Consider the following 72089-nt stretch of genomic DNA (forward strand, 5'->3'; position numbering starts at 1 on the left):
TAGGGGAACTTGGAGGTGATGGTGTTCCAATGTGCCTGCTGCACTTGTCCTTCTAGGTGGTAGAGGTCATGGGTTTGGAAGGTGCTGTTGAAGAAGCCTTGGCGAGTTGCTGAGGTGCATCTTGTAGATGGTACACATTGCAGCCATGGTGCGCCAGTGGTGGAGGGAGTGAATGTTTAAGGTGGTGGATGGGTGTCAATCAAGTGGGCTGCTTTGTTCTGGATGGTGTTGAGCTTCTTGTGTGTTGTTGGAGCTGCACTCATCCAGGCAAGTGGAGAGTATTCCATCACACTCCTGACTAATGCCTTGTAGATGGTGGAAAGGCTTTGGGGAGTCAGGAGGTGAGACACTCATCGCAGAATACCCAGCCTCTGACCTGCTCTTGTAGCCACAGTATTTATGTGGCTGGTCCAGTTAAGTTTCTGGTAAATGGTGAACCCCCCAGGATGTTGATGGCGGGGGATTTGGCGATGGTAATGCCATTGAATGTCAAGGGGCGGTGGTTAGACTCATTACCTGGTACTCGTGTGACGTGAATGTTACTTGCCATTTATCAGCCCAAGCCTGAATGTCGTCCAGGTTTTGCTGCAAGTGGGCATGGACTGCTTCATTATCTGAGGAGTAGCGAATGGAACTGAACACTGTGCAGTAATCAGCAAACATTCCCACTTTTGACCCTATGATGGAGGGAAAATCATTGATGAAGCAACTGAAGATGGTTGGGCCTAGGGCACTGTCCTGAGGAACTCCTGCAGCAATGTCCTGGGGCTGAGATGATTGACCTCCAACAACCACAACCATCATCCTTTGTGCTAGGTATGACTCCAGCCAGTGGAGCGTTTTCCCCCTGATTCCCATTGACTTCAGTTTCACCAGAGCTCCTTGATGCCACAATCAGTCAAATGCTGCATTGATGTCAAGGGCAGTCATTCTCACCTCACCTCTGGTATTCAGTTGTTTTGCCCATGTTTGGACCAAGGCTGTAATGAGAACTGGAGCTGAGTGGCCCTGGCTGTACCCAAACTGGGCATCAGTGAGCAGGTTGTTGGTGAGTAAATGCAACTTGATAGCACTGTTGACAACACCTTCCATCGCTTTGCTGATGCTTGAGTGTAGACTGATGGGGACGGTAATTGGCCAGATTGGATTTGTCCTGCTTTTTGTGGGCAGGACATACCTGGGCAGTTTTCCACTTTGTTGGGTAGATGCCAGTGTTGTAGCTGTCCTGGAACAGCTTTGCTAGTGGTGAGGCTAGTTCTGGAGCACAAGTCTTCAGCAAGACAGCCGGGATGTTCTTGGGGCATATAGTCTTTGCTGTATACAATGCACTCAGCCATTTCTTGATATCATGTGGAGTGAATTGAATTGGCTGTAGACTGGCTTCTGTGATGGTGTGGACCTCAGGAGGCACTTCTGGCTGAAGATGATTGCGACTATATCACTGTGCCGCCACCTCTGGTGGGTCTGTCCTGTCGGTGGGAGAAAACATACCCAGGGATGGTGATGGAGGAGTCTGGGACGTTGGCTGAAAGATGTGATTCTGAGAGTATGACTATTCAGGCTGTTGCTTGACTAGCCTGTGGGACAACATTCCCAATTTTGGCACAAGTTCCCAGATGTTAGGGAGGAAGACTTTGCAAAGTTGACTGGGCTGGTTATTCCTTTGTCATGTCTGGTGCCTAGATCGATGCCGGGTGGTCTGTCTGTTTTTATTCTTATTATACTTCTTTGTAGTGGTTTGGTACAACTGAGTGGCTTGCTAGGCCATTTCAGAGGGCAGTTAAGAGTCAACCGCATTGCTGTGGGTCTGGAGTCACATATGGGCCAGACCAGGTAAGGATGGCATATTTCCCTCCCTAAAGTACATTAGTGAACCAGATGGGTTTTGACGACAATCTGGTAGTTTCATGGTCACCATTATTGATACTAACTTTTTATTCCAGATTTATTAATTAACTGAATTTAAATTCCCCAGCTGCCGTGGTGGGATTCTGAACTCATGTCTCTGGATCATTAGTCCAGGCCTCTGGATTACTAGTCCAATAAAATAACCACTATGTTTCCGTACCCCGTACTTCAATTATTCAATGCCTTATGCCTAGTAAGTACCTTGACTCCTTTGACAGTATAGTTGACGATGTGTCGCAAATTAATACAATTACAACCTGGAATTTTGAGTGGGCCATCCATAAATTACTAATATACAAACCAGGCAGCAAATATTTTCTAAAATAGGATTCAAATTTTTTCTTTTTTTTTTGCAATATTTTGAGGTGTGGTAGTGTGATAGTTATGCTATTGGACTAGTAATCCAAAGGCTTGATCTGATCATCCAGAGGAAATGAATTCAAATCTCAGCATGGCAGTTTGAATTCAGTTGAAAAAATCTGGAATTTAAAAAGCTTGTATCCACAAAAGTGACCATGAAACTGTCGGATTGTCATAAAAACCTAACTGGTTCACTAATGTCGTTTAGAGAAGGAAACATAAGTTGTTTGACCAGAAGTCCTGGAGCATGCGATAGCCTACGGGGAAGCATTGATTTGACTGCTGGTCTAACGCTACAGCTTCTCTAGCCTCCATTATGGTGTTATAAGAACATAGCAAACTTCACGAGATAACTGTCCTTGTTACAGTAGTCATTTTCTTTACTCTCAGGGTGTGGGTGTTGCTGGCCGGGTCTGCCCTATATGCGACTCCAGTCTCACACCACCAAGGTTGACTCTTAACTGCCCTCTGAAGTGGCCTAGCAAACCACTTAATTACCACCACCTTCTCAGGTCAGCTAGGGATGGGCAATAAAAGCCAGCCTTGCCAGCGATGCCCACCTCCCAAGAATGAATTTTTTAAAAGACTGCTGTAACAAGGACAGTTGCCCCATAAAGTTCACTATGCTCTTGTGACAACAGCGTAAAGTTTAAAGAAGCTGTAGTGTTAGATCAACAGATATAGAGGTGCTGGTTATTGAGATGATTTTTTTTATCACTGGTAAATAATTAACAGGTATCGAGCCAGAATCCCCTAACCTTACCCCTGTCTTGCCCTTATCCTGTTTTGGATTTGGCAAAAGATGCTAGCATTGAATAGGCAAAACTATTATTGCTGCAACTTTCTCCAGATTTACTAGGTCCACCTCCAAAAGCTGGTTTGCAGAAACTCCAACCTTTCAACGTCACAGCCCTAACACTAAGGAACTAAATAGTTCCATTTGTTGTTTCTCTCTAAGCTAGAATATGCTCCTGTTGATCAAAACGCTTAAGGAGAGTGATCACTCCATCGAGTAGTGTAGCTATATATCTGAACTATTTAATTGCTTCTTTATTGTCTAATTACAAAGTTAATTGTTACTTGTGTGACAACATAATTAGTTCTTTTACCTTCTCCTCAGGGGACATAGAGGCATAATGCTTGACTAGCTCAATTAACTCAACTGGTGAGAAATAATCAGGCTTCATTGCACTGATACCAGTTTTTAATGCTACAACTTCTTCTTCGGTTTCTCCCTCTCTCAATTTCTCTAGATGCTACTGGATAAGGCTCCTGTCTGAAGTGGTGGCAAAAGTAAGGCAGTAATGTTTAGGATTAAAACTTGAACTCAGGATGGAGAAATTTTAAAAGCATTGCTCATTCCTGACCTCATATTGCACAGTGACTATTAAATCTCTTGGGACCCAAGGTCAGGTTCCCAGCTGAAGGGAGTGCTAGAATTTCTAACCTCTCCTTTGCAATGGTTGATTACTTTCTGTATTAGATTGGTGGAGGGGATGATGTGTATGATTGGGAGAGGACTCTCTTCCCATTATTTCTATATTTTACATAAAGGATATTGGGGTATAAATTTGTTTTGGCAGTAGCACAGAATGGGTGATAGTGAATCGCTCGCCCGATTTTCCATTGAAGTCAATGGCACACCGGGTTGCTGATTCACTATTGCCTGTCCTGTGCTACTGCCCTAGACAAATTTATACCTCATTATCTTTGGGAGAAGCTGGCAAGATATGTGAGGGGTAGTTTTACCATCTTGTGCTCCCAGTGTGAGCCTTTGCCAGTTAAGAGCGAATGTCAGGAACTTGGGGCACACCCCCCACCTCAGGATTTTCCATTCATTAAAATCAGTGAATTGGGAATCATGAGAGTATTGCACCCAAATTCCCAATGTGCATTTCCAGTGGGTGAAGTTCTAAGGGGTGGGTGGGTGCACAGCTGATACTCCCAACTGAAAGATGCACTAAAGACATAAGCATACAAATTACTGTTGGTGACTATTGGATGTCAAGGCCTTGGAGAGGGTGCAGAGGAGATTTACTAGAATAATGTCAGGGATGTGGAACTTCAGTTTTGTGGAGAGACTGGAGAAGCTAGAATTCTTCTCCTTATGGCAGAGAAGGTTAAGCAGAGATTTACGAGACGTTATGAGGGGTTTTGATAGATAAGAAACTGTTTCCTCTGGCAGGTGGGTCAGTAACCAGAGGACACAGATTTAAGATAATTGGGGGAGATGAGTAGGAGCTTGCAACAAACGTAATGCAATAATCTTGGGGGGGACTTTAATCTTCATATAGACTGGACACATCAAATTGGCAAAGGTAGTCTGGAGGATGAGTTCATGGAATGCATTCGGCACAGTTTCCTAGAACAATATGTCATGGAACCAACCAGGGAACAGGCTATTTTAGATCTTGTATTGTGTACTGAGACAGGGTTAATTAGCAATCTCATAGTAAAGGATCCTCTGGGGCAGAGTGATCATAATGTGATAGAATTTCACATTAATTTTGAGAGTGACTTGCCTAAGTCCGAAACTAGAGTCTTAAACTTAAATAAAGCCAATTACATGGGTATGAGGGGAGAGTTGGCTAAGGTAGATTGGAAAAATAGATTAAAAGGTATGGCGGTAGATAAGCAGTGGCTAGCATTTAAAGAAATATTTCATAATTCTCAGCAAAAATACATTCCATTGAGAAACAAAAACTCCACAGGAAAAGTGATCCAACCGTGGCTAACTAAAGAAGTTCAGGATAGCATTAGATTGAAAGAAGCTTATAATGTTGCAAAGAATAATAGTAAGCCTGAGGATTGGGAGAGTTTCAGAACCAACAAAGGTAGACCAAAAAATTGATAAAAAGGGGAAAAAATAGAATGAGAGAAAACTAGCAAGAAATATAAAAGCAGATTATGAGAGTTTCTACAAGTATGTAAAAAGGAAAAGAGTAGCAAAAGTAAATGTTGGTCTCTTAGAGCCTGAGACAGGAAAAATTATTAAGGAGAATAAGGAAATGGCAGAAATGTTAAACAAATATTTTGTATCTGTCTTCACAGTAGAAGACACAAAAAGCATACCAAAAATGGTGGGGAACCAAAAGTCTAATGAGGGTGAGGAACTTAAAGTAATTAATATAAGTACGCTGAGGAAGTTTGACCCGCTCCGCGAGGTTGAATCCGCTCTGTTCGCTTCTCAGGACCCTCGGACTCCCAGATCTTCCGCGGCGGGGAGGTGGCGGTCGCCCCTGCTGCCCCCGCCACCGCCGCTGGCTTCTACCTGAAGTGTCTGGGCAAGAACGGGGTGTTTGTGGACGGCGTCTTCCAGCGGAGAGGAGCGCCGCCGCTGCAGCTCTCCAGAGTGGTCATCTGGAATGTCTTCCCCTCGAGCCGCTGCGACTTCTTTTAGTCTGAAGATTGTCGGGCAGGAGTGTGGGAAAGGCGGAGCGAGGTGAGAGCAGACCCTCCAGTCTCTCTCTCTCTCTCTCTCACCCCAGTCTCTCTCTCTCTCTCTCCCCCCCCAGTCTCTCTCTCTCTCTCCCCCCCAGTCTCTCTCACTCTCTCTCTCAATTCAATTCACTTCAATTCAAATCGCTTTATTGGCATGACAAGGTACATCTTATGTTGCCAAAGCATCGAAAAACATTCATGGTTGTTGATGCGCTATTAATTACTCAAAAGACTGAGGTTAAGCGAGTAACTAACAGGCTTTTATTAACAAGAGAATGAAGGTGTGCCTCGAGTGGTCGACCAGTCCAGAATACAGAGGGACTGTGGAGCAGTCACCTTTATACCTGGACTCATGGGAGGAGTCAGCCGAGGCATGTACAGACATGTACACAGTGGAATGCAAACACCCACACAGGCAGGTATAACAGTGGTTTACCACATTCACCCCTTGTTTAAAAATGTGTCCGGCGGGGTGAAGGGTATTAAAAGTTAGTGTATTGGAGTCTCTCTGGAGGTCTTGTCTGCTGCTGTGATCGACGTGGCGACGGCAGGGGTAGTGAAGCTTCCGGCGTCGAGTCCCGCGTAGGCTGGGGCACTGGTGTGTAGTCCTCGTGGGTATTGAGCGGGTCACGGGGCCCAGGCGTGCCGTCTGCTGGGGTTGGATATTGGATCGTGCGGGGGGGGTGGTAGTGGGTAGTGGGTTACTGGGGCCCCCGAGGGTGTGAGGTCTCGTATGGAGACTGTGTCCTCCCGCCCGTCCGGGTACGCAATGTAAGCATACTGGGGGTTGGCGTGGAGGAGGTCGACCCTCTCGACCAGGTGGTCCATTTTATGGGTCCTCACGTGTCTTCTCAGTAGGACCGGCCCTGGGGATGTCAGCCATGGTGGTAGCGATGTCCCCGATGTGGACTTCCTTGGGAAGACAAACATTTTCTCATGAGGGGTGGAGTTAGTGGCAGTGCAGAGCAGTGACCGAATAGAGTGGAGCGCATCGGGGAGCACATCCTGCCAGCGGGAGGTCGGAAGGCCCCTAGACTTTAAGGCTAGCAGGGCGGCCTTCCAAACTGTCGCATTCTCTCTTTCCACCTGTCCGTTCCCCCGGGGGTTGTAACTGGTGGTCCTGCTTGTGGCGATACCCCTAGCGAGCAGATACTGGCGGAGTTCGTCGCTCATAAACGATGAGCCCCGGTCGCTATGGATATAGCTGGGGAAACCGAACAAGGTGAAGAGGTCGTTCAGACATTTAATGACCGTGGCACTGGTCATGTCCGGGCAGGGGATGGCGAACGGGAAACGGGAGTACTCATCAATAATGTTGAGGAAGTACACATTGCGGTCGGAGGAGGGGAGAGGCCCTTTAAAATCAACGCTCAGGCGCTCGAAGGGGCGAGTGGCTTTTATCAGGTGAGCCCTGTCTGGTCTATAAAAGTGCGGTTTGCACTCAGCGCAGACTTGGCAGTTCCTGGTCATGGTCCTGACCTCCTCAATGGAGTAAGGCAGGTTGCGGGCCTTGATGAAGTGGAAGAACCTGGTGACCCCCGGGTGGCAGAGGTCATTGTGGAGGGCCCGCAGTCTATCGATCTGCGCGCTGGCGCAGGTGCCACGTGATAGAGCATCCGGGGGTTCATTGAGCTTCCCGGGCCGGTACAAGATCTCGTAATTGTAGGTGGAAAGTTCGATTCTCCACCTCAAGACCTTGTCGTTTTTGATTTTGCCCCTCTGCTTGTTGTTAAACATAAAAGCAACTGAACGCTGGTCAGTGAGCAGGGTAAATCATTTTCCGGCCAGGTAGTGCCCCCAATGACGCACAGCCTCCACAATAGCCTGGGCCTCCATCTCAACAGCGGAGTGTCTGGTCTCCGGGCCCTGGAGGGTTCGTGAAAAGAAGGCCACGGGTCTCCCCGCCTGATTAAGAGTAGCGGCCAGGGCAAAGTCGGACGCGTCGCTTTCCACCTGGAAGGGGATGGATTCGTCCACTGCGTGCATGGTGGCTTTGGCAATGTCTTCATTGATACGGTGGAAGGCTAAGCGGGCCGCTGCCGTCAAGGGAAAAGAGGTGGACTTGATCAGCGGACGGGCCTTGTCCGCATAGTAGGGGACCCACTGGGCGTAATAGGAGAAAAACCCTAGGCATCTCTTCAGGGCCTTGAGGCAGTGGGGCAGTGGGAGTTCCATAAGGGGACGCATCCGGTCGGGGTCGGGACCGATGACTTCGTGTTCCACAACACAGCCAAGGATGGCGAGGCGGGTTGTGCGGCATATGCACTTCTCCTTGTTATGCGTCAGGTTCAGGAGTTGGGCGGTGCGGAGGAATTTTTCGAGGTTTGCGTCATGGTCCTGCAAGTCATGGCCGCAGATGGTCACATTGCCCAGATATGGGAAAGTGGCCTGCAATGCATTTTGATTGACCATCCGGTCCATCTCCCTTTGGAAGATGGAGACCCCGTTGGTGACGCCAAAGGGAACCCTAAGGAAGTGATAGAGGCGGCCGTTTGCCTCAAAGGCAGTATACTGGCGGTCCTCAGGGCGGATAGGCAGCTGGTGGTACGCTGATTTCAGGTCAATGGTCGAGAAGACGTGGTACTGCGTGATCTGGTTGACCATATCAGCTATGCGGGGGAGTGGGTAAGCGTCCAGCAGGGTGTAGCGATTTATTGTCTGGCTGTAGTCGATGACCAGGCGCTGCTTCTCGCCGGTCTTAACGACCACAACCTGGGCTCGCCAGGGGCTGGTGCTGCCCTCAATAATCCCCTCCTTCAGGAGCCGCTCCACTTCGGTTTTAATGAAAACCCTGTCCCCGGCACTGTATCGCCTGCTCTTTGTGGCGATGGGCTTACAGTCGGGGGTGAGGTTAGCAAACAGTGGGGGGGGGGAGGTGACTCTGAGTGTGGAGAGGTTGCACCTGGTGCGCGGCGGGCAATTTGGAAGCTGCTGGCTGCGGACTGTGAGTGGGGGGAGGGGTCCACCGTACGCCATCGTAACACTTTTAAGGTGGCACTGAAAATCTAACCCCAGTAGAACGGCAGCGCAGAGGTGGGGCAGGACCAGAAGTTTAAAATTATCGTACACAGTCCCGTCTACTAAGAGTGTCACCACGCAGTAGCCGCCAATGTCCGCCGACTGGGACTCGGAGGCCATAGAAATCCGCTGGTGCGCAGGCAGGACTGGGAGAGAGCAACGCCGCACCGTGTCGGGGTGGATGAAGCTCTCCGTGCTCCCAGAGTCAAAAAGGCAGGTTGTTTCGTGACCATTTACCTTAATGTCCATTGTGGACCGGGCCAGTTGGTGCGGTCTCGCTTGGTCCAGCGTAACGGAGGCCAGCGTAGGGGTCGGTGTGTCGCTGCGGGTATCAGATGAGGCAGTGTTGGGGGCCTGCTGCGTCCCGGCTGGCGTCCAAGATGGCGGCGTCCATGATCTCCATGTGGCTGGAGGCGTCCAAAATGGCTGCTGTTCCGGTGGTTCGCACATGGCTGGGGAGGCCCAAGATGGCGGCCTGCAAGGCCCACACGTGGCGCTGCTGGGGTTCAGGGTGGCTTTGGCCCTGCAGACACTGGCGTAGTGTCCCTTCTTCCCACAGCCCGAGCAGATCACATTTTTCGCCGGGCAGCGCGCTCTGGGGTGTTTGGCCTGGCCACAGAAGTAGCATTTCTGGCCTTGGGACACTGCTGCGGTAGTTGGGCCGTTGCTGGGATGTGGCTGGGGTGGCACGGCGCTATGAGACGGTCCTACCGTGTCCCAGGCTGTCGTTCCCCGCGGCGTCCATGGTGCAGAGGAGTAGGCATCCATGCCCCGGTAGGCTGCGTCCAATGATAGTGCGAGTTCAGAGGCCTTGTTGAGGTCGAGGTCACTCTGCTCCAACAGTCGCTGTCGGGTGTAATTGGACCTGTGGCCCGCTACAAAAGCGTCCCGGATAAGTTCCTCTGTGTACACGACGGCCTTTACATCCTTACAACCACAGGCCTGGCCAAGCACAGACAGTGCCTGAAGGTATTCCTCGGTCGATTCCCCAGGTTGTTGTTTACGACTCCCCAGGAGGTGCCTGGCATACACCTCGTTCACTGGGCGCGTATACTGGTCCTTGAGGAGCTTGAGAGCAGCCGTGTACGAGGTCGCGTCCTGGATGACCGAGTACGCTCGGTGGTTCACTTTGGAGGTCAGGACATCCAGTTTGTCCTCATCCGATTTGACCGTTGCAGCGGAGACGATCAGGAATCTTTCAAAGCACCTAAGCCAGTGAGCCAGCTTGGTGGATGCGTCCGCCTCCCGATGGTCTAAGTCCAGGCATGCTGGTGTGAGGACCTTCTCCATTATAAAAAAATCTTGTTATAAAATTGATGCGCTATTAATTACTCAAAAGACTGAGGTTAAGCGAGTAACTAACAGGCTTTTATTAACAAGAGAATGAAGGTGTGCCTCGAGTGGTCGACCAGTCCAGAATACAGAGGGACTGTGGAGCAGTCACCTTTATACCTGGACTCGTGGGAGGAGTCAGCTGAGGCATGTACAGACAGGTACACAGTGGAATACAAACACCCACACAGGCAGGTATAACAGTGGTTTACCACAGTTGTACACAAAAATACAGATCTATCCATACAGTGTACAAACAGATATATCCCTGAGTGTATAAATATATATTCATATAATTTGTATATACTCTTTTCTTATATTTAGTGGTTGTCCCTCTGTTTATGGCAAGCTTTAACATAGTGTGCCGCTAAGGTTACACAATTTCTCTCTTCCCCTAGTAGGTATGGGAGTTTTTGGTCGTCATTCAAATTTCTGAATTCCGGGCATATTTTTGTGAATTTTGGGTAGAAATTCTCCCTTATGCCCTGATATTTTCTACACGCTGTGAGGAAATGCATCTGTCTCCACCACTCCCTGACTGCAGTGAGAGCATATCCTGTCCTCTCTTGGTATCCGGGTCTGCCTGTGTCTACCTTTTTCGATCGCCAGGCTATGTTCACTAAGTCTGTACATTGTCAAGGTTTTTCTCATTTTGCTATCCTTTACCCTGGTCAAGTAATCAGCCATGTTGTATTGTCTGTTTAGGGCCAAGTAGCAAGTGAGTTTGCTTTGGGTTTTTGTTGTTTCTGCCCAATATGACAGATATTTTTCCTTTTGCTTAGCGACGATTGTGTTGGGTTGAATTCTTTGTGTTATGCTGTCACTGTCCTGGGGCTGGTTATTGTTAGTAGTGTTAGTAGTTACTTCACTGAGTCCCAGGACTAGTTGACTGAGGGTATTCTTCTTTATGGTCCTCTCTTGGCATTTCAGGGCTTCGTAATGATAGCATTGGGGGTTGCTCATTTCTAGGTGTTTCCAAAATTTGGTGGCTCTTTTTTGGATAGTTATTATTAATGTATATTGGCCTAGTTCTGCCCTGCATGCATTGTTTACGGTTTTCCTTTGAGTCCGGAGGATACTTTTACAGAATTCTGCATGTAGGATCTCAATTGGATGTTTGTCCCATTTTGCAAATTCTTGTTGTGTTAGCGGTCCCCACACCTCACTGCCATAGAGTGCAATTGGTTCAATTACTGATTTGAAAATTTTGAGCCAAATGCTAATTGGGATTTCTATTTGGATTGATTTTTTAATGGCATAGAAAGCCCTTCTTGCTTTCTCTTTCAGTTCATTCACAGCCAGATGAAAATTTCCCATAGAACTGATTTTTAAGCCCAAGTATGTGTAGTTAGTGGTTTGTTCAATTTTGGTTGTTCCTAGTGTGAAATTTATTTTGGGTCCCTGATGTCTGGATCTTTGCTGGAACACAAGGACTTTGGTTTTTTGGGGATTTATTGTCAGGGCCCAGGTCTGGCAGAACGACTCCAGCAGATCCAGGTTCTGCTGTAGACCCTCCTTAGTTGGTGACAGCAGAACCAGGTCATCTGCATAGAGGAGGAATTTAACCTTGGATTCATATAGGGTGAGGCCGGGTGCTGTAGATTGTTCAAGTAGTTTTGCCAATTCATTTATGTAAATATTAAAGAGTGTCGGTGAGATGGGCGAGCCCTGTGTCACCCCCCCGCCCCTGTGGGAAGTATTTTGTTTGTTTGTCTCCAATTTTAACTGCACATTTGTTGTTTGTATACATTGATTTAATTACATCATATGTTTTTCCCCCTACCCCGCTTGCGGTAAGTTTCAGGAATAAACCGTCGTGCCAGATGGAATCGAAAGCCTTCTGGAAATCTATAAAGCATGCGTAGATTTTGCTCTCTCTCTCTCTCTCTCCTCCCCCCGTCTCTCTCTACTCCCCCCAGTCTCTCTCTCTCTCTCGTCCAACAACAACATGCCCTCAAAAAACCCTCAGCACCGCCGGACACTCCAGCTAGTTGAACATAAAAATTCTGATGGCAAATGTTGCAGTTGTGGCATCTGTCATTTCGCTATTGGGACTTCCACATTGAGGCCTTAGGAATACTTGCAACTGTCAGTATGGTGGTCAGAGTGCTAGGAATCCGCTGGTTCTTGGCCATTGTCAAAGCTCTGGTAAGAAGCAGCGAGGCAAAAGTGTTTGATTGACTAGGCAAAACAAATCTGGCCAGGATGAGTGCATTCCTTGCATCCCGGGCAGCAATGTTCTCGCGCAATGCTGCCGCTGGTTGATGGGCCTCTGCAGGATGTTCGTTTTCACATACCTCCTCCTCCTCACCTGAGGAGGATATGTGAGGAGCCACTTGGTCCTCAAGAATCTGCAAGCCACGACGCTGTGCCATGTTGTGAAGTGCACAGCAAACCACAACGATTCTGGAGACCCTAGCTGCTGAGTACTGTAGGGCTCCACCTGATCTATCCAGGCATCTGAAGCGCATCTCCAGCAAACCGATGGTTTGCTTGATAATGGATCTGGTGGAAATGTGGCTGGAGTTGTAGCGCTCCTCAGCTTCGTTGGCTGGCCTCCTCAATGGCGTCATTAGCCACGTCCTCAGGGGATAGCCCTTGTCTCCAAGTAGCCATCCGTTAAGTTGGTCTGGCAGACTGAATAGCGGAGGCACACTAGACTGGCGCAGTATGAAGGGGCCATGGCAACTGCCAGGGTACATGGCACAAACATGCAAAATCTCCTTCTTGTGGTCACACACCAGCTGAACGTTGAGGGAGTGGAAGCCCTTGCAGTTGACAAAAATGCCTGGATTGCGATGGGGTGCCCTAAGGGCCACATGTGTGCAGTCAACGGCGCCCTGCATCCTTGGAAAGCCTGCCAGATGAGCTAATCCAACCGCTCGCGCTGTGACACTTGCTCGATCCTTGGTGAAATGGATGTGATTGTGCGCGAGGACAAAGAGGGTATCGGTTACCTGCATGATGCAAGTGTGTGCGGCCGCCTGGGAAATGCCGCTGATGTCTGCTGCTGATTCCTGGAATGAGCCTGAGGCAAAAAAGTTGAGTGTGGTGGTGACTTTGATGGCCACTGGTAATGCTTGTCCACCTGGTCCTCTGGGCAACAGGTCTTGCTGTAGCATTGCGCAGATGTCAGTCACTACCTCTCGCGAAAGTCGGAGCCGCCTTTGGCACTGCTGCTCAGACATGTTGAGGTAGCTGACCCTGCGTCTGTAGACCCTGTTTGGGGGGGTATCTCCTGCACCGACGGGCTTCTAGGCGCTGGCCCCTTCTGACCTGTGCAGCTTCAGGTGGGTGAGAAGCAGCCTGGCGCTCCTGCTGCTGCTGCTGCTGTTGCTCATGTTTCTGCTGCTGCCGCGGCTGATGCTCGAGCTCCTCTAGTGCCCTGATGGGAAGGAAATAAATGGCTCCCATGCTTACATAAGAATATAAGAAGTCGGAGCAGGAGTAGGCCATATGGCCCCTCAGGCCTGCTCTGCCATTCAATAGGATCATGGCTGATCCGACTCTAGACTCACGTCCACTTCCCTGCCCTCTCCCCGTAACCCCTAATTCCCTTATCTGCTAGGAAACTGTCTATCTCCATTTTAAATTTATTTAATGTTGCAGCTTCCACAGCTCTCTGGGGTAGCAAATTCCATAGATTTACTACCCTCTGAGTGAAGAAGTTTCTCCTCATCTCAGTTTTGAAAGCGCAGCCCCTTATTCTTAGATTATGCCCCCTAGTTCTAGTCTCACCCATCAGTGGAAACATCCTCCCCGCATCCACCCGATCAAGCCCCCTCACAATCTTATATGTTTCGATAAGATCGCCTCTCATTCTTCTGAACTCCAATGAGTAGAGTCCCAACCTACTCAAGCTTTCCTCATACGTCAACCCCCTCATCTCCGGAATCAACCGAGTGAACCTTCTCTGAACCGTCTCGAGAGCAAGTATATCTTTTCTTAAATATGGAAATCAAAACTGCACGCAGTATTCCAGGTGTGGCCTCACCAATAGCCTGTATAACTGCAGCAAGACTTCCCTGTTTTTATACTCCATCCTCCTTGCAATAAAAGCCAAGATTCCATTGGCCTTCCTGATCACCTGCTGCACCTGCATACTAACTTTTTGTGTTTCATGCACCAGGACCCCCAGATCCCTTTGTACTGTAGCACTTTGCAGTTTCTCTCCATTTAGATAATAACTTGCTCTTTGATTTTTTCTGCCGAAGTGCATAACCTCACACTTTCCAACATTATATTGCATCTGCCAAATCTCTGCCCACTCACTTAGCCTGTCTATGTCCTTTTGCAGGTTTTTTATGTCCTCCTCACTCATTGCTTTCCCTCCCATCTTTGTATCGTCGGCAAACTTGGATATGTTGCACTCGGTCCCTTCCTCCAAATCGTTAATATAGATTGTAAAGAGTTGGGGTCCCAGCAGTGACCCCTGCGGAACACCACTAGTTACTGATTGCCAGCCCGAGAATGAACCATTTATCCCAACTCTTTGTTTTCTGTTAGATAGCCAATCTTCCACCCATGCCAGTATATTACCCCCAATCCCATGATTTCTTATCTTGATCAGTAATCTTTTGTGTGGAACCTTGTCAAATGCCTTTTGGAAGTCCAAATACACTACATCCACTGGTTCCCCTTTATCCACCCTGTATGTTACACCCTCAACGAATTCGAGCAAATTTGTCAAACACGACTTCCCCTTCATAAAACCATGCTGACTCTGTCCTATTAAATTATGTTTATCCAAATGCTCTGTTACTGTTTCCTTAATAATGGACTCCAACATTTTGCCAACCACAGATGTTAGGCTAACTGGTCTGTAGTTTCCAGCTTTCTGTCTACTTCCCTTCTTAAATAAGGGTGTTACATTAGCAGTTTTCCAATCTGCCGGGACCTTTCCTGAGTCCAGGGAGTTCTGGAAAATAATCACCAATGCATCCACAATCCCTACCGCCACTTCTCTCAAGACCCTAGGATGTAGGCCATCAGGTCCGGGGGATTTATCCGCCTTAAGTCCCATTATTTTACTGAGTACCATCGCCTTAGTGATTTAATCGTCTTTAGCTCCTCCCCCCCCATTGCCCCCTGTTTGTCCAGTGTTGGGATATTTTTAGTGTCCTCTACTGCAAAGACTGATACAAAATATTTGTTCAGCGTCTTTGCCATCTCCATGTTCCCCACCACTAGTTTCCCGGTCCCATCCTCTAAGGGACCAACGTTCACTTTAGCCACCCTTTTTCTTTTTACATAGCTGTAGAAACTCTTGCTATCTGTTTTTATATTTTTTGCTAGTTTACTTTCATAATCTATCTTCCCTTTCTTAATTAATCTTTTAGCTATTGTTTGCTGGCTTTTAAATGCTTCCCAATCTTCTATCCTCCCACTAGATTTGGCTACTTTATATGCGTTTGTTTTCAGTCGGATACTATCCTTTATTACTTTACTAAGTCACGGATGGCTGTCTTTTCTTTTACTCCCCTTTTTCCTCAGTAGAATATATTTATCTTGAAAAATGTGAAATATCTCCTTGAATGTAGACCACTGCTCTTGTACCGTCTTACACTTTAATTTGTTTTCCCAGTCCACTTTAGTCAATTCTACTCTCATACCTTCATAGTCTCCTTTATTTAAGCTCAGTATGCTGGTTTGAGATCCAACTCTTTCACCCTCAAACTGAATTTGGAATTCAACCATATTATGGTCACTCATTCCAAGGGGATCTTTTACTAGGACATTTTTTATTAATCCTGTTTCATTACACAGGACCAGATCTAAGATTGCCTGCCCCCTGGTTGGTTCAGTTACATACTGCTCAAGGAACCCGTCCCTAATACATTCTATGAACTCTTCCTCAAGGCTGCCATGCCCAATTTGATTAGTCCAGTCAATATGAAAGTTAAAATCCCCCATGATTATAGCTGTTCCCTTATTACAAGCCCCAACTATTTCCTGATTTATACTCTGACCAACAGAGTTGCCACTGTTAGGAGGCCTATAGACTACGCCCACTAGTGACTTTTTCCCCTTCTTATTCCTTATCTCCACCCAAACTATTTCACTATCCTGATCCTTTGACCCAATATCATTTCTGACTATTGCAGTGATTCCATCCTTGATTAACATAGCAACCCCACCTCCCTTTACTTCCTGTCTGTCCTTCCTAATTGTCTGGTATATGCCTCCGTTGAGGAAACGCTGAGTGAAGGTGGCGAGAGGAGTTTCCCCAGGAGGTCACACTGGAGATGGGTGTGAGGCTCCAACCTTCCACAGGTGTGGTTAAGCCTTCTAAAAGTTGCCCCAGACCTGAGACCACTAAGTCCTGCCACCTGCAAATGATGGCTGATCAAATCTCCTCTTTAATGGTTGACCTGCAGTTGATAGTCAGCAATCCAATAGTGCTCCCTCCAGGTTTCACATTCGTGTTTCCCACCAGGCGTGTTTCATGTGGGAAAAGGGTTAAATTCGCAAGGGCCTTTCAAAATAGGATTATAGAGGCCATATAGTGGTTGTTAAGGGCCTTACCGGGGAGGGGGAGAGGGAGGGGGGGAGAGGGTGAAGTGGGGGGGAGGGGAGAGGGAGAAGGGGGGAGGGGAGAGGGAGAAGGGGGGAGGGGAGGGAAGGGGGAGGGAAGGGGGGAGGGGGCAGGGAGGGAGGAGGGGGGCAGGGGGGCAGGTAGGGAGGGGGAGGGAGAGGGGGGAGGGAGAAGGGGGGAGAAGAGGGGGAGGAGGGGGAGAGGAGGGGAGAGGAGGGGGTAGTGGGAGAGGAGGGGAGGGGGAAGGGGGAAGGGGGAGGGGGGAGGGAAGAGAAGCTATTGATGGAGATGCTCTTGTTACGTTCAGATAGGTAGTTGTGGATCTATGCAAGGACAATCCCACGGAGCTAGAGGAGAGGTATTGGCGAAGGATGGCAGGATTGACTGTATCAAACATTATATAGAGAGGTCGAAGAGGACGAGGAGAGATAATGCACCACAGTTAGTCACGGAGAATGTTGTTCATGACTTTGGTTGGGCCATTTCCACACCGTGGGAGAGGCAGAAGCTTGAACACCGAGTTACGATAGAGATGGGAACAGAAGTAATGGAACTTTCAAGGACCTTAAAGACAAAAGGGACATTGGAGAAAGTGCTGCAGTTGGTGAGGATGGAATGGTTGAGTGTGGTTATCCTATACCTGACTCGCAGTGACCGATATTGCTAGTCAGTGCAGATATTGGAAGAGTATTCCATTCTTAGCGCTAACATCCTATAACCACATACAATTTACCAAGAAAATCACTTCACATTATAATATCATCAAATTGTACTTGTAAATAAACTAGAACTTTGCTCAGCAAAAATGAAGGTAGGAATTTCAGGGTTCCCTAACATAAAACACTTAGGTAGATGGCCCATAGAAAACTTGCTGCAAATACTTCTATACTGCACATCATTTTAGGCCGTTTTGTTGGAAATGCACCAAAAGACAAGTGCGCCTATACATTAAGTATGCTGAGCACAATCTTTAACACTATCAAGCGCTGAATATCTATCTAAAATATATCAGTGGACAAGAGAGAAAACAGCAATTCCTTATACACTCAAAAGAAAATGGGAATCCAGTGAATAGCCTAAAATATCTGATCAGTTTTGCACTTTGATATAGAAATATTATAGTTCTGGCACCACTGTTTATTTTGTTTTGAAATAACTTAAGCCTGAAGTTAATTATCTAAAAAGCTCTATGTATGATTCATCCCACGTCAAAATCAATGTTAATAACCCTCAACAAAATATGGTCCCAGCTTATAATGATGCGGACCTATAGTGAACATCCTACAGCACAATGAGCCAGAATCAAGTTGACTTATAATCAAGGTGAGTGGAATAAGACAGATATTTTGGGAAGATCTGAAGGATAATTCTTCCACATCTAAATGAGCTTCTTTATCGCTACGACCAAAATACCACTTCTGGCCAATAATGTATTTTAGTGCTTCAATGTACAAGTTAGACTGCTTTATTAAACAAGCAACTGCTTGAACCATATTTACAAACATTCTATGAAATTTCATGTCCACTTACTTCCAGTAATCTGTTAAATAATAAAGGAAAAAACATTATTCTGTTTCCACACACTATTTAGTCATTCATTGTAAGACAATTTGTTACCTGAGAGCAGCAGAGCAATGCCTCCACAAGCATTTGGAGAAGACATTGAGGTCCCATTCATCAACTGTGTTCCACCTAGTGTCCAGTTTGGGACAGAAGCTATGGCACCACCTGGCGCACTGATACTCACTCCAAGAGCTCCATCAGCACTAAAAAATGCATTAAAAATCAATTAGCTACACTTTTAAGGCTAAAAAATAGGCAGGAAAAAACTAGTCTGTAATACAAAAAAAGTAATTTTACAAAATTTTTAAAAAACCTCCATTGATACAACAAAGGATACATTATGGCCCAGAAATTCAGGTCGGGGGCTTCCTGCGAGTGCAAGCCCCCGACCTGCACTTAGCTTGCGTGCTGGCCATTGAGCTGTGAGCCCCCGTGGAATTGCGATCCTGGGCCTCCTCCAACTGCCGGAGCGCAGTGCTTGCGTATCCCAGGGGCGCAGTTAGTTCGATGCGTCCCCTGGGATCACGAGGGCCATGGAGAGCCAATGGTAGCAGGGAATGCTTCATTCATAAGTTTGACAGGAAGACCTGTCAAATCTATAAATACTACAAGCCCCAAAACATCACTAAATCTTCAAATAAATTTTTAAAAACACATTTTTTAAATAAACTATAAATTACATGAAATAACTATTTTAAACAATAATTTACATTTTTGAAAAAATTAATTACATTTTCTAACAGGGCTAAAAATAAACTTACCTTTCTTTAAAGTATTTAAAAATAATAAACCTGCGGAAAAAATGTTTTAATTTTAATTAATTCACCACTTACCTTGTAAAAAGCAGGCCTTGCGACTGCTTTTTATATGTCTAACTTCTGGAGACATACCCTCCCGGGAAAGCCTGCAAAAAAAACGTAAGTTCGATGCACACGCGCAGCCTCTCCTGCGCACACGTTCGACTTCTGAACCCCTTCTTTCAGGGGAATGGAAGTGCCGGTTTCCCGCGCATGCGCAGTGCATGCAGGAAACCGGCACTTCCATTGGGCTTACGGGTGAGTACCACGTGCATACTCACCCGTGGAGACCCGAATTTCTGGGCCTGTATCAATTGCACAGAACAGCATTTTTCATCTTCAGGTCATCTCAGACTCGAGTCCTGAGGCTTCATCCACTGCAACAATTTCAATTGCCAAATTGGTAGCATCAGAAATTCGCAAAGTAAACATTCACCATAAAATGTAACCAACAAGAGGAATTGAGTAACTTCAGAGCAGTGCTGATACAAGAAGCTCTCCAAGTTCCAGGTCACATATGGATAAAGTGCCATTTTCTAAGTTTTCTGTTGAGTATTCCATATATACCAGTCTTATGATATCAGGGTATGGAGCTTTTACTTTTGTGTTCAAATTTAATGAGACTATTTTTTGCCCAAAGGAAATGTTAATATTCTGTTACTTTCTGTGATCCAGCTTTCAATTCTGTCCAGAAGAAACTAATTGCCATTTTGACAATCCCAACACTAAAGTTGCAGCATAATTCTGAGTCAATATTCGACTCTGCAGTCTAATGGTATGGGATCCTCTGGAGGAGGTAGTGACACACTGCTTCAGTTTATCATTGCATGGAGTATAACTCCACTATGCTGTCGAACCTCTTGGTCTTCCTCAGCATGTTTTAAACTTACGAGAGTGGATTTAAATGTTTGAAGACTGTTCCTGTCTTGCATTCCCTAAATGTGCAAAGTTTAACAGATATGCAGAGCTCTGTCCTGTGCAGATGAATTTCAATTGGAACTAGGAAGTATAATTGAGGTGTTGACTGGAACAAATATGGTAGTCTTGGACTCTTTAGTGCTCTCTTAATAACCTGTTCGAGGAATAATTAAAATTTATACTCTTTAAAATATGTAGGTTACTGTAAAGTCTGTGAGTTGTTTAGTTAATTAATACACAGACTACCAGAGTAACTTAAAACAGGACTTTACTATTCGAAGGTCAGGGCGAATCTGCCAAATAAATCCTGACACAGCACTTATATACCGGTGTGGTCACCGTCGGTATTACAGTATACAGAAGCCAACAAAGTAGTGCCACACCTAAAATAGTTCTCTTAAAGGTGAATGGTTACATACAATGGTGTTTCTTAAAGGTAGACGGATACATACACTACAATCCTCCCTTTTTAGCTTACAACATACTTAGTCCCCCATTAAACATAACATATATTCAACTTCATGTAAAACAATTCACAGGTATAATCTATGCGGGAAACAGTTTACAGATTCAGTCTCTGCAGGAACAGTTCACAGATTCAGTCTCTGGTCTTGGCTCGGTCCGAACAACATCTCTGTGGTGTAGCCGGTTCACATTGCTAGCGTGACTCATCCAATAGTCTTTCCCTTGACTTAACAGCTTGAACTTCCGTCCTGCTGAACCAGCAGTGCTGACTTTTACAAACAGCTGGACTGCCTTGGTAATTTTTCCTACTTGCCAACTGATTTGGCTCCCTTCGTAGGGCCCACGTACATGATCTGGTAGAAGTGATAATGATTTAGATGGTTATCACCTTCTGCTTCGTCTTTTTCTTTTCTGCTTCTTGGAGACTCTCGGGGCTCCCTTATCAGCTGCCAGCTGTAGCGCCACCATCTCCCTATGTTCCTTAGACTTTAAGTGCTTCATCCTGATTTCTGCACTTTGGGAGTTTTCATCACAAGCTGGGCAGACCAAGTCCTCGTAATATTCCGTGTCACTCAACAGGTCATGGTAATATTCGGTGTCGTCCTGAACTAGTCTAGCGAGAGGGCCTGCTACTTCTTCCTTACCCAACTGGACGTTAGCCGACTGTTGTTCCCTCCCTAGACATCTTTCCTGAAGAGACTTCTTCATGCGTTCATATTCATCCCGCTCTTCCTGGGTTTCCTGCAAATCCTTCACTAATGACCTCATTTGTGATTTCAATACTTCCCCTTCCATCGGGGGTTGATTGATCGGGCTATTCAATCCTTCTACTGGAGCAGCTGTTTCAACATTCTGTTGTTCACATAGACGTGATTCAGCGTACTTTTGGCATCCCAGTAAAATCTGTGTTGCAACCTCAGCTATTTCCATAACTTTTGAGAGCTCTGAACTCCTTCCCTTTGAAGATTGAAGCTCGTGTTCAGATTGTTCCCATTGCAGAGTCTTGTCCCTCAGCATATGAAGGAGTTGGCTGACCGTTAACTCTTCCACGGGAACACTGTGGATCAGAGTCTTCTCCATTTCATCCACCTTTTCCTCCAATGCTTTCACCTTCTTTTCCTCTTGTGCTTTGGCTTTCAGCGCTCGGAGAAGTTGCGCCTTGATGCTCTCTAGCTCATGTTCAGGGGCCATTCTTACAGTTTCCTTTTCTTCCACTGAAAGGATTCCCAGTTGAATCTGTTCTTCAAGTTGTTGAACCTCGGTCATTGCCGCCTCATATTTGTCTTGGGTTTCCTTCAATATTTTTATGAGTTCTTGGACATCTTGTCTTTCATGTTCTGCCATGTCTTTCACCTCTAATTTCTCATCTATGGATGGAACTTCTACCGATGAGTCTGTCTTGGCCTTGAGCTCATCAAGAATTTCCTGCAGCCTTTGGACTTCTTGCTCATGTTCAACCTTTAGTTGCTCATATGCTTCTACTGAAACTAGCTTTTCGGAGGTTGCCGAGTTAATCCCCTCCAGGATTGTAGCCTGGGCCTGTTCATACTGTTCCTTCAACTTCTCAAACTCTGCTTGTAAGGAGTCGTAGAGAAGAACGGGAATAAAATCCTGGCTTCCTGAAGATTCCTCTTCATTTGCTCCTTCCTGCAAATATTCTAACTCCTGAACAGCATAAGGGAGATGTGATCGGTAATTGGTCACAATGGCTCTATGGTTGCTCTCTGCTTGAGCTAGCTGCTTCTGTTGTCTTTCCAGATTCTCCCATTCGGTGTCATAGAACTTTTTCATTGTTTTCATCTCTTGTTCGAGACGGTAACTCACTTGTTCTACTTGCTGTCGTAATTTGAAATAAAGTTGAGTCCGAGCTCGGTGTTCGTCAGTCATGGATATGTCTGTAAACTGAACAGACTCAGAATTCTCTGTCAAACTATGTTGTCGTTGTTCGGAGGAGTTCTGTTCTGAAACTTTGTTCTTCTCTGGCGCATAAGCCTTTATGCATGCCTTCGTTCTTCCAACCTTAGTCGGCAAGTCCATTTTAGCCTTGTCTTTCATATTTGGTTTGGTCTTATCGTCATCCGTTTCAGAATCTGAGCTGATTGTCTGCACCGAGTCCTCACTCGTTATGGCTTTTAGATAGTGCCATTCCATGTCTATTTTCTTGATCCACTCCCGTCCCAGAAGTGGTGGTCCTCCTTCAGGTAGTACGTATAAGTTCATTCTTGGGTGTTCTTTACCCCCATCTCTCACCTTGACTCTTATCTTCCCCATGGGGTATACTTTATGCCCCGTGTATGTCTGCAATACGAACTTGGTATCTCTTAAGGGTATATGTGAGAATAGCCGGTGGTAATCCCTTCGATTTATGACTGATAGAGCTGATCCAGTGTCCAACTCCATTTTCACTTGGACTCCAGCTATTTTTAGCATGACCCAGATAGATTGTAGGTCAGCTTCCTTACTCACATTGTGAATTCTCAGACTGCCCAGCTCCTGGCCGTTTGGGTCTGAGTCCGAATTCTGTTCGTCTGAACTCTTCTCAGCCACCTTGTGTACCTTGTTGTACTTTTCCTGTGATGGCTTCCTTTGGTTGTTGGTCTTCTTCCCTGACCGGCATACCTTAGCTATGTGACCCAGTTTGCCACATTTCCTACATTCCTGGTTCTTAAACCAGCATTGGTTCTGGTCGTGTGTTGTCTTCCCACAACGATAGCATTTTGTTGTACTCGAGGTAATTTGATCCACACTGAGTGCCGCTGCCTTTAGCTGCATTTCCGCAGTTCCCTTCGCTGCGGCTTCGTGCGATGCTGCAATAAGGACAGCCCTGTCAAGTGTAAGGTCGTTCTCTTCGAGTAGTCGCTTTTGCGTTCCTTCCTTTGACAACCCGCACACGAACTTGTCTCGCAATGCCTCTGTCAGATTCCCTCCAAACTGGCAGTGTTTCGCTAGTCTACGCAGTTCGACCAAGTATTCTGCGTTGCTTTCGTCTTTCCTTTGCGCTCTCGCATAGAATTTGAATCGTTCCGCCAACATCAACGGTGTGGGGTTCAAGTGATCCTTCAGAACAGTCACAATATCATCGAAAGTCTGATCCGCCGGTTTAGCTGGTGCTAGTAGATGCTTCAAGAGCCCGTATGTCTTCGCGCCCATCGAGTTTAGCAAGGTTATAGCTTTGTCATCTTCTTCTATTTTATTGGCCTCACAATAGATCTCAATGCGTTCCACATACGTGGCCCAGTCTTCTACCTCAGAATTAAAATCGTTGATGTTACCACGCTTAGGCATCTTCCTCTCTTCCTGGTAACACCACGAATTATTTCTTTAAATTTTCTTTTCTTTTTTTTTCCAAGATGGCGGTTCCCGCGAAAATGGCGGTTTCCCGCGCTTATCTTCTCTCCCCGCCCACTTCAATGGCGGTTTCCCGCTTCTGTCTTCTTCCCCGCCTAATGGCGGCTTCCCGCGTTTCTTCCCTAGCGGGAGGGGTACACTTTCCCCACGGGCGACGGCCGCTGGCTTTCAGGTTCACAGCCTGCGCGTCGGCTTCAGGGCTTTCCCTTTTCTCGGCAGGGCAACCGGCGCTGGGTACACCCCGTTGACGGCGAACAGTTTCAGTCGCTGGGCTGGCTCTCGGTCGGTTCCCCTTGCTCGGGCTCTGTCTCTCTCCCGCTCGCTCGGCTCTACCGGCACTGGGTACACCCCGTTGACGGAGAACAGTTTCAGCCGCTGGACTGGCTCTCGCTCAGTTCCCCCTTGGTCGGCTCTGCCTCTCCCGCTCACTTGGCTCCCAATCGCGCCTCCCAGCCCTCTCGCAGTCCGGTGCTTCCCTCCCCGGCTGCGGCTGAGTTAATCTCTTCCCGCGCCTACGCTCTCGGTCACAGCGCTTCGTGGCTTCGGTCGCTGCCCGGCCTTTTTCGCCGGTCGCGGTCTAGCTGTCTCACGACGCCGTTGCGTCCCCCAGCCTGTCTGTACCGTGGCTTCCTTGCTCCACGCTGCCCCAGTCTCAGCGCCTCTGGACCCGACTTCTGTCCGGCTCCTTTCCCCCTCGACCATGGTCGAGTGCACCGCCCTTATCCTCCGGTTATTCTTTTTACTTTTCCCTTACTCACAGTCACCGTGGCCGGCTTACTTCTCGTGCTGATCGGCTCACTCCTCACCGTGGCAGAAGGGACAGTCAGTGCCTGTTGCTGATGGAAGTCTTTGTCCCTGAATTCTTCCTCCTTTCCAGCTCTGCAGACTCGAGTTTTCTCCCAGCAGAATGATGAGGGCGGTTGCCTCTTCTCGACGCTCGTTAACTGCTTCGGAGGTATTGTTGCCGCAGGGTACGATCGGACTCGTCGCCACTGTAAAGTCTGTGAGTTGTTTAGTTAATTAATACACAGACTACCAGAGTAACTTAAAACAGGACTTTACTATTCGAAGGTCAGGGCGAATCTGCCAAATAAATCCTGACACAGCACTTATATACTGGTGTGGTCACCGTCGGTATTACAGTATACAGAAGCCAACAAAGTAGTGCCACACCTAAAATAGTTCTCTTAAAGGTGAACGGTTACATACAATGGTGTTTCTTAAAGGTAGACGGATGCATACACTACAGTTACACTTTAAAATGACAGGTAAAAATGAGGGACCTTCCTAAACCTGCTGATTTGGAAAACTTAAGTTATAGACCAGTCCCTAGAAGCTGCATAAAAGCAATGAATTTGGCCTGAGATTTCTCACCATTTGGGAAAAAACTTTCTCATGTCTAACATACCAATGTCAGAATCGCAGGGGAAGAACCAGGATCTTACCACAGGATGCAGTGCAACAGCAGTGCTAGCTCATATTTTTCTTACCCACGTGCTGATAGATAAAAGGCAATACTGACTAGCTGTGCCAGCATGAACAAAATCAATTGAATTCATCCCTTGAGAAGGCATTTCTTCCCAGAAATATGAAACTATAAATACTTCACCCTATATTAAGAATACCTCCCTTTGACTGGACACAAATGGTTTCTAAATCTCAATAAGCATGACCTCCTTACTAAAGGACACATGCCTTGAAATTACACTATTTAAAATAATGAATTAATGCCTTAATTAAAATAGAACAAAAGAATTTCATACAAACAGGTTAACTCATTCATTACTAATAGCACACAGCACAATTTCAAGGCAGCAGGGTAAAAAAAATAAGGAAACAATCATATGGAGAGATAAAAAAACACAGGTAACATTTTTAGAATAAATCATTGTTACTGTATTCTTATTACAGTACATTACTCAGGATTTATTAGTTACTACTGCACTATTCATGATAAGTTTACCATAAAAGCTTCTGCATAAGCCAACGAGTTGACCAACACAGAAGTTGCTTACCATGGTCCTCTTGAAGACCAGGTATACTGGTTGGCAGGCAGCTTCTCTTGCAAGGAGTATTCAGCAACCATCATGTCAGATGAGACATATGCACCAACACCTGCAGATAGAGCCCAAACTCATTTAATTTCAAAATTATATTATGCAATCGGTATTTGGAAACATTCTATGGTGGAACTACTTCTGAGCCAAACCAATAACTTTATGAGAAGTTAATTACTTAGATCAAATCCATAGGTACAAGTTGGCAGTACTTATTAAATAATATATTTATATTGCTTTTGGATTGATACTAACCTTCAATGTATGTTTGCCTTGATATTACATCAGCAAAACAGTAATATATTAAAACAAGTTATCTGTTAATAGACCAATCTACTGACACCAATATTACAAATCAGACATGCAAAAAAGGTGATGCCCTTAGCTCACTTCACCTAACATGTGCACTCGATTTCTGCAGAATTAAATGATGCATGGCATGGAGGGCTCCACAGAGGAATGCTGCAGATAGAATATTTAAAATAATAACTCTATGGAGGTATCTTGGATTAATAACTTTTGTTTATCCTTCAAAAACAACTGTACAGTATAGATTAAACAATGTGACTGTAGACTACACAACTCAGCTGCTCATACAAGACAACTTAATGGACAAGCCCCAAGTTATGCAATCTAATATTGCTCAATGGCTAATTTCAAATAACCATTGCTAGTCACATCATGTATTCTCCTAGACTTTTTTTACATGGCTATCCTTAGCCTTGTGACAAACATTTCAGACCCAATAAAACAGACAGCAATTATCTACACAAAATACCAACAATGAAAGCGATATACTTGGAATGCAATAATTATACATGAAAGGAGTGAAGTTCAGTCAAGATAAAATAGGACATGAAAAAGTTAACACAAACTAAAATTCCTGTCCACTGAACTATTTATGAAGGCTTAAATAGAAACATAGAAACATAAGGAGCAGGAGTAGGCCATTCGGCCCTTCGAGCCTGCTCCGCCATTCAATGAGATCATGGCTGATCATCCAAATTCAGTACACTGTCCCTGCCTTCTCCCCATATCCCTTGATCCCTTTAGCCTCAAGAAATATATCCAACTCTTTCTTGAATATATTTAATGAACTGGCCTCCACCGCCCTCTGTGGCAGAGAATTCCACAGGTTCACCACTCTCTGGGTGAAGAAATTCCTCCTCATTTCAGTCCTAAATGGCTTACCCCTTATCCTTAGACTATGACCCCTGGTTCTGGACTCCCCGGCCATCAGAAACATCCTTTCTGCATCTAGTCTGTCCAGACCGGACAGAATTTTATAGGTTTTGATAAGATCCCCTCTCAATCTTCTAAACTCCAGTGAGTATAAGCCCAATCGACACAATCTCTCCTCGTACATCATTCCTGCCATCCCAGGTATCAGCCTGGTAAATCTTCGCTGCACTCCCTCCATGGCAAGAATGTCCTTCCTCAGGTAAGGTGACCAAAACTGCACACAATACTCAAGGTGCGGTCTCACCAAGGCCCTGTACAACTGCAGCAAGACATCCTTGTTCTTGTACTCGAACCCTCTTGCTACGAAGGCCAACATACCATTTGCCTTCTTAACCGCCTGCTGCACCTGCATGCTTACCTTCAGCGACTGGTGCACAAGAACACCTAGGTCTCTTTGCACTTCCCCTTCTCCCAATCTATTGCCATTCAAATAATAATCTGCCTTCCTATTTTTGCCACCAAAGTGGATAACCTCACATTCATCCACATTATAGTGCATTTGCCATGTTTCTGCCCAATCACCCAACCTGTCCAAATCGTACTGGAGTTTCATGACATCCTCCTCACAGCATACCCTCCCACCCAGCTTTGTGTCGTCTGCAAATTTGGAGATATTACATCCAATTCCCTCATCCAGATCATTAATATATATTGTGAACAGCTGGGGTCCCAGGACCGATCCTTGCGGTACCCCACTAGTCACTGCCTGCCACTCGGAAAACGACCCGTTTATTCCAACTCTTTGTTTTCTGTCCGCCAACCAGTTCTCTATTCAAGTCAATACCTTGCCCCCAATCCCATGTGCCTTAATTTTGCACGCTAACCTTTTATGCGGGACCTTATTGAAAGCCTTCTGAAAGTCCAAATACACCACATCCACTGGTTCTCCCTTATCTATTTTACCAGTTCCATCCTCAAAAAATTCCAGTAGATTAGTCAAGCATGATTTACCTTTTGTAAATCCATGTTGACTTTGTCCGATCGTGTCACTGCTTTCCAAGTGCTCTGCTATTACATCTTTTATAATGGACTCTAGCATTTTCCCCACTTCCGATGTCAGGCTTACCGGTCTATAATTCCCCGCTTTTTCTCTGCCACCTTTTTTGAATAGTGGGGTAACATTAGCTACCCTCCAATCCATGGGTACTGTTCCAGAGTCTATTGAGTTCTGGAAGATGACCAGCAATGCATCTACTATTTCTAGGGCCACTTCCTTAAGTACCCTGGGATGTAGATTATCAGGCCCTGGGGATTTATCGGCCTTCAGTCCCATCAATTTTCCTAACACCATTTCCCTACAAATACTGATATCTTTCAGTTCCACCCTTTCATCAGACCCTATGTTCCGCGGTATTTCTGGGAGGTTATTTATGTCCTCCTTTGTGAAGACAGAACCAAAATATGTATTTAGTTGGTCTGCCATTTCTTTGCTCCCCATTATAAATTCCCCCGATTCTGACTGCAAGGGACCTACGCTTGACTTCACCAATCTTTTCCTCTTTACATATCTATAAAAGCTTTTACAGTCAGTTTTTATGTTCCCTGAAAGCTTACTTTCATATTCTATTTTCCCTTTCTTAATTAATCCCTTTGTCCTCCTTTGTTGAATCCTAAACTGCTCCCAATCCTCAGGATTATTGCTTTTTCTGGCCAATTTGTATGTCCTCTCCTTGGATCTTATGCTATCCCTAATTTCCCTTGTTAGCCACGGTTGAGTCACCTTTTTTGTTTTATTTTTATGCCAAACTGGGATGAACAACTTCTGTAGTTCATCCATTCGGTTTTTGACTGTTTGCCATTGCCTATCCACCGTCAACCCTTTGAGTGCCATTCCCCAATCAATCCTACCCAACTCGCTCCTCAGACCATCATAGTTTCCTTTATTTAAATTGAGGACCCTAGTTTCTGAGTCAAATACTTCATTCTCCATCTTAATGAAGAATTCGATCATATTATGATCGCTCCGACCCAAGGGGCCTCGAACAACAAGATTGCTAATTAATCCTTTCTCGTTACATAATACCCAGTCTAAGATAGCCTGATCTCTGGTTGGTTCCTCAACATATTGGTCCAGCAAACCATCCCGTAAACACTCCAGGAATTCCTCCTCCACAGTATTGTTACTAATTTGGTTAGCCCAATCTATATGTAGATTAAAGTCACCCATGATGACTGCTGTGCCCTTATTGCACGCTTCTTTAATTTCCCTTTTAATGCCATCCCCAACCTCCGCCTTACTGTTTGGAGGTCTATATACCACTCCCACTAATGCTTTTTTCCCCTTAGTATTTCTCAATTCTACCCATACAGATTCCACCTCATCAGAGCTAATATCCTTCATTACAATTGTGTTAATCCCTTCTTTAACCAGTAAAGCTACCCCTCCTCCCTTTCCTTTTTGCCTATCTTTCCTGAATATCGAATACCCCTGGATGTTGAGTTCCCAGTCTTGGCCGTCCTTGAGCCACGTTTCCGTAATCCCAACCAAATCATATTCGTTTACCTCTATTTGCGCAGCCAATTCATCCACCTTATTACAAATGCTCCTCGCATTAAGACACAAAGCCTTCAGGCTTGTTTTTTTAACGCTCTTAGACCTATTAGAATTATTATTTACTGTGGCCACGTTTGATTTAAACCGTTGATTTCTCTGACTGCCACTTTTGTTTTTCTCCTTCCTATCTTTTGCTTTTATCCTTGTTTTCCTTTCCTCTGTCTCCCTGCTCAGGTTCCCAACCCCCTTCCACTTTAGTTTAAACCCTCCCCCACAGCACTAGCAAACACTCCCCCTAGGACACCGGTTCCAGCCCTGCCCAGGTGCAGACCATCCGGTTTGAACTGGTCCCACCTCCCCCAGAACCGGTTCCAATGTCCCAGGAACTTGAATCCCTCCCCCTTGCACCATTCCTCTAGCCACGTATTCATCTGAAGTATCCTTCTATTTCTACTCTGACTAGCACGTGGCACTGGTAGCAATCCTGAGATTACTACCTTTGAGGTCCTGTTTTTTAATTTACCTCCTAACTCCCTATATTCCGCTTTTAGGACCTCACCCCGCTTTTTACCTATATCGTTGGTGCCTATATGCACCACGACAACTGACTGTTCACCCTCCCCTTCCAAGATGTTCTGCAGCCGCTCGGAGACATCCTTGACCCTTGCACCAGGGAGGCAACACACCATCCTGGAGTCTCGTTTGCGGCCGCAGAAACGCCTATCTATTCCCCTTACAATTGAATCCCCTATTACTATAGTTCTACCACACTTTTTCCTTCCATTCTGTGCAGCAGAGCCACCCCTGGTGCCAGGAAGTTGGCTGCTGCTGCCTTCCTCTGATAAGCCATCCCCCCCAACAGTACTCAAAGTGGTATATCTGTTGGAGAGGGGCATGGCCACAGGGGATCCCTGCACTACCTGCCTGCGCCTAGTACTCTGCCTGTTGGTCACCCGTTCCCTTTCTTCCTGTCTAACCTCTACCTGTGGTGTGTCCAACTCCCTAAATGTGCTATTCACGATGTCCCGAGCATTGTGAACGCTCCAGTATGCATCCAATCGCAGCTCCAGTGCCACAATGCGGTCTGTCAGTAGCTGCAGCTGGGTGCACTTCCTGCACATGTAGTTGTCAGGGACACAGGAAGTGTCCCTGAGTTCCCACATCTCGCAGGAGGAGCAGATCACGGGGCCCGGCTTTCCTGCCATGACTTACCCTTTAATTAATTGAGTTTAAATTAAATCAATCAATCCCACTAATTACACTACAGTTAAATAGTTTACCAACAGTCCCCGCTACACCAGAGAGACCTTAGAAACTATAAAACAGAGTTAAAGTTTAAAAAAGAGAGAAATACTCACCAACCAATCACTTACCTGCTTCCTGCTAGCATCACACTTGGATTACTTTTTACCTCTCTCCCGGAACCTGGATTGGTCGGGCCTCTGGTGCTCCCTCGCAGGTCCGCTGCCTCTCCGGTCTCGGGGCTCTGGGCCTCGCTGCCTCGGGCTGCTGTTTAAGTACCTCCGCCACCTCTGGTGATCCCTCACAGGTCCGCTGCCTCTCTGGTCTCGGGGCTCTGGGCCTTGCTGCCTCGGGCTGCTGTTTAATACCTCCGCCGCCTCTGGTGATCCCTCGCAGGTCCGCTGCCTCTCCGGTCTCGGGGCTCTGGGCCTCGTTGCCTCGGGCTGCTGTTTAAGTACCTCCGCCGCCTCTGGTGCTCCCTCGCAGGTCCGCTGCCTCTCCGGTCTCGGGGCTCTGGGCCTCGCTGCCTCGGGCTGCTGTTTAAGTACCTCCGCCACCTCTGGTGATCCCTCGCAGGTCTGCTGCCTCTCCAGTCTCGGGGCTCTGGGCCTCGCTGCCTCGGGCTGCTGTTTAAGTACCTCCGCCGCCTCTGGTGATCCCTCACAGGTCCGCTGCCTCTCCGGTCTCGGGGCTCTGGGCCTCGCTGCCTCGGGCTGCTGTTTAAGTAAATAGGAGCTAAATAAATTATAGCAGACTACATAGTGCAGACCAGCACACAATCAAAGCAAATATTGTACCACAGAATGGTTGGGCATAGGGTCACTCTTAATACTCTGTACAGTAATTTTCTGGTCTTGGCTGAGATGACGTACATGTTCAGGAAAAGGCAGAAACACAAACCTAAATGAACAAGGACCACAAATATGCACAGCAGGTCACCTGCCCACTTGCTCAAACAGTGATTTGTGCTTAGTAAGGGACGGGGAAGAAAATACCTATGCCAGAATGTTATTAATTTTTGACCCAGCATCATTAGGAGTGGTGGTACAGGTTATATACGGCTGAATTTGGCGGTATTTTTAATTACTACATGTGGTTGCAAAAGCATTAATCAAACCTGGCTATCAAATAATTTAAGTAGAAACTAGTTTCAGCCAGTGACTGGAAGATGCTTAAAACTACAAAATGAGATTTCCTTCCTAAACTATTTAGTTTTGGGTTCAATTTTCCACAGGTCTTACCTCACACATAAACTGCACTCATACACAGCAGATTTTGTATTGTTGAGAATTTCTATTTAGAAACTAAGGGTGCCTGTAATTTTGTGCCCATTAAATGGAAAATCACAAGCTGATGAGTGCACAAGCAGAAAACTCCAGCCAAAGCATCGAAGAAAAAAATCTGCCACAAATTTACACGAGTGGCTGCATCTGCTTAGACAGAAATTCTCTCGCGAGCAAAAATTAATCTTTACCAAAGATGGAATCCGGATGAAGAGTTGATTGTACGTCAGATAATGAATCAGTGGCATTTTACAAGTGTCGAAATATTAATCATCCAACAGTAGATTTTCAGTTTAACCAGTTTACATTCATTAATTTGATCTTTGACCAGAGCTGAAATTGGTTCTCGGTGGTCTTCAGCGACATGAGGAATTGTTTGGTATAGGGGCATTACTGGAAGGTTTTGTAATAATAAATTAAGCATATTTGTTTTAAAAAGGCACACATTAAGTAATGGGCAAATTAACCAATTTCCAAATAGTTATGAGAACTGTTGTTTAAATAAGCATTTTGGTCAAGGTGCAACTGGTTAAACCATTGAGTAGCAGAGACATACAAATTGGAAAGGTTTAGGTTTGCCCCCTGGTCTCTGCTCAGTGAGCTCATTAAGCTAGTATGGCTGTAGCAGCAATACAATTGCTCCCAAAACCTTTGGGTTGGGATGGGGAAACTTGGCGAAGATAAACCCCCCCCCGCCATTGCTATCTGCATACCCTTGCTGCAGGTGTGGAGGGAGTGGACAACGGATGCTAACGGGATAAAGCTTGACTGTGATGCCCACTGCCATCAAATAGCTTGAGGGCAGTCACTGGCCATGTTCACAAATGAAGAATGGCACCTGAATGAGGTACCAGAAGCACTTGGTACCTGGGAACCATACCTTAGCAGCAGTCAGTGCCTTCAGGAAAGGTGAGAAAATTGGTGGAAAAATTATTTTTAAAAAATCATTACTTCTGGATAGTGTCATACAGGAGTTAAATAAAATCAGTTCCTACCAATGACACTGGAAGTAGTTCCACCTGGACAGCCTACAGTGGAAAGGCAAGGTCCATTATTGCCGGCACTTGACACATAGATCACATTGTGTTTCAATACTGCTTCATTAATGACTTCACAAATACATCTGTAATAGACAGATGAAAAACAAAGATTAGGATTTGTTACGTCAAACTTGTGCAACATAATTTACACGTTTAGAGCATAATATTCAATTATAATAACTTGCTTAGTTAAAAATCCCAACCAGTGGGACTCTCTTGGTTCAATTATAATATCCATTTTGCTGTATATCAAAATATACTCTCATACTCTAAAAGTCATAGGTGAAAGAGGTAGTTGAGATACTGGATGGGATAAAAATTGATAAAGAGGAGGTACTGGAAAGGCTGGCTGTACATAAAGTTGATAAGTCACCAGGACTGGATAGGTTGCATCCTAGGATGCTGAAGGAAGTAAAGGTAGAAATTGCAGAGGTACTGGCCATAATCTTCCAGTCCTCCTTAGATACTGGGGTGGTGCAGAGGACTGGAGAATTGCAAATGTTACACATTTGTTCAAAAAAGGGCTTAAGGATAAACCCAACAACTACAGGCCAGTCAGTTTAACCTCGGTAGTGGTGAAGCTTTTAGAAACGATAATCTAGGACAAAATTAACAGTCACTTGGACAAGTGTGGATTAATTAAGGAAAGCCAGCACGGATTTGTTAAAGGCAAATTGTGTTTAACTAACTTGATTGAGTTTTTTGATGAGGTAACAGAAAGCGTTGATGAGGGCAATGCGATTGATGTGGTGTACATGGACTTCCAAAAAGTGTTTGATAAAGTGTCACATAATAGGCTTGCCAGCAAAAGTGAAGCCCATGGAATAAAAGGGACAGTGGCAGCATGGATATGAAATTGGCTAAGTGACAGGAAACAGAGAGTAGCGGTGAACGGTTGTTTATCAGACTGGAAGAAGGTACACAGTGACGTTCTCCAGGGGTCGGTACTAGGACCACTGCTTTTCTTGATATATATTAATGACTTGCACTTGGGTGTACAGGGCACAATTTCAAAATTTGCAGATGACACAAAACTTGGAAGTATAGTAAACAGTGAGGAGACTTTAAGAGGGCATAGACAAGTTGGTGGAATGGGCGAACATGTGGCAGATGAAATTTAACGCAGAAAAGTGCGAAGTGATACATTTTGGTAGGAAGAACGAGGAGAGGCAATATAAACTAAAGAGTACAATTCTAAAGGGGTGCATGAACAGAGAGACCTGGGGTATATGTGCACAAATCGTTGAAAGTGACAGGGCAGGTTGAGAAAGCGGTTAAAAAAGCATACGGGATCCTGGGCTTCATAAATAGAGGCATAGGGCTGGATTTTATCAATGGAGGTGAGTAGGGGGCGGGACTCCCACTTTTGGGGTTGTAGTCCCGCCTCCATCGATTTGTGGCCAACCCAGTGGGCTCAGCAGGCCAATTAAGGGCCACCTGGCAACAGGTGACATCACAGATTGACATTTCATCTGTCAAGAGCTTTTGACAGATGAAATATCAGCGTTTGACAGCTCTTTGAAGCTGTCAAACACTGACAATCTGTACTCTAAGTTAATTCCTTCCTCTCAGGCTGATTTAGAGATCTGTCCAGAACAGAAAGCAGAGGCTGCAACTTTTGACAGCTCGCGGCCATTCTGCTTTCTGTGCCGGTGAGATGAGGGACTCCCGAGACCTGAAGGAAGGAAGCCTGCATTAGTAAGTAAAGGTAAGTAAAACTTATTTAAACACTTTACATACACCAAACACACTTACCTCAGCACTCATGCACCCATTACTCACCTGAATACCGACATCTCAAACCCTCCAAGCCCTTCAGCTCGACGGGCCGCCTCCCTAACTTGGCGTGGTTTGTAGCCGTCGGGCAGCCCACACTTCAGGGCTAAAAATAGGGATTAGGCTAAAAACTGCCTGTTAACTACCTGTTAACAGGCAGTTAATTGGCACTAATCCCCTTCCCGCCTCGGGGAGGTGGCTCCCAGCACAGGTTGGGTACCCGCCTCCTGGGAAACAGGCATGGAGGTGGGTTGAGTTCGTGCCCCCCCCGATTTCGCAATTTTAACCCCCCACACGCCTCCAATTCCGCCTCAATGGCCCGATGAAATTCGAGCCCATAGAGTACAAAAGCAAGGAAGTTATGATGAACCTCTATAAAACACAGGTCCGTCCACAACTGGAGTATTGTGTCCAATTCTGGGCACCGCACTTTATAAAGGATGTGAAGGCCTTAGAGAGGGTGCAGAAAAGATTTACAAGAATATTTCCAGGGATGAGGGACTTCAGTTACATGGATAGACCAGAGAAGCTGGGATTGTTGTCCTTGGAGCAGAGAAAGTTGAGAGAAGATTTGATAGTGGTGTTCAAAATCATGAGGGGTCTAGACAGAGAAAAACTGTCCCCATTGACAGAAGGGTCGAGAACCAGAGGACACAGATTTAAGGTGATTAATGAAGAACCAAAGGATCACAGGCGACTTGAGGAAAAACCTTTTTACGCAGCGAGTGGTTAGGATCTGGAATGCACTGCCTGAAAGGGTGGTGGAGGCAGATTCAATTGTGGCTGTCAAAAGGGAATTGGTTAAGTACCTGAAGGAAAAAAATTTGCAAGGCTAAGGGGAGTGGGACTAGCTGAAGTACTCTTGCAGAGAACCAGCACAAGATCGACAGGCCAAATGGCCTCCTTCTGTGCTGTAACCATTCTATAAGTCTGCATCAGTAACCTATTCATTGTCATTTTATAGTCATGGAACTTCCCATTTAGGACCATACATTTTCTAAAGCATTTCAAGAAAGCCACAATTATAATATACAGAAAAAAATCAACAGTTCCTCACTTAACAGCACGGTAAAGGATTGACATATGAACAGCTACTACAAGTGAATTAATTATAGAATCATAGAAATTTGTGGCACAGAAGGAGACCATTCGGTCCACTGTGTCTGTGCCGGCTAAAAGAGCTATCTTGCCTAATCCAACTTTCCAGCTCTTGGTCCATTTCCTTGCAGGTTACAGCACTTCAAGTGCATATCCAAACACTTTTTAAATACGATGAGGAATTCTGCCTCTACCACCCTTTCAGGCAGTGCATTCCAGACCCCCACCGCCCTCTGGGTGAAAAACATTCTCAACTCCCCTCAAATCCTTCTACCAATTACTTTAAATCTATGCCCCTGGTTATTCACCTATTTGCTAAGGGAAATAGGTGCTTCTTGTCCACTCTATCTAGGCCCCTCATAATTTTATACACCTCAATTAAATCTCCCCTCAGCCTCCTCTGTTCTTAAGAAAACAACCCCAGCCTATCCAATCTTTCCTCAGCTAAAATTCCCCAGCCCAGTCTACAACCATGTAAATCTCCTCTGTACCCGCTCTAGTGCAATCACATCTTCCCTGTAATATGGTGACCAGAACTGTACGCAGTACTCTTGCTGTGGCCTAACTAGTGTTTTATGCAGTTCAAGCATAACCTCCCTGCTCATATATTCTATGCCTTGGCTAATAAAGGAAAGTATCCTGTATACCTTCTTAACCACCTTATCTACCTGTCCTGCTACCTTCAGGGATCTGTGGACATGCCCTCCAAGGTCCTTCTGTTGCTCTATGTTGTGTATGTAATATGTATGTTACTTTAAACCTATGGCCAGGGCGGCACTACTTTGTAGGGCGTAGTGATACCATAGTACCACTCCTGGCCATAGGGGTATAAATAGTACTGTGGGTACTGATCTCCCCTCAGTTCCCGCCTGTTGGTATTAAGTAAAGACCTACGTTGAATCTTCCAAGCTGTCTCTTCATTATTGGATTAAGTATAGACACATACTTTATACTGGCGACGAGTAAGGTTCGAACTCACCAGTACACAGTGCAACAAAGGAATGGCAGCAGTACGCAGAGAGAAGGAGAGAGGCTTCTTACCAGCCAGCCTGCAGAGTCCAGCGTCAACCGAAGGAGGCCGCCCAGCACTCCGGGTTCGGGAGGAGCGGCAGCAACGGAGAGAGAGAGGGTTCCAACAGAAGCTGCAGCAGCTGAGAGAAGAGGCTGAACGGGCGCTCCAGCCACAGGGCAAAAGTCCACCCAGGGCCAGGTAAACTGAAATCCTTCCCGGGGAACGGGAGCTGCAAGGGCCAGAACGGGCAGGCGATCTGGGGAACAAACGGAGCCACGAGGACTAGCAAGCCACGAGAGGGGAAGGTCGTTGTTAATAGCGGCGGTGGCCATAACGGGAGCTGCAAGGGCCAAAAATAACGACGCTGGAGAGAGGTCGTTAGCAGCAGCAGGCGAAAAGGTGGGAAAAACGCCATCTAGTGGACAAAGGGGAACAGTTTTTTCTCTTCAGCAGTTTATAATTAAAAAATTAAAAAAATGCCATCTAGTGGACAAAGGCGGGAAAAGCTCTTCAGCAGTTTAAAATGTCTAAAGAAGGTTGGTTGTCAGAATTTGTTGAGGACACAGAAGAGTGGGATGCCTATGTCAAAAGGCATGAACTTTATTGAATAGTACACAAGGTGAAAGATGACGAAAAGGCAGCAACCTTATTAAATTTTATGGGGGCAAAAACATACGGTCTGCTGAGGAACCTTCTTACTCCAGAAAAGCCAGCAGACAAAACGTATGCCCAAATTGTTGATACGTTAAGGGAACATTTAAACCCTAAGCCACCATTTATAGTGGAAAGGTACCGCTTCTACAGACGCGACCAAAGGAATGATGAGTCACAGGCAGCCTATTTGGCTGAGCTCAGAAGGTTGTCCAAACATTGCCAGTTTGGAGCCTTTTCGGCGGACGCGATCAGAGACAGATTTGTCTGTGGCATGTTAAATGAGAGTACACGAAAATGGTTGCTAGCCAAGAAACAGCTCAGCCTAGATCAGGCGATTGAAATAGCATCGGTCCATGAAGCAGCAGCACAGGGTGCTGCTCAAATGCGACAAACCACAACCTGCTATGACTCCCATGAGGTGACATTTCACAAAGGTAAATGCTACCGTTGTGGCAAAACCACCCACGACCAAAGTAATTGTTGGTTTCGTGATAAAATATGCCGGCAGTGTGGGAAAAAGGGGCATATAGCGAAAGTTTGTCGGTCGGGTACGAAACCCAATAGTGGGGGCAGTCCGAGCAGTACCAAGGCAAGGACAAAAATACATAAGATGTCTGACAGTAGCTCAGACGAGTCACAGGAAGGCACAAAAGCAGAGCCTAAAGGTCTGGGATGTCTCAAGTTATATGGTGTAGACAAAACGGAGGACCACAGCACAATGTGGGTTAAAATGAAGGTAGCAGGCGTCGAAGTTAATATGGAGCTGGACACGGGTTCAGCCCTATCAGTAATTAATGAACAAGATTATAACAGGCTGTTCAAACGCATTCCCTTAAAGGATACGGAAATTAAATTAAAAACATATACGGGACAAAAAGTTTACCCGAAGGGAAAAATGCAAGTAACAGTTAAATACAATGGCAGAAAAGTGCCAGGACTTTACTTATATGTCCTACCAAACGGTGGACCACCACTTTTGGGTAGGGAATGGATAAGAAAAATCCATTTCGACTGGAAGTCGATACACGAGTTAAAAGTAGAGACCACCAAGGATGATACAACCATTACAAGCAGGCTGTCGAAAATATTGGCAAAAACGCCAGAGGTGTTCCAACAAGGGCTGGGGACCTTAAAGGACATTAGAGCAAAAATAACTATTGCTCAAGACGCAAACCCCAAGTTTTGTAAGGCCAGACCGGTGCCTTACGCCATTCGGCCAACTGTGGAAGCAGAACTGGATGCCTTAGAGAGTGCAGGTGTCCTTACAAAGATTGAGTGGAGTGAGTGGGCCACGCCCATCGTCCCAGTTATAAAGAAATCTGCAAATAACACACCAGGGGAACCAAAGAAGGTTTGCATTTGCGGGGATTTTAAGATAACTATTAACCCAGTCCTGCACACGGTACAGTATCCGCTGCCGCGGATAAAGGACATATTCGCATCGTTAGCTGGGGGTAGACACTTTACGAAGATTGACCTTTGTCAAGCTTATTTACAGATGGAGGTGGAACAGGACTCGAAAAAGCTCCTAACGATTAACACACACAAGGGATTGTACCAGTACAATCGCCTGGTATTTGGTGTGGCGTCCGCCCCGGCAATATGGCAGAGGACCATGGAACAGGTCTTACAGGGCATTCCAGGAACGCAATGCTACCTGGATGACATCCTGGTGACAGGACAAACGGATAACGACCACCTCGCTAACCTGGAGCGAGTACTTCTGCGGTTACAACAATATGGACTCAGGGCGAACAAGCAGAAATGTAAGTTTTTCCAGGAACGTATCTCATACTGTGGTCACATTATAGACAAGGAAGGCCTGCATAAGTCCCCGGAAAAGATCGAGGCAGTAGTGAAGGCCCCGCCCCCTGAGAATGTATCTCAGTTACGATCATTCTTAGGCCTTATAAACTATTACCATAAGTTCCGGAACTTATCGTCCATTTTACATCCACTAAATTCATTGCTGCAAAGGGGAGTCTCCTGGAATTGGGACGAAGCGTGTGAGGCTGCTTTTAAAAAGGGTAAACAACTCATTACATCAAAGGAAGTGCTCGCACACTTTGACCCAAAAATGCCAATGAGGTTGGCATGTGACGCCTCCCCGTATGGTATAGGGGCAGTGTTGTCACACAAATTTCCCAATGGGACGGAGAGGCCAATAGCATTTGCCTCAAGGTCGTTAACTACAGCCGAAAGAAACTATGCGCAAATCGACAGGGAGGCCCTCAGTCTGGTGTGGGGTGTAAAAAAATTCCACCACTACCTACATGGGCAACGTTTCACACTACTGACGGATCATCAACTGTTGGTGTCGATATTTAATCCAACAAAAGGGGTGCCCCTGATGACGGCCCAAAGGCTACAGAGATGGTCACTGTTCTTAGGCGCACACCAGTACCTTATCGAATATAAGGGTACCAAACAGCATGGCAATGCGGATGGCCTGTCGCGGCTACCATTGCCTGCCGAGATCGAAGAGATAGTACAGGACCCCGTGGAAATATATCATACGGCTGTTATGGAACACTTGCCCATCACCAGCCAATGTATCGAGCGGGAAACACAGAACGACCCGACACTGGCAAGGGTTTACGAATTGACCGTGAAAGGCTGGCCGGCGCAGGGTGACGCATCATTGCCGGCGTTTTCGGCAAGGAAGGACCAGTTGTCCGTCTGCCGGGGCACATTGATGTGCGGAGCCAGGGTGGTGGTCCCTCAAAAATTACAACATAAAGTGTTGCGGGACTTACACGAAGGTCATCTGGGGGGTGTCAAAATGAAAAGCCTCGCCAGAGCCTACGTCTGGTGGCCCGGCATTGACAGGGACATCGAGGAAGTAGCAAAAGTGTGCCAAGGGTGCCAGATGGTACAGAACGTACCACCCCAAGCCCCACTACATCCGTGGGAGTGGCCCTCAACGCCGTGGCAAAGGATCCACGTGGACTTCGCTGGGCCCTTCCTGGATGCGATGTTCCTTATTGTAGTGGACGCCCGCTCAAAATGGCCGGAGGCCATAAAGATGTCATCAACGACAGCCGAAAAGACGGTCGCAGTCTTAAGGACCATTTTTGCCCGAAACGGGGTGCCCGAGCAAGTCTGTTCGGACAATGGGCCACAATTTGTGGCAGAAGAATTTCAAGCATTCCTAAAAAGGAATGGAGTGCGACATTATACGTCCGCACCATATCATCCGTCTACAAATGGGCTGGCAGAGCGCTTTGTACAGACTTTTAAAAAGGCCATCAAGGCGATGGGGGAGGAAAGGTTGCCACTACAACACAAGGTGGACAATTTCCTGTTCGCGTACCGTAATGCTGCACATACGGTGACCAACCAGGCCCCCGCCGTCATGTTCTTTAATAGAAGGTTAAGGTCTCGCCTTGAATTGCTCAGACCAAACATCCGGAGAGATGTGGAAAACTGAGTATTTCGTAGGGCTCCTGACAGACAGACACGGAGCTTCGAGGTGGGGCAGCAAGTGTTGGCCCGTGATTATAGAAATGAAAAGTGGCGGTCTGGTACGATAAAGGCCCGCCAGGGACCTTTGATGTACACAGTGGATACAGGGGATGGCATAATCAGACGACATGCTGATCAACTTGTGGAGTCCAGAAACCCAACTGATTCACTACCTCAAACGTCTCAGCACATTGCTACAGCGGAATCACGGCCCAGCTCATCGTTACAGAGGTCTCAGGATTGCGAGGAGTTCAGCACTCCAGTGATCTCCACGGCACAGGATGTGCCATCAGACACCGACGACTCCAGCGATGAAGTGGTGACGGAAGTACCGCCGCCTACACCGAGACCGACTAGAGAAAGACGTTATCCTAGTCGAGACAGGAGGCCTCCTCAGAGACTGAATCTATAACATGTTTCTTTTTATATATATATATATAGGTAGACAACTCTGATGTAAATATGTTATGTATATTGTGTTACCAAATGTTATTAGCCCTAGTTATGGTGCATCTGTTGACTTAATTGCATGGGTACGTTTTAATTAAAAGGGGAGGAATGTTGTGTATGTAATACGTATGTTACTTTAAACCTATGGCCAGGGCGGCACTACTTTGTAGGGCGTAGTGATACCATAGTACCACTCCTGGCCATAGGGGTATAAATAGTACTAGAGTCATAGAGTCATAGAGTTTTACAGCACAGAAAGAGGCCCTTCGGCCCATCGTGTCCGCGCCGCCCATCCATCCCTGTCCAGTCTAATCCCATTTTCCAGCATTTGGTCCATAGCCTTGTATGCAATGGCATTTCAAGTGCTCATCCAAATGCTTCTTGAATGTTGTGAGGGTTCCTGCCTCTACCACCCTTTCAGGCATTGAGTTCCACATTCCAACCACCCTCTGGGTGAAAAAGTTCCTCCTCAAATCCCCTCTAAATCTCCTGCCCCTTACCCTGAATCTATGCCCCCTTGTTATTGACCCCCCTACTAAGGGGAAAAGTTCCTCTTTATCTACCCTTCCTATGCCCCTCATCATTTTGTACACCTCAATCAGGTCCCCCCTCAGCCTTCTTTGCTCCAAGGAAAACAACCCCAGCCTGTCCAGCCTGTCTTCATAGCTGAGGCGCTCCATCCCAGGTAACATCCTGGTGAATCTTCTCTGCACCCTCTCCAAAGCAATCACATCTTTCCTATAGTGAGGCGACCAGAACTGCACACAGTACTCCAGCTGTGGCCTCACCAGCGTTTTGTACAGCTCCATCATAACCTCCCTGCTCTTATATTCCATGCCTCGGCTAATGAAGGCAAGTATCCCATATGCCTTTTTAACCACCCTATCTACCTGTTCCGCTGCCTTCAGGGATCTATGTACATGTACACCAAGGTCCCTCTGACCCTCTGTACTTCCTAGGGTCCTACCACTCATTGTGTATTCCCTTACCTTATTTGTCCGTCCAAAATGCATCACCTCGCACTTTTCAGGGTTAAATTCCATTTGCCACTTTTCCGCCCATCTGACCAACCCGTTTATATCGTCCTGTAGCCTGAGGCTTTCCTCCTCGCAATTTACCACCCCACCAATTTTCGTGTCATCTGCGAACTTACTGATCATACCTTTTACATTCTCATCCAAGTCATTTATGTAGATCACAAACAACAAGGGACCCAGCACCGATCCCTGAGGTACCCCACTGGACACAGGCTTCCAGTCACAAAAGCAACCTTCGACCATCACCCTCTGCCTCCTGCCACTCAGCCAGTTTAGGATCCAATGCGCCAAGGCACCCTGGATCCCATGGGCTCTTACCTTCTTGACCAGTCTCCTATGCGGGACTTTGTCAAAAGCTTTACTGAAGTCCATGTAAACCACATCCACAGCATTTCCCTCATCCACCCCCCTAGTCACCCCCTCGAAAAATTCAATCAGATTTGTCAGACATGATTTACCCTTGACAAAGCCATGCTGACTATACCCGATTAATCCTTGCCTCTCCAAGTGGAGACTAATTTTGTCCCTCAGAATTTTTTCCAATAATTTCCCTACCACAGATGTTAGGCCCACTGGCCTGTAATTCCCTGGTTTATCCCTGCTACCCTTCTTGAATAATGGTACTACGTTAGCTGTTCTCCAGTCCTCTGGTACATCCCCTGTGGCCAGAGAGGTTCTGAAAATTTGTGTCAGAGCCCCTGCAATCTCCTCCTTTGCCTCCCACAGCAGCCTGGGATACATCTCGTCCGGGCCTGGGGATTTATCCACTTTTTGGCCTGCTAAAACCGCTAGCACCTCCTCCCTCTCGATGCTAATATGTTCAAGTATGTCACAGTCCCCTTGCCCGATTTCTATGTCTGCATCGTCTTTCTCCAGAGTGAACACAGATGCAAAAAATTCATTTAAAACCCCGCCTACATCATCTGGCTCTACACACAGATTGCCACTTTGGTCCCTAATGGGCCCTACCCTTTCCCTGGTTATCCTCTTGCCCTTAATATACTTATAAAACATCTTAGGATTTTCCTTTATTTTGCTCGCCAGTGTTATTTCATGGCCCCTCCTCGCCCTCCTAATTTCTTTTTTAAGTATGCCCCTGCACTTTTTATACTCCTCTAGGGCTTCTTCCGTCTTTAGTCTTTTGTAACTGCCAAAAGCCCCCCTTTTATTTCTAATGCATTTTTGTATATCCCTTGTCATCCAAGGTTCCCTTTGCTTGTTGGTCCCACCCTTGACCTTTACAGGAACATGTTGGCGTTGTACTCTCTCTATTTCCCTTCTGAAAGTCTCCCACTGTTTTGATGTGGATTTTCCTATAAGTAGCTGCTCCCAGTCCACTTTGGCCAGATCCTGCCTTATCATATTAAAATCGGCCCTCCCCCAATTTAGAACCCTTATTTTCGGGCCGTCTTTGTCTTTTTCCATGACCACCTTAAATCTCACCGAATTATGGTCACTGTCGCCAAAATGCTCTCCTACTGACACTTCCGCCACTTGCCCGGCTACATTCCCCAGAATTAGGTCCAGTACCGCCCCCTCTCTTGTAGGACTTTCTACATGTTGGCTCAAAAAGCTCTCCTGGATGCACTTTAAGAATTCTGCACCCTCTAAGCCTTTCACACTCTGACTATCCCAATTTATATTGGGGAAGTTGAAATCTCCCACTATTATTACCCTATTATTTTCGCACTTTTCTGAGATTTGCCTACATATCTGTTCCTCTATCTCCCCCTGACTGTTTGGGGGCCTATAGTACACTCCCAGCAAAGTGCTTGCCCCCTTTTTGTTTTTAAGTTCTACCCATATGGCCTCATTAGAGGAACCCGCTAATATATCATCCCTCCTTACAGCAGTAATTGACTCCTTAATTAATATTGCAACACCCCCTCCCCTTTTACACCCCCCTCTGTCTCGCCTGAAGATTCTATACCCCGGAATATTGAGCTGCTAGTCCTGACCCTCCCTCAACCATGTCTCCGTGATAGCAACAATATCGTACTCCCATGTGTTCAACAACAACTTCAGTTCATCCACCTTACTTGCAAGACTCCTTGCATTAAAATAAATGCCTTCCAGCCCTGCCATATTCGCTTTTGCCTTCACATATTTGCTCTGCCTTCCCAGCTGACTTGTTTTTCCCTCTGTATTTGGCTGTAAATCACCCCCTACTATAGCTCCACTCTGTACCCCATCCCCCTGCCAAGTTAGTTGAAACCCCCCCCAGCAGTGCTAGCAAACCTCCCCGCAAGGATATTGGTTCCCCTCTGGTTCAGGTGTAAACCGTCCGACTTGTACAAGTCCCACCTTTCCCAGAAGCAGACCCAGTGATCCAGGAAACTAAAGCCCTCCCCCCTGCACCATCCCTTTAGCCACGCATTCATCTGTTCTATCTTCCTATTCCTATACTCACTAGCACGTGGCACCGGGAGTAATCCAGAGATTACAACCCTTGAGGTCCTGCTCTTTAATCCTTCACCTAGCTCCCTAAATTCTTGCTGCAGGACCTCATCCCTCTTTTTACCTATGTCGTTGGTACCAATGTGGACCACGACCACTGTCTGTTCACCCTCCAGAATGCCCTGCAGCCGCTCAGTGACATCCTTGACCCTGGCACCAGGGAGGCAACAAACCATCCTGGATTCACGTCTACGGCCACAGAAACGCCTATCTGTTCCCCTTACTATAGAATCCCCTACCACTATTGCTCTCCCACTCTTTTTCCCCCCTTCCTGGGCAGCAGGAGCACCCCCAGTGCCAGGAAGTTGGCTGCTGCTGCCTTCCCCTGGTGAGTCATCCCCCTCAACAGTATCCAAAGCGGTATACTTGTTTGAAAGGGGGATGTCCGCAGGGGTTCCCTGCACTACCTGCCTGCCTTTGTTGCGCCGCCTGATGGTCACCCCCTGTGCTGCCCTACCCTGAGGCGTGAACAACTCGCTAAACGTGCTATCCACGAGCCTCTCAGCATCGCGCATGCTCCAAAATTCATCCACCCGCAGCTCGAGCGCCGCAATGCGGTCTACAAGTAGCTGCAGCTGGATGCATTTCCCGCACACATGGTCGTCAGGGACACTGGCAGCATCCCTGATTTCCCACATGGAGCAAGAGGAGCAGAACACGGGTCTGAACTCTCCTGCCATGACTTACTCCTTTAATTAATTTAAAAATTTATTCAATACCCCAGTTACAGGTATACTCTAGGGCGCTTTATTTACCAACTATCCCCACTACACCACAGAAATGTAACACCACAGAATTCAAGCTTGTATTGAAAAGAGAGAAATACTCACCAACCAATCACTTACCTGCTCCCTGGTGACGTCACACTTGGATTACTTTTTACCTCTCTCCTGGAACCTGGATTGGTCGGTGCCTCTGACTGCTCCCTTTTAAGCCTTTAAGCTCTCCCGCCTCGGGCTGCTCCCGCGCAGGTCCGCTGCTTCTCCGGTCTCGGGGCTGTGGGCCTCGGTGCCTCTGACTGCTCCCTCTCAAGCCTTTAAACTCTCCCGCCTCGGGCTGCTCCCGCGCAGGTCCGCTGCTTCTCCGGTCTCGGGGCTGTGGGCCTCGGTGCCTCTGACTGCTCCCTCTCAAGCCTTTAAGCTCTCCCACCTCGGGCTGCTCCCGCGCAGGTCCGCTGCTTCTCCGGTCTCGGGGCTGTGGGCCTCGGTGCCTCTGACTGCTCCCTCTCAAGCTTTTAAGCTCTCCCGCCTCGGGCTGCTCCCGCGCAGGTCCGCTGCTTCTCCGGTCTCGGGGCTGTGGGCCTCGGTGCCTCTGACTGCTCCCTCTCAAGCCTTTAAGCTCTCCCGCCTCGGGCTGCTCCCGCGCAGGTCCGCTGCTTCTCCGGTCTCGGGGCTGTGGGCCTCCTGTACTGTGGGTACTGATCTCCCCTCAGTTCCCGCCTGTTGGTATTAAGTAAAGACCTACGTTGAATCTTCCAAGCTGTCTCTTCATTATTGGATTAAGTATAGACACATACTTTATACTCTACACTTCTCAGTATCCTATCATTTATTGCGTATTCCCTTGCCTTGTTAGCCCTCCCCAAAAGCATTACCTCACACTTCTCCAGATTGTATTCCATTTGCCACTTTTCTGCCCACCTGGCCAGTCCATTGATATCTTCCCGCAGTCGACAGCTTTCTTCCTCGCCATCAACCTCACGGCCAATTTTTGTATCACCTGCAAACTTCTTAATCATGCCCCCAACATTGAAGTCTAAATCATTGATATATACCAAAAAAAGCAAGGGACCTAATACTGAGCCCTGCGGAACCCCACTGGAAACAGCCTTCCAGTCACAAAAACACCATTACCCTTTGCTTCCTGCCACTGAGCCAATTTTGGACCCAACTTGCCACTTTCCCTTCGATCCCATGGGCTTTTACTTTTCTGACCAATCTGCCATGTGGGACCTTGTCAGGGCCTTGCTGAAATCCATATACACTACATCAGACACACAACTCTCATCGACCCTCCACGTTACCTCCTCAAAAAATTCAATCAAGTTAGTCAGAGTCGAACTTCCCATAACAAATCCATGTTGACTGTCCTTGATTAATCCGTGCTTTTCTAAATGATGATTTATACTGTCCCTCAGGATTTTTGAATAATTTGCCCACCACCGAGGTTAGGTTGACTGGTCTGTAATTACTCACTCTAACACTTTCTCCCTTCTTAAACAACAGTACAACGTTAGCAGTCCTCTGGCACCATGCTTGTAGCCAGAGAGGATTGGAAAATGGTGTTCAGAGCCTCCGCTATTTCCTCTCTTGCTTCTCTTAACAGATGGGATACATTTCATCCAGGCCTGGCGATTTATCTACTTTTAAAGATACTAAACTCCTTAATATTTCATCTCTCTCTATGTTTATCCCATCTAATATTTCACACTCCTCCTCCTTAACTACAATGTCTGCATCGTCCCTCTCTTTTGTGAAGACAATGTAAAGTATTCATTAAGAACTATACCCACATCTTCTGCCTCCACAAACAGGTTAGCTTTTTGGTCTCCAATAGGTCCTACTCTTTCCTTAGTTATCCTCTTGCGCTTTATGTATTTATAAAACATCTTTGGGTTTTCCTTGCCAATATTTTTTCATGTCTGCTCTTTGCTTTCCTAATTTCCTCTCTTGTTGGGCTTGCTATGTAATGGCTAAAAAAGTTCTCCTGAATGCATTTTAATAATTCTGCACTCTCTATACCTTTTACAATGACTCTATCCCATTTAATATTAGAGTAGTTGAAATCCCCTACTATTACTGCCCTATTGTTTTTGAACAGACATTTGCCTACTTATTTGCTTTTCTATCTCCCTCTGTTTGGGGGTCTATAGTACACTCCCAGCATTGTGATTGCCCCTTTGTTGTTCCTCAGTTCAGCCAATATGGCCTCATTTGAGGATCCTTCTAACATATCATCCCTCCTCACAACTGTAATTGTTTCTTTAACCAATATTGCGACCCCCTTCCCTTTTTATCCCCCTCGCTAACTCGTCTGAAAATCCTGTAACCAGGAATGTTCAGCTGCCATTCCTGCCCTTCTTTAAGCCATATTTCAGGAATAGCTATATCATACTTTCACGTCTTATCCTGCAATCCCTTCATACTTATTTCAAAACATATTTTACTTCAATGTAATAATGCCCTGGTTTCCAACTTTCCTTAAAATTTAGCTAAATTGGAGAATTTAACATTTTCATAAATCTTCTGATCACTGAAACAGTTTGAATCAGCTTATCGATGAGTTTCACCTGAAAAACAACATTGCTTGATTACCCTGCCTACCTTGCTGATCTGAGAATTAGGCTGCAAAATAAACAGTGATGTGACTATCAAAGAAACATTGAAATTTCAGCACAGAAGGCAGCCATTTAGTCCATCGTGCCGGTGTTTGTTCTTTTTGATTAGATCATTACACAGACAGTATTAGACAATCACTGGTTTCTCGAGTAACTATTAAATTCTTTAGCTAGTAATGCAGCAGTGTTGAAGAAAGGCATATGTTGCTTCATATTCGGACATTAATAACCAGGTGTAGACTTAAAAGAAGCATCATATAAAATTATCTGTAGATATAACAATTATGGCATACTTGTTAAATATAGGATTTATATTACTAGTGGGAGAACTAACATTCAAAACATTGAGCAAACATTGCTGATTAACAGTATAGTTCTTAAAAACATGATTAGTCCAGATAATACATCATTGCTTAATTTTTTCATGCTTTATTTGTGAATGCACCTACCTGACATGATATGCAGTGAAAAGCAGAGCGAGTGCTCTGATTAAATCAACTACTAAAATGCATTTGTATCACTGATACTTAACAAGGATCATTCTTTGTAACTAACATCAGTTTGATTTTGCTTTGTGAATAATTTTTAAGCAGTGAATGATGATAACATTAGGAAAATCTTGGAAGAGTTACTGAGTTCAACTAAGTGTACGTGAGCTGAATTTACATACCTATAAATTTAACCACTGTGTTTATGATTCTACACTAACAATAATTCAGATCCTTACACTGTGCAGTTCAATAACTCTTACTAACCTAGTTCCTTGAAAAGGTGATCAACCTCTGTTCATTATAATGAATTATTTTGGATTTCAGGCAACATACTGGATATGATAAAGTAATTAAGGTTATACCACCTTTCAATTTAACTGTCTCGTTATGAATGCTCCCTTTAAGCTGTGCAGCCATGCAGCGCTCCAGGGGTCCCGCGCAGTCGGTGAGCCGGCTTTTAAATTGAAAAAACACGCATGCGTGGACTTTGAATAGGCCGCGCAGCTCCAAAAAAAAATTACAGGGAACATTGTTCGATACCTGTATATTGAAATCCCCTCTTTAAAAAAATTGATATAGGTTAAATTGTTGTAGGGCATCCTGGTCTGTTATTTGGATCTCCGATCCAAGGTGAAACGGGAGCTGAGGCTGCAGAGCAGGAGCGAGCATTCATGCAAACAATTACCAGACGGGTCCGATCCACCGATGTACCCAAACGAGTGTGTGTTGGAAATACAATCAGCCGCTGCTGCTGCCAACTCTGGCAGAGGTAGACAGGCGATGAACTGAGACCCGGAGGTATGCAAATAGCAAGTTTGCTGAATGCCACAAATGAAGTGAAATGAGCAGCAAATGACTCCGACACCTGACTTGGGAATGCCTGAGAAATAAAAATGAATGGAGAACAATGTTCCCTCTAAGCTGCGCAGCCACACAGTAATGGGAAAGGTCCCGCGCAGGCCGCTCACCGGCTTCTCCATTGTAAATACCATGCATGCGCAGAAATTTAAAGGGACCGTGCATTAAAAGAAACAGACCGCACAGAACAATGTGCAGCTTACAGGGAACATTGCCGGAGAACTTTTTTTCTTCCTTTCTGATGTCAAGGATCGCAAGCTTCATCAACTCTTGAACACCAACGCCCCTCCAGAACCTTCTTCCCCTTCACTTTCCTCTGACCCCTCTTCTCCCCATCTTACCCCCGCCGCGTTTTCACTATCCCTTCTGACCTTCCCCTCTCTGACCCCGAACGATCAGTCCTCAGCAAAGGCCTGAGCTTCATCCCCTTACGCCCCCACCTCAATGAATTTAGAGCTCGACACGATGCTGAGCTCTTTTTCCACCGCCTTCGCCTCCGTGCCCACTTCTTTGGCCATGAGTCTTCCCCCCGCACGGCTGGCCCTTTCTCCCGCTTTCTGAATTCCCGATCTACCTGGACCCCTCCCTCTGGCCTCTTACCCTCTCTAGATCTTTTCATTGCAAACTGCCGCCGTGACATCAGCCATCTCCATTTCTCTGCTCCCCTCACTCACTCCAACCTACCTCCCTCTGAACTTGCAGCACTCCATTCTCTCAGATCCAACCCCGACATTGTCATTAAACCTGCTGACAAGGGTGGTGCTGCTGTTGTTTGGCGAACCGACCTCTGCCTAGCGGAAGCTGCACGCCAACTCTCCGACACCTCCTCCTACCTCCACCTGGACCATGACCCCACTACCGAACATCAAGCCACCGTTTCCAAGACTATCACTGACCTCATCTCCTCTGGAGATCTTCCCCCCATGGCCGTCAACCTCATAGTTCCCCAACCCCGCACAGCCCACTTCTACCTCCTTCCCAAGATCCACAAACAGGACTGCCCTGGTAGACCCATCGTTTCAGCCTGTTCTTGCCCCACGGAACTTCTCTCTTCCTATCTCAACTCTATCTTTTCTCCCCTTGTCCAGTCTCTTCCCACCTACATCCGTGACTCTTCCGACGCCCTCCGCCACTTTAACAGTTTCCAGTTTCCTAGCCCCAACCGCCTCCTTTTCACTATGGACGTACAATCCCTCTACACCTCCATCCCCCACCAGGATGGCCTGAGGGCGCTCCGCTTCTTCCTTGAACAGAGGCCCAACATGTCCCCATCCACCACCACCCTCCTCCGCCTGGCTGAACTTGTTCTCACATTGAACAACTTCTCCTTTGACTCCACTCATTTCCTCCAAATCAAAGGTGTTCCTATGGGTACCCGCTTGGGTCCTAGCTATGCCTGCCTTTTCGTGGGATATGTGGAACACTCTTTGTTCCAGTCCTACTCGGGTCCCCTCCCTCACCTCTTTTTCCAGTACATTGATAACTGTATCGGTGCCGTCTCCTGCTCTCGTCCTGAACTAGAAAATTTCATTCACTTTGCTTCCAATTTCCACCTTTCCCTCACCTTCACATGGTCCATCTCCGACTCTTCCCTTCCCTTCCTTGACTTCTCCGTCTCCATCTCTGGGGATAGGTTATTGACAAACATTCACTACAAGCCCACTGACTCCCACAGCTACCTGGACTACACTTCCTCCCACCCCGCCTCCTGTAAGGACTCTACTCCATTCTCCCAGTTTCTCCATCTCCGCCGCATCTGCTCGGACGATGCCACCTTCCATACCAGTGCTTCCGACATGTCTTCCTTTTTCCTCAACTGAGGATTCCCCTCTACTGTGGTTGACATGGCCCTTGACCATGTCCGTTCTATCTCCCGCACTTCTGCCCTCACCCCTGCCCCTCCCTCCCGGAACCACGATAGAGTTCCCCTTGTCCTCACCATTCACCCCACCAGCCTCCACATTGAACAGATCATCCTCCGCCATTTCCGCCACCTCCAGCATGATCCCACCACCAAACGCATCTTCCCTTCACCTCCCCTTTCAGCATTCTGTAGGGACCGCTCCCTCCGTGACACCCTAGTTCACTCCTCTACCACCCCCAGCACCCCTTCCCCTTCGCCCGGCAACTTCCCATGCAAGCGCAGGAGATGTAACACATGCCCTTACACCTGTCCAGGGCCCCAAACACCCCTTCCAGGTGAAACAGCAATTTACTTGTACTTCCTGCAATTTAGTATACTGTATTCGCTGCTCACGATGTGGTCTCCTCTACATTGGGGAGACCAAACGCAGATTGGGTGACCGCTTTGCGGAACACCTCCGTTCAGTCCGTAAGGGGGACCCCGAGCTCCCGGTGGCCTGTCACTTTAATTCGCCGCTCCATTCCCACTCAGACCTCACTGTCCTCGGCCTCTTGTATTGTTCCACAGAAGCTCAACGTAAGCTCGAGGAACAGCACCTCATCTTTCGATTAGGCACTCTGCAGCCCTCTGGACTCAACATCGAGTTCAACAATTTCAAATCATAACCTCGGCCCCTAATATATATAAAAATATAATATATATATTAATTTCCCTTTCTTTTTTTTAATCCACACTTTCGTCTGGGCTTTTCTCCCCCCTCCCACATGGCAGCTGTCCTTCATTCGGCCAGGGCCATTCACACTTCATCTAGAGCCATCCTTTTTTCCTTGAATATCTCTTAATGTCTCAATCTCTCCTGCTTTCTATCCTATCTCTGACCTTCCCTTTTGTTCTTTCATCCCCTCCCCCTTTTCCCAGCCCCCACTTGCTTTAAAATCTATCCCTCTTCCTGCTTTTTTTCCAGTTCTGACGAAGGGCCTTCGACCTGAAACATTAACTCCGTTTCTCTCTCCATGGATGCTGCCCTGGCCTGCAGAGTTTTTCCAGCGTTTTCTGTTGTTATTGCTGGAGAAGTGTTCAGTTTCTCAGCATTCCTCACACTGATGCTCATAAATCAGAAGAAAAATGAAATATAGTAGGTAGACTACTTCAAGATTACTGAGTAAGCACAGCTGTTTCTGCCCGAAATAAACGGAGCACTTAAGACGCTATAACCAGCAACTTTGAAATAGACATTCATGCAAATGGCTAATAGTTATTGCTTTTTGGCCGAAATAAGCGAATGTCCGTTTTAAACATGGACATTTTAAGTGATGGGGACTGTATTGAGATAATTTAGTAACATTCAGCATCCTACTAGCATTGATAAAAAAATCTCATGGTATCGCATTAATAGTAATTTGTTTCCTCTTTCCACTAACAATTCAAATCCATCGTCTGTCAAATTTGATTCAACAGTAAGAAATTACATGTCATTCTCATTTGATCTATGATTGGTGTATTACAGTGTTAGGAAAAAACTATTAATTATACTCACCCTGCATTGGGCCAATGTGTAGCCTCGCCATAGCTGCAGTTTACAAGATCACATTTATATTTTATTGCTTCAATCATCTGTTAACAGAACAGGAATAAGGCTTAAATAGATTCCAGGCTTAAATATTTTTACACAAGACAAATCACGCATGGTAAATAATCTCAAATCAAAAGGAACCTTATTCAAAACCTCCCATCTTCCACCTTTTTCAATCAACTTATAAACAGGAAGAAAAATAAACAGATGCTGTTATTGTATCTCTAAAAGGCAGTGTAAGTGAATTTTCTGAAAGGATATTAACTTAATTCCTCAAGCTTTTTTGTATTGGTCACTTTAAAAAAAAAGACATACTAATGAAATTTAACTAGGCTGATACTTCAGTATATACTGAAGAAACGCTGCATTGGTGGCGGTGCTGTCTTCCGCGTAAGACATTAAACCTTAATGCTGCCCTGGCTTGTGTTATTATTTGGCTTCTGTGTGCTGCTCCCTTCATACATATTAAAGTAGCCCTGGATGATTATCTATTATTTCCTCTCTGCGGAGAAGCTTCTAGCCTCCACTGACCAACTCCCCCACAGCAATATCACTTCAGTTCTTAGTCAGGGAGATCCAATTTTATTTCCTACCAAAAAATCTAATACAAGAATAGGACAGTCAACTTCATGAAGTAAATAGGAGGTTAGTTAATCCATTTAATTCTTCCGAGAGGTCAATTACAGAGCAGTATAGGCAAATGTGGAGGAACATGTCTGCTGTCTGCCACAGGTCGACGGGGGAGTGGGAGCAGAATAAAAGAAAATCAGGGGGAAAATGGAGGAAACATCCTTATTGTCAATAATAATGCGGACCAAAGACTAACAATGCCAAATTAAAAAATTATAAACAAACACTTTCACAGCTCTGATCAACCCTGTGCCAGTTTCCATGGTGCTGAGCCTTGTGTCACCAATCTTCAAAGCAAGAATTTGAGCCCCAGGCGCTATGCCATTCTGCTCAGGATCGTTTGGAAAGAAAGCTGCAGCAATACTAGCTACATGTGTCCCATGGGCCCCTGTTGAGAACAAATGCCAACACTAAAGATTTTGCAAGTCTTCATTAGCTAGAAGTCAGCCCACCAGCACAGACCACCTAGTGGTACACTAAGGGAACAGTGCTTGCACAATAAATCAATTATTGGTACACGAAGGGGACAGTGCTTGCACAATAAATCAATTATTGGTACACGAAGGGGATAATGCTTGCACAATAAATCAATTATTAGTACACGAAGGGGACAGTGCTTGCACAATAAATCAATTATTGGTACACTAAGGGGATAATGCTTGCACAATAAATCAATTATTGGTACACGAAGGGAACAGTGCTTGCACAATAAATCAATTATTGGTACACGAAGGGGATAGTGCTTGCACAATAAATCAATTATTGGTACACTAAGGGGACAGTGCTTGCACAATAAATCAATTATTGGTACATGAAGGGGATAGTGCTTGCACAATAAATCAATTATTGGTACACTAAGGGAACAGTGCTTGCACAATAAATCAATTATTGGTACACGAAGGGGACAGTGCTTGCACAATAAATCAATTATTGGTACACTAAGGGGATAATGCTTGCACAATAAATCAATTATTGGTACACGAAGGGAACAGTGCTTGCACAATAAATCAATTATTGGTACACGAAGGGGACAGTGCTTGCACAATAAATCAATTATTGGTACACTAAGGGGATAATGCTTACACAATAAATCAATTATTGGTACACAAAGGGAACAGTGCTTGCACAATAAATCAATTATTGGTACACGAAGGGAACAGTGCTTGCACAATAAATCAATTATTGGTACACAAAGGGAACAGTGCTTGCACAATAAATCAATTATTGGTACACGAAGGGAACAGTGCTTGCACAATAAATCAATTATTGGTACACTAAGGGGACAGTGCTTGCACAATAAATCAATTATTGGTACACTAAGGGAACAGTGCTTGCACAATAAATCAATTATTGGTACATGAAGGGGACAGTGCTTCCTCAATAAATCAATTATTGGTACACGAAGGGAACAGTGCTTGCACAATAAATCAATTATTGGTACACGAAGGGGACAGCGCTTGCACAATAAATCAATTATTGGTACACTAAGGGGACAGTGCTTGCACAATAAATCAATTATTGGTACACGAAGGGGACAGTGCTTGCACAATAAATCAATTATTGGTACACGAAGGGGACAGTGCTTGCACAATAAATCAATTATTGGTACACGAAGGGGACAGTGCTTCCACAATAAATCAATTATTGGTACACGAAGGGGACAGTGCTTGCACAATAAATCAATTATTGGTACACTAAGGGGATAATGCTTGCACAATAAATCAATTATTGGTACACGAAGGGAACAGTGCTTGCACAATAAATCAATTATTGGTACACGAAGGGAACAGTGCTTGCACAATAAATCAATTATTGGTACACGAAGGGAACAGTGCTTGCACAATAAATCAATTATTGGTACACGAAGGGGACAGTGCTTGCACAATAAATCAATTATTGGTACACTAAGGGGATAATGCTTACACAATAAATCAATTATTGGTACACAAAGGGAACAGTGCTTGCACAATAAATCAATTATTGGTACACGAAGGGAACAGTGCTTGCACAATAAATCAATTATTGGTACACGAAGGGAACAGTGCTTGCACAATAAATCAATTATTGGTACACTAAGGGGACAGTGCTTGCACAATAAATCAATTATTGGTACACTAAGGGAACAGTGCTTGCACAATAAATCAATTATTGGTACACGAAGGGGACAGTGCTTCCTCAATAAATCAATTATTGGTACACGAAGGGAACAGTGCTTGCACAATAAATCAATTATTGGTACACGAAGGGGACAGCGCTTGCACAATAAATCAATTATTGGTACACTAAGGGGACAGTGCTTGCACAATAAATCAATTATTGGTACACGAAGGGGACAGTGCTTGCACAATAAATCAATTATTGGTACACGAAGGGGACAGTGCTTGCACAATAAATCAATTATTGGTACACGAAGGGGACAGTGCTTCCACAATAAATCAATTATTGGTACACGAAGGGGACAGTGCTTGCACAATAAATCAATTATTGGTACACGAAGGGGACAGTGCTTGCACAATAAATCAATTATTGGTACACTAAGGGGATAATGCTTGCACAATAAATCAATTATTGGTACACGAAGGGGACAGTGCTTCCACAATAAATCAATTATTGGTACACGAAGGGGACAGTGCTTGCACAATAAATCAATTATTGGTACACGAAGGGGACAGTGCTTCCACAATAAATCAATTATTGGTACACGAAGGGGACAGTGCTTCCACAATAAATCAATTATTGGTACACGAAGGGGACAGTGCTTGCACAATAAATCAATTATTGGTACACGAAGGGGACAGTGCTTGCACAATAAATCAATTATTGGTACACTAAGGGGATAATGCTTGCACAATAAATCAATTATTGGTACACGAAGGGGACAGTGCTTCCACAATAAATCAATTATTGGTACACGAAGGGGACAGTGCTTGCACAATAAATCAATTATTGGTACACTAAGGGGATAATGCTTGCACAATAAATCAATTATTGGTACACGAAGGGAACAGTGCTTGCACAATAAATCAATTATTGGTACACGAAGGGAACAGTGCTTGCACAATAAATCAATTATTGGTACACGAAGGGAACAGTGCTTGCACAATAAATCAATTATTGGTACACAAAGGGAACAGTGCTTGCACAATAAATCAATTATGTAAGTTAGCCATAACATTTAAGGGGCTACAATTTTCCAAAATTGCACTCCACATAATTTTCCATCCATTATTTTAATCCTGGAAAATTGCGAGGAGCGCACACCCAAATTCCTCATATGTGCCTCCAGTGGGCGAGGAATTGGAAGGAGCAGCCCAGAATGAGGTGGACAAAATATGTTAGTGGATAGAACAATGGCAGATATAATTTTATGTGGATTGGTGTAAAGTACTCAGATAGTAAGGAAAAATGGGTGATACACGTACATCATGAATGACATTGAAATAACTACAACAACTTGTATTTATATAGCGCCTTTAACATAGTAAAATGTCCCAAGGTGCTTCACAGGAGTATTAAGACAAAAAAAATTGACACCGAGCCACATAACTAAGGATGACATTGAAAGAGACATGAGAACTTGAGTAGATGGGATGCTCAACAAGTCCAACCAAGGTACAATATCAACGAACAATGCTAATAGAATGGTGTTTAGCCAAAAGAGTAGAACACAAGTCAGTGAAGTTGTCATCAAATTGCACAGTGCTGTGGTCAGACAGCACCTAGAGTACTGTGTCTGGTTCTAGTTACTGAGACATAAAGAGGATATACTAGCACTGGAAACAGTAATGAGCAGAACTACAAGGATGATCCCTGGTATCAAAGTTATGAGGAAGGGAGAACCTGAGCATTCCAGCTTTTAAAGGAGGCATCTGACAGAGGTATGTATATAAGACGATATGGGAAAGGTAAATCCAGAAAATTACTTTAAATTAAATTGTGAGAATAGGGCAAAGGTACACAGGTTTAATATAGTGAAAGTCAAATTTGGGACCATCAGGTAGGTCTTCTTCAGATAAAGAGTGATCAATACATGGAATGGCCTTCCAGATAAAATAGTGGAAGTGACACTCTTGGTATCATTGAAAATACATTGGGACAACCGTAGGATCGTTCTGGCCGAAAGAACAAAGATGGGCCAAAGGGCATTCCTCATCCATAATTATCTTGTGAGGCTCCCCACTATTCCCTTTAATGTAAAATGCACATACAACTCACTGTATAGCATTTAAAGAAATGCAATACTTCCCCCATCCCACCAGAACAAAATCAAAGTCATGTCTATAGTGTCCATTTTATTTGCTAAACTTAAAAAGGTAGACAAAGTATTGAAGACTTATTCAAAATGTGATTACCCAAGAGGATTCTCCTAACTTAATTTTCCTAACAAGGAGAAGCTGGAATTTTAGAAATTTAGACTTTTTCCAATCTGCTTAGAACAGTTTGTGAAAAATATTAACTCGATCATGGATGTAAATGCAAAACACAATTGAAGAACAGAACTCTAACATATGGATACAAAAGCTACGGTGGCTGCTGGTAATTTGAGATAGAAACAGAAAATGCTGGAAATACTCAGTAGGTCAGGCAGCATCTGTGGAGAGAGAAACAGAGTTAATGTTTCAGAGAACTGGTCAGAAAGGTAATCGATCTGAAATGACAACACTGCTTCTCTCTCACAGATACTGCCTGACCTGCTGAGTATTTCCAGCATTTTCTGTTTTTATTTCCAACATATAGAGGTTACTAGAGAAATACATTTACTGCTTTTTTTGTTTAATAAAGAATTTCTTTCTTCGCACTGTTGAGAGGACTTCAAAGGACCCTCAAGGTTTTTATCCTAGGCAATGAAAGTAGCAAGAGAGCCCAAAATGGACTGAGTGAAGTATCTATATATATAAAACAGTATGGCCTAGAAATTCAGTATAGCCACTTTTGGGGTGGTAAAGTCGGGCGGGCACTAAAGTTTGCGCCCGGCGCAAAGTCGATGGCACTTCACCGATATTCAGCGGCTTCGCCCTAAGAGGTTGTTTGAGCGCTAAAACTGGCGTTGCACGCCTACCTTTAGGTGCTAAGCCGGCGGTGCAGAGGGATAGCGCCGAGGCCGGGCGCAGCGCAGGTGCGGTCATTTCTTGATTGACAGCAGACACCGTGGTGCCGGCCAGCTCTTAAAGGGGGAAGGGTCGACTTGCTCTGCTGCAACGGCCTGCATACTGCAGCCTTCCAGCTAGGCCTGAACACTGCTGGTGATCAGAAGGAGCCATGGCAACGGTACAGAAGGCCCGTGAGCGTGCCCTGCGCTTCTCAGCCCATGACTTGAAGGTGATGGTGAGGGCCTTGGAGAAGAGACAGCACATCTTGTTCCCGGACACTGGCAGGAAGCCTCCAACCAGCGTCTATAGGAAAGCCTGGAGGGAGGTCGCCCGCTGGGTGTCGGCCACCGGCGATGCCCCCAGGGACAATGTCCAATGCCGGAAGAAGTTTAATGACCTGACCAGGATTGTCAGGGTGAGTACCCTTTCCAGTCTCCTCCTCATCCTTGCATGTACACCTGACATGATGGGCAAAGGGACCTGAAAGCCCTAATGGCCAGCCCTCAGCCAGCAGCTATGGGACAGTCATGAACATCAATTGCACATTCTGCACTTTACACCATGGGAGGCAGTGCACACCACATCAGGGCTACACACTGGCCAAGCTATTCCACCATGGGAGGCAGCGCACACCACATCAGGGCTACACACCGTACTTACAGGCCGTCCTTTCTCTTGCAGGCAAAACTTGCCAACAACCGAAGGCACCAGGAGCAGACCGGGGGAGGCCGCCCCCAGATCCAGGAGCTCACTCCCCTGGAGGAGTGCGTGAGTCGCCTCATGGGACCCCGGGTGATTGGGCCCGTCGCCTGTGGAGATGCCGACCCTCTTCTGGGCCACAATGGTATGGACATCACCTTTTGGACCTCTCTCGTCGCACTTGTGCATCCGATCTACCTCCTTTGCCATTGTCCGACCAATGCGCTGAATGCCACCAGTCATGCCTCCCTCGCTGACGCCCTCTCCTCACTCTAAAGCTACTCTTGTGCCTTCCTGCTTTCAGCTGGTGATGAGGAGCTCCCTGAAGCTGCCAGTGACAGCCCCTCCGAGGAGGAGGAGGAGGAGGAACAGGAAGGCGGACCATCAGGGCAGCAGTCACGTGCGGCTGCAGATGCCGAAGTAGTGGACACGTCTTCCCTGGAGGAGAGCCTGGAGGAAGTGTCGGAGGGGAGTGGAGCTGCTGGGACCAGTGGCGTCCAGCAACCCAGGAGGGCTGTGGTTGGTCCGCGGCCTTCCCCCCAGAGGGGGGAAGGATCGGAGGGGAGTGCAGTTGCTGGGCCCAGTCGCCGCCGGCAACGTGGCAAGGGTCGGCCAGCTCTGCCCCCTGCTCCCCAGCGGGAGAGTCCGGACTCCAGTCCGGCCACCTTCAACTCAGAGGAGGTGCGCCACCTCGATCAAATGGCCCAGGATTCGGATCGCCGGCACACCGAGCTGATGGGGGTAGTGGCACGGATGCCTGAGGCCATCGAGTCCCTGGCTAGTAGTGTGCGCGAGTTCGGGGCCTCACATGCCGCGAGTGGCCGGCTGATCAGTGATGCCGTCCAGACAGTGGCTGCTCTGTTGTGGTCGCAGACCAGGGCAACAGGGGCACTGACTGCTGCCACACGCGCTGCGTCAGCCAGGCATCGCCTGGACACCCGCCGCGCTGCAGCAGCACAGCGGGCTGCCCTTCGGCAGATTGGTGCGCATGCTGCAGTGCGGGCCCGTGCGAGTGCCAGAGTGGCACATCACCAGCCAGGGCCGACCATCCGCCAGATTGCACACATTCCTCCAGCCGTCACCGCCACTCCCCCAGTGGCGCCTCAACGGCAAGCGGCTGCGAATGATGTTGGCCAGGCACAGCTGCGCCAATCACCAGCCGGACCCTCGAGGGGCAAACCCCGTCTAGGCCGCCCCCCAAGGGCATCTGCCGGAAGGACATCTAACCCTCAGGAGCCTTTCCCCAGCCTCGCAGCAGCCACTGGGCAGAGCTTGCGGAGGAGCAGCAGGCCGGGCAGGGGCCCCAAAAGGCTCGACAAGGTCTCGCCCTCGCGGCCCAAGAAGTAGACGGTGTGGCCAAGTGTTATTTTATATGGTGATGCCTATGTTTCTTTTGGCCATGGTTGTTTTGTTTCTGGGGATGTTTTTTGGGTTAAGGCCGAGGATGAAGGCCATTTTTGAACAAATGTTCAGTTATTCCTCCCCAGGTTGTGGGAGTGAGTCATTTGATGTACTGTTTTTTGGGGCCGTTTAATGTTTCTGGGTTTCATGTGTGAAGGGGTTTCATTGGTCTAAAATAAAGATTTCTCTTTATTCAGAGAGTGTCCATGTTTGTTGCTGTAAGTGTTTGTTGCCTTCGCCGGCTGAGGGCTTGCGGAGCGGCTGTGTTCATGTTCCTTCATGGCCACAAGGCATTCCCTGACAGGGGGCTTAGAAGTGACGTTCAATAAGCCGCCGACGGACGGCCCTTGGACCTTCTCGCTCCCTCCTGGGATGGTGCTCCTCCTCCTCCTGCTCCTCCTCCTCATGCTCCTCCTGCTCCTCCTCCTGAGGTGGTGGTCCAACGTGAGGTGGCAGTGCCTGAGTCCTGCGGAGAGCCAGGTTGTGCAGCATGCAGCAAACAACGACGAATTGGGACACTCGGTCCGGGGAATACTGCAGAGATCCGCTGGAACGATTCAGGCAGCGGAACCGCTGCTTGAGGACGCCAATTGTTTGTTCGATTATGTTCCTGCTCGCTTGATGACTCTCGTTGTATGCCTCTTCAGCAGGGGTCCTGGGCGCGTGGAGCGGGGTCATGAGCCAGGTACACAAAGGATAGCCTTTGTCCCCGAGAAGCCATCCTCTTGGGGGAGGCTGTGCCTCGAACATGTCACGCACAGTTGTCTGCCGCAGGATAAAGGCATCGTGGCTGCTGCCTGGAAAACGGGCATTGACAGCTAGGATGCGCTGCTTGTGGTCACACACCAGCTGCACATTGAGGGAATGGTAGCCCTTCCGGTTGCAGTAATCCTCGGCATGCTCCACAGGTGCCCGCAAAGCCACATGCGTACAGTCAATGGCGCCCTGCACCAAGGGGAAGGCCGCGAATCTTGCAAATCCCAGTGCACGCTGATGCTGCCTCTCCAGGGCCATGGGGAAGGAGATGAATTGGCGTCTCCTTCTGAAAAGGGCATTGGTCACCTGGCGGGTGCAGCAATGCACGGCGAACTGGGATATGTTAGCTATGTCCCCAGCAGCGGATTGGAAGGAGCCGGTGGCATAGAAGTTCAAGGCCACCGTCACCTTCGCCTCCACCGACAGAGACGTCCTGCTCCTGAGCTTTGGACACAGATCTCTGCGAAGCAGATGGCAGATCTCTGCAACCACCTCCTTTCGGAATCTCAGCCTTTTTACACATCGCGCGCCACTCATGTTGAGGTAGGTGCGCTGCTGGCGGTATGCCCTGACTGGGTAAGGCTTATGTTGCCGACGCCTGTTGCCCCCTCTGCGTCGAGCCAGGGCTGCCCCTCTCACACCGCGCCTGCAAGCCCTACGGACATGACGCTGAAACTCAGCATTGGCACCCCATGCAGCCCCCATAATATGCTGCCAGTCAAATTTACAAGAGGCCACTTGCAACGCTCTGGCCTGAAGCCAAAAATACCTGAGCTAGTGTGGGCCCAAACCAGAAAGCTGTTTTCCTTGGCCTCTCTCCAGAAATCAGTTGCACAAGAGTGTTTGCTGCAAAATGGCTGCCCTTTATAGTGCAGGGTAAGTGCCCTTTAATTTACGCTCCCCGGGTCCCGTGTCGGCTCTGTTGCGTTCCACTAAACAAGCGTGCGGGCCGCCGGGTGCACAATGGGGCGGTCCCACTGAAGTTCTGGATCGGGGCGCGCAAAGGGCGTTGCACGAGGATATGACGTCATTTTCTGCGCGCGCAGGTGAGCGCGCGCTAAACTTTGCGCCGGCGCTAAATGTGTACTTAATTTGGGGCGAGGCGCAGATCGCACTGCGCCCGGACGCTACACGCATAGCGCCCGAAATTCACTTCTCTTAAGGCGCTAACGGCTGGCGCAACCAACTGAATTTCTAGGCCTATGTCTCTCTGTCTCTCTGTCTCTCTGTCCGGCTATACAATAAAACAAAAAAGGTGGCCCAACCGTGGCTATCAAGGGAAATTAGGGATAGCATAAGATCCAAGGAGAGGACATATAAATTGGCCAGAAAAAGCAGTAAACCTGAGGATTGGGAGCAGTTTAGGATCCAACAAAGGAGGACAAAGGGATTAATTAAGAGGGGGAAAATAGAGTGCGAGAGGAAGCTTTCAAGGAACATAAAAACTGACTGTAAAAGCTTCTATAGATATGTAAAGAGAAAAAGATTGGTGAAGTCAAGCGTAGGTCCCTTGCAGTCAGAATCAGGGGAATTTATAATGGGGAACAAAGAAGTGGCAGACCAATTAAATACATACTTTGGTTCTGTCTTCACAAAGGAGGGCACAAATAACCTCCCAAAGATGTCGGGGAACATAGGGTCTAATGAAAGGGAGGAACTGATAGAAATCGGTATTTGTAGGGAAATGGTGTTAGGGAAATTGATGGGATTGAGGGCCGATAAATCCCCAGGGCCTGATAATCCACATCCTAGGGTATTTAAGGAAGTGGCCCTAGAAATAGTAGATGTATTGCTGGTCATCTTCCAAAATTCGATAGACTCTGGAACAGTACCCATGGATTGGCGGGAAGCTAATGTTACCCCACTGTTCAAAAAGGGTGGTAGAGAGAAAATGGGGAATTACAGACTGGTAAGCCTGACATCGGTAGTGGAGAAAATGCTAGAGTCCATTATAAAGGATGTAATAGCAGAGCACTTGGAAAAAAGTGACCGGATCGGACAAAGTCAACATGACTTTACAAAAGGTAAATCGTGCTTGACTAATCTACTGGAAATTTTTGAGGATGTAACTGGTAAAATAGATAAGGGAGAACCAGTGGATGTGGTGTATTTGGATTTTCAAAAGGCTTTCGATAAGGTCCCATATAAGAGATTAGCGTGTAATATTAAGGCACATGAGATTGGGGACAAGGTATTGACTTGGATAGAGAACTGGTTGGCAGACAGAAAGCAAAGAGTTGAAATCAACGGCTCTTTTTCCGAGTGGGGTACCGCAGGGATTGGTCCTTGGACCCCAGCTATTCACAATATATATTAATGATCTGGATGAGGGAACTAGATGTAATATCTCCAAGTTTGCAGACGACACTAAGCTGGGTGGGCGTGTGTGCTGTGAGGAGGATGCCGAGAAACTCCAGTATGATTTGGACAGGTTGGGTGATTGGGCAGAAGCATGGCAGATGCAATATAACGTGGATAAATGTGAGGTTATCCACTTTAGTGTCAAAAACAGGAAGGCAGATTATTATCTAAATGGCAATAGATTGGGAGAAGGGGAAGTGCAATGAGACCTGGGCATCCTTGTGCACCAGTCGCTGAAAGTAAGCATGCAGGTGCAGCAGGTGGTTAAGAAGGCAAATGGTATGTTGGCCTTCGTAGCGAGAGGGTTTGAGTACAGGAACAAGGATGTCTTGCTGCAGTTGTACAGGGCCTTGGTGAGGCCACATCTTGAGTATTGTGTGCAGTTTTGGTCGCCTTATCTGAGGAAGGATGTCCTTGCCATGGAAGGAGTGCAGCGAAGATTCACCAGGCTGATACCTGGGATGGCAGGAATGACGTATGAAGAGAGATTGGGTCGATTGGGCTTGTACTCGCTGGAGTTTAGAAGAATGAGAGGGGATCGCATCGAAACTTATAAAATTCTAACAGGACTAGACAGACTAGATGCTGGAAGGATGTTCCCGATGGTCGGGGCGTCCAGAACCAGGGGGTCACAGTCTAAGGATAAGGGGTAAGCCATTTAGGACAGAGATGAGGAGGAATTTCTTCACCCAGAGAGTGGTGAACCTGTGGAATTATCTGCCAAAGAAGGCAGTTGAGGCCAATTCATTAAATATATTCAAGAAGGAGTTGGATATATTTCTTAAGGCTAAAGGGATCAAGGGGTATGGGGAGAAAGCAGGGACAGGGTACTGAATTTGGATGATCAGCCATGTTCTCATTGAATGGCGGAGCAGGCTCGAGGGGCCGAATGGAGTACTCCTGCTCCTATCTTCTATGTTTCTATGTTTCTATGTAAATGAGCATTAGTATACAAGGGGCAAAGGCAAAAATTGGAAATTTACACTTGTCACAGAGAGTGCATCACATCTAGACTGTGGTTGTACAATGCACTGACCCATGCAATACATTGCCTGCATCAAAAACAAATTAAATGCCTCCATGATTTGGTCAGATGTCAATACCAACATCTATCAAAGGTTTTAAATAGCATGCAAAATGTCAGCCCAACATCTGTTAAAGGTTTTAAATACCCTACAAAATTAAATCGTCTGTTCAAAACCTGTGATGCTCACAATTATTGCATAAAATGTTTCTTCCAACACATACAAAATTTACCTTGCGTTCACAAACACATTTATGAGGAATAGTTGCACCATGTTTCCTGTTCAGAAAAAGGTAAACAAACACAATGGCCTAGAAATTCACTATGGCCCCGCCAGCTGGCTAGCGCCCAAAAGTTAGCGCTGGGCGCGCAGCCAGTTGCGACCGTCAGATATTCAGTTTTTGCGCCCCAAGTCGGAACCGGGCGCTATTCCAGGGTGTGCCCGCCCCTGCTTGGGGCGCTGAAACTGAATTTCAGCGCTCTAGGTGCCGCTGCGCCACCCGATGCGATGCGGCAGGCTGCGGTACTGCAGGCCTCCTCCTTCTCTTAAGGTGGAGGTGCCTGCAACGGGGAGATCGCCGCTGGATTGTGCCGGCAAATGAGCCCGGCACCACGGAGAAGTGCCGGGCTCGCGGAAAGCAGCCGGCAATGCCGTGGGGGGGGTGGCGGAGGAGGTGCGGGCAGGCGACCGCCGAAAAAGCGGCCGGCCGCACCTCCACCTTTATGCGCCCCACTAAGGCTGCAGTAAGGCCCTGGTCTCCGGATGTTAGTAGCGGCCGCCACGGAGGAGGCGGCGGCAACTGAATATGGGCGTCGGGCCGGCATCGGGGCGGAAACGGGGCACTGCGCACACCGATGACGTCATCGGTGCCGGCGCAGCACTACCGGCTACCGCCGCCATTACCGCCGAGCTCAATATCAGCGCAACCTCCTCTACTGGCGCAGAAGCCCTCTTTAGGTGGTAACTGGGCGCAAAGCTTGCAGCGCCTTACTGAATTTCTAGGCCAATAAGCCTAAGAATTCAAGCCACAGCCAGTTGGGTATCACTAAATATATGTCGGCATTTATCAGTGCCAATGCAAAGCCAGCGTCAGAGTGTCAGGGATTCAGCAATTTCAGTCACCACTGAGGATGGACCTACACTGAAAAAAATATTGGCACTGACCAGAGCCAAATTCAATATCCATCAAGAACAGATTGCACCTGATCTCGACAAGGAGGTAACTATTGGTCTAGTAAACAGAATTCTTGTATAGGAACCTTCAGCGCAGAGGTCCCTGAACTGCTTGGGACAGTGCTGTGTATCTTTTAGAGTAAAGGATAGTCAAAACAAAGCATAGATTTCCCCTGAGAGATATCAGGAAGTCTCCCAAACATAACCCAAGAAAAATCCTGAAGTAAGCTTGGCTTTGTGGTCCTAATTCCCCATTTGGAGATTAGATAACTCATCTCTGCTTGCACCGATGTGGTACCTCTGCGCCAACTTCATTGGGTCCTCTCCCTCTCGGACACTAAAGTACACTAGATTCGGTTTATCTTCTGGCAATAGACATCCACCTGCAGGAAAATGTTATAATATTAGATAGTTCCTTTCACCATCCCAGACAAGCAAACCCAAAATATAATAGTTAAGCACAGATCTTTTCACAAGCCCGGTATAACCATCTCTATGTAAGAAAGCTGTGGTTAACAAAACCCATAAACTTTGCAAGAGAACATTATTTGCAAGGCACCAGACAATACTCTAAGCCCTCATTAAAGATGTTTCTGGAGGGTTATTGTTCATTCTAGGAAATTTTGAATGCTGAAAATTTTGGCTTTATTGAACAATTTTACCAGTTCAATTTGCAAATACCAACTCCCCCTTTTTAGACACGTAGCATATCTCTGAGTGAATGAGAGAGCTCTTTCTCGCTGAACCCTCAATGAAAAAGCTAGACAAGGAAGTAATGAACTAACATCTGATTAGATTAACCTACTTCTGATTGTTATGTATTGTGTGTTCTATTGTGTGTTCTCCTCCCACCTGTGGTGGCGCTGTCACAGGAGATAAATGGTTGGGTGTCCTCTGTTAAGTTTTAGCTCTCTTTGTTCGGAACTTTCCAGAACTTCCTTTCCTTCCAATAAAGCACTTCATGTTTGAATCTCTGAGTTCTGAGTCCTAAATTGTGTCTAGGTAGAAAGGTACCGACACAACAAGTGGCAACGAGGAGCAGATGAATCTGCGTACGTTACGGGTGCAGTGAGTAAACAGAAAATTTAATTTGAAACGTGAGATGGCTACTATATTAGAAAACATCGGTGATTTTGATGAAAATGTGGAGCAATGGAGCACATATATGGAACGTTTTGACTATTTTGTATTGGCGAATGCGGTGGCAAATGAAAAGGTCGTGCCTACCTTTTTGAGTGTAATCGGGCCGAAGACTTTCAATTTACTTCGCAGCCTCGTGCAGCCAGATAAGCCAGGAACTAAAACATATAAGCAACTAGTGGAAATTCTTGGAGCACATTTTTCACCAAAACCTCAGGTTATTGCTGAGAGATTTAGATTTCACAAACGGAATCAAGAGGAGGGGGAATCAGTGACGATGTTTATTGCTGCTTTAAAAAGGTTGTCGGAACACTGCCAGTTCAAGGAGGTGCTGAATGACACCATTAGAGACAGACTTGTGTGTGGTCTGCAAAATGCAGCCACACAGAAGCGTCTTCTTACTGAGGACAACCTTACTCTTGAAAAGGCCATTGAAGTTAGTGTCTCCATGGAGATGGCGGAAAAGGAGGCTCACCAGTTGAGTTCAACAGGAAGAGTTCACAAGGTGTCATCTGAGCCTAAAGGTGCGCGGAACGGCACATGTTACCGTTGTGGGAAAACGGGCCATCACGCTAATGACTGCTGGTGTACGGAGCTGGAATGCTGAAATTGTGGCAAAAAGGGTCACATTGAACGCGCCTGTAGAGGTAAAAAAAGAACAGACAGAGCTGGGAAGCATGGAAGCAAAATGTCTGCATTTGGACAAGAGAGGCAAAAGAGTGTTCATTCATAAGAACATAAGAACATAAGAAATAGGAGCAGGAGTAGGCCAATCGGCCCCTCGAGCCTGCTCCGCCATTCAATAAGATCATGGCTGATCTGATCCTAACCGCCAATCCACTATCACAGAACCATCTCCTGAATCTAACAGAATTAGACACACGAAATAGGAGCAGGATCAGGCTACACGGCCCCTGGGCCCGCTCCGCTACCCACAGGGCCATGACCGATCCGAACCTAGACTCATGTCCAAATTCCTGCCTGCTCCCCGTAACCCTTAATTCCCTTTACTTCTAGGAAACTGCCTATTTCTGTTTTAAATTTATGTAATGATGTAGCTTCTACAGCTTTTTGGGGCAGCATATTCCATGGACCTACCACCCTCTGAGTGAAGTAGTTCCTCCTCATTTCAGTTTTGAAAGAGCAGCCCCTTATTCTAAGACTATGCCCCCTAGTTCTAGTTTCACCCATCATCGGGAACATCCTCCCCGCATCCACCCGATCCAACCCCTTCACAATCTTATATGTTTCAATAAGATCGCCTCTCATTCTTCTGAACTCCAATGAGTAGAGTCCCAATCTACTCAACCTCTCCTCATATGTCCATCCCCTCATCCCCGGGATTAACCGAGTGAACCTTCTATGTACTGACTCGAGAGCAAGTATTTCCTTTCTTAAGTATGGACACCAAAACTGTACGCAGTATTCCAGGTGCGGTCTCACCAATACCTTGTACAACTGAAGCAATACCTCCCTATTTTTATATTCTATCCCCCTAGCAATGAAAGCCAACATTCCATTGGCCTTCTTAATCACTTGCTGCACCTGCATACTAACCTTTTGAGTTTCGTGCACCAGGACCCCCAGATCCCTTTGTACTTCAGTACTTTCCAGTTTCTTGCCATTAAGATAATAACTTGCTCTACGATTTTTCCTGCCAAAGTGTATAACCTCACACTTTCCAGTATTGTATTCCATCTGCCAAATCTCTGCCCACTTACTTAGCCTGTCTATGTCCCCTTGCAGGTTTTTTATGTCCTCCTCACTCACTACTTTCCCTCCCATCTTAGTATCATCTGCAAACTTTGATATGTTACACTCGGTCCCCTCCTCCAAATCATTAATATAGATTGTAAAGAGTTGGGGACCCAGCACTGACCCCTGTGGAACACCACTAGTTACTGATTGCCAGTCTGAGAATGAACCATTTATCCCAACTCTCTGCCTTCTGTTAGATAGCCAATCCTCTATCCATGCCAGAATATTACCCCCAATCCTGTGATTTTTTATCTTAAGCAATAATCTTTCGTGTGGCACCTTGTCACCTTGTCAAATGCCTTTTGGAAGTCTAAATACACTACGTCCACTGGTTCCCCTTTATCCACCCTATATGTTACTTCCTCAAAGAACTCCAGCAAATTTGTCAAACATGACTTCCCCTTCATAAAACCATGCTGACTTTGTCCTATTAAATTATGATTATCCAAATTATGATTATCAGTGCAGTACGATGGAACAAGCAAAACAGAGGGGAGCGACACCTCTGAGGAGAAAGAGGTGCACATACTGACGGTTGCAGGTTGTTCAAATGGCTACTGGGTGTCACCACTGGTGGAGGGACAATCAGTGCGGATGGAGGTGGACACAGGCGTGGCTGTGTCCCTTGTTTTAGACACTGTCTACAACAAAATGCTAAAGCATCTTACCCTTCAGCCAACAAATATTGTGCTAAAGACGTATACCGGCGAATCTGTGGCCATGAGAGGCGTCATTGAGGTGACAGTTAAATTGAACGGACAGACTGCAAAACTGCCACTATATGTGGTAAAGGGAAATTACCCATTGCTACTGGGACGTGCGTGGCTAGAGAAAATCACGCTGGACTGGCCTGCAGTCCGCATGATGTCAAAAGGGGAGTCAGGTCTGACTGCAGTGTTAAACAAACATGCAGAACTCTTCAATGGGGAACTTGGGAGCATGAAAAAGATCAGCATGAGACTGGACATTAAACCTGACAGCAAGCCGAAGTTTCACAAAGCCCGACCTGTACCCTATGCAATTAGGCCAAAAGTTGAGGCTAACTTGGAGGCCTTAGTCGAGAATGGAGTCCTGGAGCCTGTGAGCGTGAGCAAATGGGCCACGCCCATTGTTCCTGTCCTGAAAAAGGATGGATCTGTTCAAATCTGCGGGGATTTTAAAGTGACTATTAACCCGGTGCTGTCTGTGGAACAGTACCCTCTTCCCCTCATTGATGATCTTTTTACGGGCCTGGCCGGAGGGCAAAAGTTCAGCAAAATAGACTTATGCCAGGCTTATCTACAAATGCATGTCGATGACAAATCAAAGGAGCTGCTGACAATTGTGACACACAAGGGGAATACAGGTACTGCCGCCTTCCATTTGGAATTATGTCGGCCCCTGCTCTATTCCAAAGGGCAATGGATCAGATTTTGAGTGGACTGCCAGGAGTCCAGTGCTACCTGGACGACATCCTTGTCACTGGGACAAATGAGGAGGATCATCTTCTGAACTTGGATGTGACACTACAACGACTGAAAGAGTACGGACTCAGAGTTCGTAAAGACAAATGTGAATTCTTTCAGTCTTCAGTTGAGTACCTGGTGCATGTGATTGACGCTACTGGCCTGCATAAGGCGCCGCCAAAGGTCAAGGCGATCGTGGAGGCCCCAGCACCCCTGAATGTGAGCCAGTTACGTTCATTTCTGGGGCTACTTAACTACTAAGGGAAGTTTATTCCAGACTTAGCAACATTGCTGAAGCCGTTACATCAGTTGCTATGTCAAGGCAAAACATGGAAATGGACTGAACTGTGCAACGAAGCTTTCGCCCAAGCAAAGAAAGCATTGCTGAATTCGGAGGTCCTGACACACTTTGACCCAAAGCTACCCATGCAGCTAGCATGTGATGCATCACCATATGGTGTGGGAGCAGTCATATCCCACATCATGCCTTCGGGTGAAGAGAAACCTATCGCCTTCGCATCACGCACCTTGAACAAGGCCGAGAGTAACTATGCGCAGATCGAGCGCGAGGACTTGGGAATCGTTTTTGGAATTTGAAAATTTCATCAGTACCTGTTTGGGAGAAGGTTCACACTCCTGATGGACCACCGTCCATTGACTTCAATCTTCGGGCCCCACACCGGAATTCCATCTCTCGCTGCAAGCAGGATGCAAAGGTGGGCTTTACTGTTGTCAGGACACACATACGACATCAAATATCGCAAATCAGACTTGCACGGCAACGCAGACGGTCTCTCGAGGCTACCCTTGCCTGTTACTCCCCCAGAGCCTCGTCAGATAGACATCTTCTACTTTAGACAAGTGGAGGGAGCACCTGTCACTGCAGTTCAGGTGCGAAGGTACACCCGCAACGATCCAGTCCTGTCTGAGGTAATGGACGATGTCATTCGAGGGAGAGCGATAGGAGATTCTCCTAGTTTGAAACCTTACATTTCAAAAAGAAATGAGCTCTCCGTCCAGGCAGGTTGTCTTCTTTGGGGACGCCGTGTCATCATTCCGCCACCTCTGAGGGAACCTATACTGCAACAACTTCATACAGGCCACAGTGGGATGGTTCGGATGAAGTAAATGGCAAGAAGCTACTTCTGGTGGCCAGGTCTCGATGGGAATATTGAGGAGAAAGCCAAAACATGTTCCCCATGTCAAAGGGTCCGGAATGTTCCACAGCTGGCAACCCTACACCCCTGGGATTGGCCTGCAGAAGTGTGGCAGCGAGTACATGTGGACTTCGCCGGCCCTTTCGAAGGGAAGATGTTTATGGTGGTTGTGGACGCTCGTAGCAGGTGGCCGGAGGTCGCTGTGATGAGGTCTACCACAGCAGAGAAAACAATTGAGAAACTTGATGAGATGTTCAGCCATTATGGCTCACCAGAACAACTCGTAAGTGACAACGGTCCACAATTTGTATCACAGGAGTTTGCAACCTTCCTGCATGT

The 72089-nt window shown here is 46.5% G+C and overlaps 1 protein-coding gene across 1 annotated transcript; it reads right to left on the reverse strand.

Annotated features, from left to right (window-relative positions):
- Positions 1–18153: 18153 nt before the first annotated feature.
- LOC147111658 (tripeptidyl-peptidase 2-like) lies at positions 18154–54066 on the reverse strand. The gene is made up of 5 exons (XM_085999922.1): positions 53979–54066; positions 53080–53156; positions 32999–33126; positions 25701–25800; positions 18154–18360 (listed from the first exon to the last, which is right to left on the reverse strand). Exons 1-5 carry the CDS (start codon positions 54006–54008, stop codon positions 18186–18188), a joined length of 510 nt encoding a protein of 169 aa, XP_085856048.1. The 5' UTR covers positions 54009–54066; the 3' UTR covers positions 18154–18185.
- Positions 54067–72089: the final 18023 nt, after the last annotated feature.

Source organism: Somniosus microcephalus, chromosome 10, assembly GCF_052327205.1.
Source record: "Somniosus microcephalus isolate GS21.2 chromosome 10, FLI_Smic_1.0, whole genome shotgun sequence".
NCBI classification, from domain to species: domain Eukaryota; kingdom Metazoa; phylum Chordata; class Chondrichthyes; order Squaliformes; family Somniosidae; genus Somniosus; species Somniosus microcephalus.

Excerpts from the sequence above, each read along its gene's own strand:
- LOC147111658 (XM_085999922.1), bottom strand. The coding sequence starts at position 54,008 with ATGGAAACTGGCACAGGGTTGATCAGAGCT. Across the intron at positions 33,127-53,079 it reads ACACATTGGCCCAATGCAGG|ATGTATTTGTGAAGTCATTA; the intron begins GTGAGTATAATT and ends TGTCTATTACAG. Across the intron at positions 25,801-32,998 it reads AACTACTTCCAGTGTCATTG|GTGTTGGTGCATATGTCTCA; the intron begins GTAGGAACTGAT and ends CTCTATCTGCAG.